This window comes from Paramisgurnus dabryanus, chromosome 11 (assembly GCF_030506205.2).
Source record: "Paramisgurnus dabryanus chromosome 11, PD_genome_1.1, whole genome shotgun sequence".
NCBI lineage: Eukaryota > Metazoa > Chordata > Actinopteri > Cypriniformes > Cobitidae > Paramisgurnus > Paramisgurnus dabryanus.
Genome location: NC_133347.1, coordinates 10,800,234 through 10,872,322, shown reverse-complemented (window position 1 = coordinate 10,872,322; position 72,089 = coordinate 10,800,234). Strand labels below are relative to the sequence as shown.

General features: G+C 36.8%; 2 protein-coding genes and 1 long non-coding RNA gene across 4 annotated transcripts in view; 2 read left to right on the top strand and 1 right to left on the bottom strand.

Moving 5' to 3' along the window:
• The first annotated feature begins 16,965 nt into the window (after positions 1–16,965).
• Positions 16,966–60,866, top strand: rnf220b (ring finger protein 220b). Of its 2 annotated transcripts, none has more exons than XM_065247899.1 (15): positions 16,966–17,067; positions 20,941–21,679; positions 48,351–48,477; positions 49,813–49,858; positions 49,950–50,042; positions 50,431–50,473; positions 53,656–53,699; positions 54,026–54,137; positions 54,216–54,306; positions 54,391–54,477; positions 54,569–54,621; positions 55,454–55,538; positions 58,492–58,600; positions 59,504–59,578; positions 59,674–60,866. In XM_065247899.1, the coding sequence occupies exons 2-15, from the start codon at positions 21,052–21,054 to the stop codon at positions 59,743–59,745; spliced, it is 1,665 nt and encodes a 554-aa protein (XP_065103971.1). In that variant the 5' UTR covers positions 16,966–17,067; positions 20,941–21,051; the 3' UTR covers positions 59,746–60,866. The 2 variants fall into 2 exon arrangements, with proteins under 2 accessions (XP_065103971.1, XP_065103970.1); XM_065247898.1 differs by lacking the exon at positions 16,966–17,067 and adding an exon at positions 17,352–17,581.
• A 7,038-nt stretch (positions 60,867–67,904) lies between these two features.
• Positions 67,905–72,089, top strand: part of guk1b (guanylate kinase 1b) — a 6,987-nt gene continuing 2,802 nt past the window's right edge. Inside the window, exon 1 of the mRNA XM_065247897.2 lies at positions 67,905–68,048. Coding sequence (XP_065103969.2) covers positions 67,978–68,048 — 71 coding nt within the window. The 5' untranslated portion in view covers positions 67,905–67,977. The remainder of the gene's footprint in view (positions 68,049–72,089) is intronic.
• Positions 69,079–72,004, bottom strand: LOC135729218 (uncharacterized). Its single transcript, XR_010525636.2, has 5 exons — positions 71,688–72,004; positions 71,401–71,485; positions 70,926–71,000; positions 69,428–69,484; positions 69,079–69,306 (listed from the first exon to the last, which is right to left on the bottom strand). It is a non-coding gene; the product is annotated as an uncharacterized lncRNA (long non-coding RNA).

Genomic DNA, 72,089 nt, shown 5'->3' with positions numbered 1-72,089 from the left:
CGAAAATAATCCCCTGCTTTTGAAAAATACTAAGGGGACTATTTTCGGCTGCTGTGTAATATCATTGCACCTCCTGCAGCCACGTTACGGCAGCAAAGTCCTTGTTTATTACGCCAGAATGAGAGTAAAGTTCCCAGCCATATCTGCCTAGAAAATTGCAATTTTTAATTTTACGTAGGTCTTTGTACATGATGTAACTACAGAAGAGTCAAGTTTTAAATAGGACAAATATTTAAACTGGTTATTTTTTTAGGTGTGATGGAAAATTAGCATATTTTCAAAAAAGTTGCGTATCCATTAGAGCTGTAAGTTTTGAGTTGTTATAAGTTGACATAACTTATAAAAATAAGTTGAAATTGTTTAACTTAATTTGTTAAGTTAAAGTAACATAAAATATATGTTCATTTGACAGCTTTTTGTATAGTGTACAAGTAATGCAGGTCTTCATCTTTTCGGAGGGTTAAAATATTCCTTGATTTTCTTTTCGGGAACATCTGATTATGAGATGATAAAACAATTGTACCTCAGGCCTCTTTACCTTCTGGCAGCCTCAAGAGAGATCAATCACATTTGATCAAATTCTGAGAAAGATAACGGCTACATTCACACAGCAGATACCCACACACGCTTATAATTTATCACCAAGGTGACAGGCAACCTGACAGCCTTTCGATCAATACCATGAAGAGTAATCAGTGATAGAACGACATGGTACAATGGCCCTCACTTCCCCTTGTGTGACTGGGAGTGAGGCCGCGTCAGATTGGCTGAGGAATCTGATGCTACTGAGATACTAAAGAATCTGATGGCACGAGATACCGTGAGGTGACCGAGATAAAGGAAAGATAGCAAAAACGTCCCCATTCAAGGTTTTTAATCTAGGACAGAAGAGAGATTTCGTAAAAAGACATTATCAGCACTCCAGATAAAAGCGCTTATCTGAGTGCTTGCATTTGCGGTGTGCATAAAATATATTTGTCGCAACTCCTTGAATTCGTACAAAGCTATACAAATCTCAATTTTAAAGCAAGAACAACATAGCTAGTTATTTACTAATAACACAAAAAGACCGGTCACATACCCAGTACATGTCAATAGATCTTAGTGAATCATTATTCCATCACCAGCAAGCAGAGAGAGTGCATGAGTGTGTGTAATGGACTGTGGGAAGGGGCAGAGATGAGACTTCTTTCTTGGGCTATGTTGGCTCATAGTCTTCATCATATTGTCCCAACTGAGAACTGACTCATCCATCAGTTTTCCTCCTGCTCATCCATCACAAACCACAAACATACACCCACCAAAACACACACACCTGGGTTGCTTCTAGACCACAGGAACTGAAGGAGAACAGTGGGATTGTTTAATGTCATCCTCGCTCACGTTCACGCTCTCATTCACATGTGTGGTGGTGAGATGAATACAATCATCATAACTTGGATGTGATGTAAACATACTCCCTTTACTTGTGAAGTCAAGATTGCTCAAGAAAGTTTTACGCTGCTGTTGGCCAGCGTCACCCTGGCTGCCCTACGCAGCCAGAAATCGATCCACCAAAACAGTCGAGTGTAGAGATGAGCGAACTGGCTAATTTACTATTGATTTGTACATGGAGGGATAGTTTGCACCCTTCTCATGTTATGGAGTATCCGTTATGGTTCAGCTGTCGAGTCGAGATAGAGAACAAAAGGGGAGAGTGTACGTTTTATCCCACAAAGTAGCTCCTGATCTTAAAGTGTCTTCTGCTATAAATGTTCTGAGTAACACCTGGGCTCAGTTTAAACCATAGACTGTAAAAAAAGATGGACAACGCCCGTTCGCTTTCTTCCAGTGGTGAAAAGTGAAGCCGCCAGTGTCCTGATACAGAGCTGAATTCTTGGGTCTTGAGTCTGCGCAGTAGCGATTTCTGGACCAGTCATGCGCAGTAGTGAGCAGGAAAGTAAAGCCGCAAAATCAAGGCCCGCCCTTGGTCTTGCAGAATGCGCATATAACAGCTGTCAATCAGATAATTAAAGTGTAATTAAATTGTTTATTTGGTCTCAAGTCCCATTGAATAACATGGGGGAGGTGGGGTTTATGACCTATACTGGGACCAGTCACTGGGGGGAGATTGAGCGCCCACCTAGTGGTCGGGAGCATTTCCGTTGTGGCTTGTTTCCGTTGTGTTGTCGTTTATTTCGTTGTGTTGTCGTTTATTTCAATGTGTTGTGGCTTTATTTCGTTGTGTTGTGGCTTTATTTCGTCCCAGCTAACAGAAAAAAGTTCAAAGAACGTTCCCTGAAAGTTTTTAACGTTCCCAAAAACGTTCTGCCAACGTTAAAAGTGTCCAGTTTTCTTGATGTTCTAAGAACGTTTTTGTGTTGTCTCAACGTTAGAGGAATGTTACATTTTACCATTTTTAAACGTTATGACAATGTCATGTTTTAATGTTCACAGTCACACAATGTTTAAAACAACAACTGTTTATTATATTGACTTCTTTGATTGTTATGTAAATGATAGAGAAACATTGCATTTTATTATATTTATTTTTTATATTTATATTATTTTATTATATTTATTATATATTATATATTTATTATATATTATATATCTATTATATGTAAGTTTAGATGTTGATGTTTTGTTTCATTTTAAGTCACCAGTGGTGGTTGGTACATAATGGTAAAAATCATTCCTAATTAATTTACTAATCAAAAGTTTATTTTCTGTCAATAATGTAAATGAGATCCAGCACTTTCACAGCAGTTTGTCATTAAAGAGTTTTAGATTCATAGTCTGATTCTTGATGTTTGTGCGTCCCAATTATACAGCAGATATTTTTTGTCCAAAGTTTCTTAAACTCCTTAATGACAAACTGCTCTGAAAGTGCTGGATCTCATTTACATTATTGACAGAAAATAAACTTTTGATTAGTAAATTAATTAGGAATGATTTTTTACCATTATGTACCAACCACCACACCACAGAATTACACTACTAACTTAACATGTTCATAACAAATGTGGTGTATTAACAAAAAGTTAACACAACCAGGGAAAAAACTAGCAATCAAACGACAAGGCTCAAGAGCCCAACTAAAACGAACACTAATCACAATAATGGTGACTTAAAATGAAACAAAACATCAACATCTAAACTTACATATAATAGATATATAATATATAATAAATATAATAAAATAATATAAATATAAAAAATAAATATAATAAAATGCAATGTTTCTCTATCATTTACATAACAATCAAAGAAGTCAATATAATAAACAGTTGTTGTTTTAAACATTGTGTGACTGTGAACATTAAAACATGACATTGTCATAACGTTTAAAAATGGTAAAATGTAACATTCCTCTAACGTTGAGACAACACAAAAACGTTCTTAGAACGTCAAGAAAACTGGACACTTTTAACGTTGGCAGAACGTTTTTGGGAACGTTAAAAACTTTCAGGGAACGTTCTTAGAACTTTTTTCTGTTAGCTGGGGTTGTGTTGTGGCTTTATTTCGTTGTGTTGTGGCTTTATTTCATTTTGTTGTGGCTTTATTTCGTTTTGTTGTGGCTTTATTTCGTTTTGTTGTAGCTTTATTTCATTTTGTTGTGAGCTTACATTTGCTTTTTAAATGTTGCGGTACTTGCCTCAATGGGCCACCGTATTAATTAAATGTAAAAGGGTTAAAATTTCAGAATAAATTTGCAGATTACTTGCATACTTTTCTTTTTTGAGGTCCAAGTCTAAAATTTCTGGTTTAACTTCATTTTGAAAGAATATTTAGGGGATAATTGCAAAAATGTCAATGTGGTGTAACCGGTTTGTGTCAATTGGCGTAACTAGTTTTTTTAAATTAAAATGTAAATATATTCATAAAAAAATGTGGAATAAAATATAATTATCTAGTGTAATCATTTGTGAAAGATTATTTAGAAAACAGAGCTGTTTTCAGCATATGTCTGGACAAATATTACAAAAAAGCAAAACAATTTACATTTAGAAATAACTAATATAATCTGTTTTTTTTATTGTGATATTAATTTTTTAAATTTTTTATAATTACGGTTATATGCCATCTAGTGAATGATATATATTTAATATTTCTCCTTCTTTGGCACAATTGGCGGTTACACCATTTGACATTTTCAGGTCCATTCAGTCTAACTTTCATAAAAATGGTGCAAATGTGCATTGAAACATACCTGTTTTTTATATATGGGAGGAGGAAGGGAGGAAAACTTTATTGTCTGTCACAAGTGACAGAAATTTGTCTTTGACAAGACAGGCTCAAATAACATTAAAACAGTAAAAAACATATACAAAGACAAATAGACAGTAAACAATTTCACTCTACAACATACATGTGCAAAATACAAAAAATATGTTTTGATCTATAAATAATCATTTAATATAGTAATGGCCGTAGGAATAAAAGATTTTTTGTATACATTTTTCCTTGCAAGTGGGACCCTATAACGTCGACCTGATGGTAGTAGCTGAAATGATTGATTAAGTGGATGTGTTGGGTCCTGTGTGATTGTAGTGGCTATCCTCAACACTGACCGTCTGTGAAGTTCTGTTAAGGGGGGTTAAGGGAAGCCTATTATCTTGCTGGCTTGGTTTATTATACGTGCCAGTTTTGTTTTATACTTAACGGTAAGGACATTATACCAGGCTGAAATATTAAAAGTTAGTAAGGATTCAATGAGTGATTGATAAACCCTAATTAAAATGTCCTTACTCACATTAAAATCTCTGAGTTTCCTCAGCAGTGTTGGGTGGACCTGAAGCTCATCTAGGTGGTGCAAAAGTGTATATATATGTACAGTATTAAAAGCAGATGAAAAGTCCATGAATAAAATCCTTGTATGGGTATGTGATGAGTCCAGCTGTTTGGTTACAGTGTCCAGGAGAGTTAAAGTTGCATCCTCCACTCCACGTTTAGCTTTATAAGCGAACTGGAGTGGGTTTAGTCTTCCTGACACATAGCCAGAAAGGTGGTGTCCTACCACTCGTTCCATACATTTACATAGCAGCGATGTCAGGGCAACTGGCCTAAAATCCTTGGGGTCTTTGGCATATGTCTTTTTAGGAATCGGGATGACAGTTGACTCTTTCCACTGGTGAGGAACACAGCTTGAATCCAAGAGGCCCTGAAAGAGCTTGGTGAAAACCCCACTTAACTGGGTGGAGCAATCTTTAAGCACTCTGCCTCTGAGCCTGTCAGGGCCAGGGGCTTTGTGTGGGTTCACTCGCCTCAGGATAGATTCAACTTCTCATCTTGCCAAACCGTTTTTGTTACTGACACAAATATCATTAATGGCACATTGCACATATTGGTACAAGCCTAGTGATTTGTTTAAAGTAATAGATCACCCAAAAATGCGTCCACAGAATACAGCCGTGCTAATGGTTATATCAATTTTGATCTGCCACAATGACTCACAGTCTTTGTGTGAGGCGGTGACATCCTGTCTATTATAATTAGAAATGTGTCCCCAGATATAAGCATGATCCTCCGAAATACAGAGATCTGCTCACCTCTGACACTGCTTTTGAGACATTAATATATGGCTTAACATTCCAGAGGTGAGGAACAACATGATATGCCACTGGATGGCTTTTAGAAACGGAGGAACATACTTAGGATTGTGTCCACTCCATCCTTTAATTTTAAAAGATTATTTAGTTGCTCTTTAAACAGTGGTTTTGAGGGACCTGGGATTATTGCAATACAGCTCTTAATATTATGCTTAAGTCCATTGACGGTTTATCGGAGAGAGCTTATATTTTTTACATTTGTATTCATTTTTAGTGAGTAAACATTCGCTCACTCTCTGTATCTTTCCCTGTGTCTTTGCATCTCACCTCCGTCCTTCTTTCTTTGGTGTCACCTCCATCACAGTCTAATTGGAATTCTGTCACTAGGTAAATGCTTTGTGACCAGTTAGTGACAGGCGCGTCGGCCCACCGCGAGAATCCGGTAGACAATCACCGTCACCTGGACAGCAGAGAGCCGTAAGAAGGCGCAAGAGCCAGAGGGGTTACGATGCTTGGCACTGACCTGACACCTCCATCACGACAGTAAGCGCCAGTTCGGATGCCAGTGTGCCAGTAATAGACTATGTGACTGGCTGACTGGATTCATGCTAACCACATACCCACTCATTTCCCTTGCCAATTAAATGGAGGGAAAGTGATGCCTCTCTACCTTTCACAACCTTCCCCCTCAGCCGTCCCCTATTTTGGCCACCAGATAACACTAGTCACGCTGGTCCTCTCTGTTCTGGGATTCTTGGTGCCTATCATGAATGGCATTATATCCTCAGGGCAGAAAAGAGGAATAATTTATTTTCATACATAAAATATACATACGCTCTAAAAAATGCGGGGTTATTTTCAACACATTGGGTCAAAAAGAGACAAGCCCTGTCGATGACTTGTTGGGTTATAATTGAACCTATTCTGGGTTGTTCCAACCTAAAATAATGTGTTGTTAAAATTGTTCTGGTTTTATTTAAATAATTTAAGGCTGGGTTCGTCCCTTTTTGACCCAGTTTTTGTATTCGGTTGAACACAAAAGAAGATATTTTGATAATAACATTAACAACATTCTCCTCAGGAATTTTAAAGATACATCTACACTTCTCGTGTTGGTGCTTCAAAACTCAAAACTTCAAATACCATGTCTGGCATACACCACAAGCTTCCTAGCAATTTTGTTCCCCAAAAACCCACCCCACTGTATGACATTGCCCTAGGGGTCAGAGTTTGCTTCCACTAATTCATGGTGACGTGGCATGAGATTGCCCTTGCAAGGCATTGGCAAAGACCACAGGCCTCATCATTAAAATGAAGTAATGTGCCACAGCAGCTTGTATGTGCTAACATGCAGATGTCCTCAGTATTGCAGTAATTACGGAGGAATAGCTTCCCCTTAGGTGGTGCGTGCTCCCACTTGACATTTTACACAAGCCTGCAAAAGAACAGCAAACTACGCTCATACACCAATGTAGCATAGAAGCATCGCAGATGGCACAAAGAGACAGAAGAGATTTAAAAATGGCAGTGGTGCATTACGCCGCTTGCTATATATGAAATTATCATGCTAACATGCATCAGATGGGACTGCCACCCGAGCTATTTGGACAAGACACATAATACACATGGCATTGTTTTGTGCATGATTAAATGAACTGGATAATTCGCCTTGTCTGTTTTCATACAGTTCAAATCTTCCACGTTCGTCGATTTCATGCATGTTTAAGATCGCATTCTCCTTGCGTGACCCATCTGATCTTCCTGTCTTCTGTAATGCTGTTGGCTGCCAGTGCCCTGTTTGGCTGATTGCCTGCCAATTCCAGCCTGTAACATTGTTGTCAGTAAAAACAGATGCGACACCAGGCAGGAAATCAAAGCTGAGATGGGACACACTGCAATTCAAAGGCCTTTAAATCTCTCATTGCTCCGAGAGAGAGTGATCAGAGGCAAATGTATTAAGATGGTGGTGGCCAGATGCAATTTACCTGGAGGTTGCTGTGCCTGTGCTTTGTAAACTGCATGACTAGATACCATCTATAAAGTTATGATCTTTTGAAAGTGTGTGCACAGGGATATGTAGTTGATATTTGTGTGCACATACGGTACAATGAACAATACAGTAAACAAGCAGTCTTTTGGCAATCTTCAAGGAAAAGGTATATATACAGTTTATACACACACAAACACCTATACATGCATATTAATGAATGATCATGGTGGCATATGGTCAATGGTTTTTAATTGTTTTTTCTGGTTTGCAGAACAAAGTGCCATTAACTATTGATCTGCTGAAGAAAAGGCAGCTCACGTGCCAGGGCCGGGTGAAGCCTGCCATAATGGTTATCTGGCAGGATACAAGAGAGCAGCAGTGTTAACAAGCCATACATCAGTGTCAGTCCGGGAGGATGCTGTTGTCTTTTTATGCACACCTGTGTTGACTGGTTGACTGCACTCCCTCCCTCTAGGACAGCAGGTGCGTCTGGCTCATGGAGAAAAATCACAAGCGCACAACAACAACTCACAACACCAGAGTCATAATATTCAAACTGGTGAGGACGCTTAAGGATTAGGAATGTAAGAAATCATAAAGTGTTTCTAAATAGATCAAATAGGACCATGTCTGGCTAAAATGTACAGTAAGGATGAGATTAGGAGCATTAAAGTTTAATATCAGTTTTGCATTGATTTCAATCTTTGTCATAGCCTAACTAAAGCCAATATTAAAGATATCAAATTTATATTTTCACACAATGTTCTTTATATTATGCAAATTGATTAATTTATGTAAAAATGTAAAAATAGATTTAAGCTGGGATTTCACAGGCATGGTCACAAATGGCTTTTGTCTTCTGCTGTTGAAATGTTTCATTCTTAAGGTATTAATGATATGACTATAGGATTAATGTGCGGGAATACAGCGTGATGTTCAATGAAAGGCCCTTAGGGATATTTTAATAATGAACAGGACATGCTTTCTCACACAATGTGTCATAATTGGATAAATATGTAAAACGTGAAGTCTTACAAAATATATTATCTAATCAACTCAAGGATTTGTTTAGCCAACTGGAATTTCAATCCTGAAACAATTATTATTCAGAATTCTTTATTTACATGATATGATTGTCCGGGACACAATTTTCTTTTCACACAATTAAATAATATCTAGACAAAGGAACCTGTAATCATTCTTAATTTTGAAAATGTAGAAAACATATCTATTGAAAGTCCATTTATTGTTCAGGTTTCGACTGAGAAATATGTAACATACAGTGTGACGCTACAGTATATTACATGTTTTTAACAGGCAATTATTACACATATGGTGACATAGTGTTTGCCCAACCAGTTCAGATCATCTGTGGACATCAGAAGGTTAAGAGATACATTTTTTGATATCTGATGTTACTCAGTATTATTTGCATATGTATGATTTTATGGTCTTTAAACTGGACTGAAAAAAAATCAATGGAGAAAAGTACATTAACCCCTTAAAATTCCTGAAAAGGGCTTAAAAAAATGTCTAAAAAGGACACAAATTGTACCTGCTGTGTTAATTGTATCTTAAAACGGTTTACATCATTCGAATCACAAGAATTTCAGCTTTCCAAAGATTTGTGACATGTTTAGCTTTTTTTAAGTTGTTTTATGAAGTTTTCTGTCAAAACATGCAGTGTCCCTCCCACAAAACAGTGGAATTTAAAGCAGTTAAAACTAGGGCTGTCAAAAGATTAATCGTGATTAATCGCATACAAAATAAAAGTTTTTTGCATAATTTATGTTTGTGCACTAAGTGTAATTATTTTATATATAAATACACATACGTTAATGTTTGTATTTAAGAAACATTTACATGTATATTTATATATATTTTGATATATTTTATATTATAAAAATAAATAAAAAATATATACCTAAATAACATCTTTCTTAAATTCATACATATATGTGTATTTATATACACACACACACACACACACACACACACACACACACACACACACACGCACGCACGTTCTGGTTTCCATGTTTTTTGGGGACATTCCATAGACGTAATGCATTTTATTCTGTACAAACTGTATATTCTATTCCCCTTACCTGCCCCATTCCCTAACCCCAACCATCACAGGAAACTGTCTGATACCTTAGATTTTCAAGAAACATCATTCTGTTTGATTTATTAGCTTGTTTCCTCATGGGGACATCAAAATGTCCCCACAAGGTCACAAAAATACTGGTATTCCTATCTTTGTGGGGACAATTGGTCCCCCCAACGTGATAATTACCCGGCCGCACACACGGACGCACACACGCACACATGCAGACACAAACTTTTATTTTGTATGCGATTAATCTTTTGACAGCCCTATTTAAACCACAATAATGAAGTGCAAAATTCAAAACATAGGTTAAACAGTTGTAAAAACAAAACAATAAGAATTGTTCTTGCCATAATAAAATTTTGCCCTTTAAAAATTTGAACATTGATTTCTTCAATTGATTTTTTCCTACATTAAAAAAGGATGAGACACTCAACACTTTACTAAAAAGACGTTTTGTTGCACACCAAAATATAATACTCCTATAAATGTCTGTCTTTCACTCACTCATAGGTAGATTGAATCAGTTTACACACTCCCACAAGCGCTAGGTGAGCCAAGCTGGATGCCTTTCTCCATCTCTTCCCCTTTTCTCACACTCTTCCTTCATTGAAAGAGGCTGTAATCAGAGGTAAGTCAAGCACGACATAGAAACATTTAAGAGAAGTAATGAAAGAAGATCGGAGAGCCATTGATGAATAACACCCAAGCTGCTTTGCCACTGTCAAATTGCATTAGACTCTTGGTAATAGATTCTCCACCAGACACTCAATTTCATTCAAAGGGGAGCCCTCTTTATCCCAGTGCATCAAATATTTAAACACTTGTATTAGAGACAGTGTCAGTTCTTCAACTCTGAGCCTAAACCACTGATCCCCCACCCCCACCCCGGGGTCTTTTTCACTTGATGTCACCCATTCTTAAAGTGTTATCTGTCCCACCGAAGCTGCATATATAGGCTTTCATTTCATTCCCGACACTTAAAACGGTATTAGCTTTTTACCCGATATTACATTCTTTGTTGTTGGCTTGACTTTTCGATTTGTTGGGGAATGGCTTAAGGATCTCTGGAGAAAAGAAGATTGAGGAGTCAGGGTGGAAGAGGAGAGAGAGACCGGCGGCGGCGGCGGAGCGTTCAGGCGCTGTTCAGACTCAGTGTAGCTTGTCAAATCCTCGGACACGAAATGAATTGGCATATCGGCTTCCCGCATAGAGATATCTTTCGGTGGTTCCGAGAGTCTGATGCTGTGGAATTGTGTGTTGTGACGCTGTGAAATGTCCCTCGTCCCGAGCCTAACATTTATTATTAGGCTCTCGCAAACATGGTTCAGCTGAAAGTTATTCATTCACCCTCTTAAATCACATCAGATTGAATCTTTCAGCATCGGGAGCTTTCTCACTCGCCTATACATTAGACCCTGCAAATTAGGAAAAGGTGCCCTCTCCTCCTTTCCATCTCCTTCTCTGTTACCACTCCCCCTTCTCATTTCCTCTCTTCCACCCCCACGCCTCTCCATCTCATCTCCATCTCTCCCAGCTCTGTCTCCACTGCCGGGGCTCCCATTAGTTTAGTGACCAACGTTGTATGAAAGCCAGCAGTAATACTGTCCCAATCCTCAGCCGACTGTGACAGCCCGCAGTAATGCCGTCCCCCGGCTGAGTAGATGGAGCTCTTCCATTAACGCCTCTAACATGGTGACACCTAACCCGGCCTGCTATTACACTCACTCACTGATTAGGGGCTGGGAATAGAGAAGTGGAGGTCCTGGGTGACGGTAGACTAGCCGACTGTGGCTTTAACTGAGCCAGACCTGTCTTCGCTGTAGCCGCCAGTCACTCACACAGCCAGAACTGTTTAATTGGGGTAGCGGGCGGAGTGAAGCTGGAGAGTTGTTGACGTGAGAGAGAGGTTTAAAAATATACGGTGCACTTGATATTTACTGCTTGTTTATCAGAAATGTTTTATCTCCAGATATTATCCTTCCTTTGATAGTTTGCTATATAGGTAAAGTGTATCATTTTCAAACTCTCGCCATTGGTTGAACCAGTGTGTTGATGTATTGGACCGGTCAGGATGCATCACAGTGTTTATACTGTGTAAATGGCTTATTTAGTTATACACTTAGTATGCATATTAATTATACATGCTTAAAATAAAGGTACTAAAATTGCGTCAACCTTTACGTTGAAAGAAAAGTTCTTTGTGATAAAAGGTGTATTAAAAGGAAGAAATTATTCATTCAAGAGCAGACTGATCTCATGGAAAGTCGTGTTATAGTCACACAAATTTTGATTAATTTATTCGTGTCCATGGCACAAAATTGTTTTTTTTTCTTGCCTTGAGCACAAATGTCTTTTTCTTGACACTCACACGAATTTATATAAATAGTTTTTTTGTATTGTTTCCTCATTGGGTCTCATTCACTAAGCATGCGTTTGCACAAATTTGTTTGTAAACTTACACTTTAACTTACAAATCATGATTCAACAAAAACTTTCATACTAAAATTTCTTCTAAATGTTTACAAAAACTTAAGAACAACTTAGACCACACATGCGCAATAATCATAAACAAGGAAAAAGAACCCTTTAATATATATCTGTGTTACATATTTTATATATCTTTTTCCTTTTCATTATTGCGTACGTGTGGTTTAAGTTGTTCTTATGTTTTGCATATGTTTAAAAAAAATGAGTATGAAAGTTTTTGTTGAATCATGATTTGTAAGTTAAAACGTCCGTGTGCACAATTTATGAACAAATTTGTACGTATGCCTGCTTAGTGAATGCGACCCATTGTTTTTTCCTATTTTCTTACCATTGTCGCTTGGGGTTAGAATCACTTTCTGTAAAATTTTTAGACCTCCTAACCCAAAAACGAACACCAGGCGAGAATAGTTTTAAAAGCGTATAAGACAAATATGTAGAAACCAATACATAAAAGTACATCCTAACCCAAATCTAACCCCATACCCAAGCGACAATGATTTAAAAATAGAAAGAAAAAAAACTGAGAAAGCAAAACATAAAATGACACACAAAAAAGAAAGTTGTGCCACGGACACGAGGAACTATTTATAGACATTTGTGCGAGTGTCACGAAAAAGTCATTCATGCTCAAGGCACGTAAAAAAGCTGAATTTCGTGCCATGGACACAAATAAATTGATAAAATTTTGCGTGAGTATAACAAGACTTTCCGTGAGATCATGTTGTTCAAGATTGTTGGAAATTTCAGAAATATTGGGGAAAAAAGTTCTTATGGCATCAATGTGAAGAATCCTTTATATTTAGGAGTGTAGAAAAGCATCACCTTTTTTGCACGTCAATGACACACCAACCGTTTTCAAGCCACATATAAAAATGTTCACCTCCAAGAAATCTGGAAATAAAGGCCAGCGATACAGAAAACCTGAAGGGTATTTGCATGTGATAAAAATCATTCCTGTTTGATTTAAGAGTGTTTTCCTCAGGCAAGACAGTAAGGTGTTTCTATCACACTGGCTACACCTCATTGCCTGTGATTATTCAACTCTCCGAGAGCCCCCTCTGCCCCAACACTTTTAGACCCAAAATAATATCTCTCATATATGCATTATCCAACCCCCCGGCAGCCCCCTCATTACCAAGGATCATTTCGGAATTAGATTCTGTCCTTCCAATATTGGTTCCAAGAGCTGGTTCCTTTGTACTGTAGTCAAAGGTTAAAATACCAATCACGATAGCCCCGACTGATGGAGCCAGACATTTTAATATTCGCTTAGCTTGGTAATTGTGGAGGGACGTAATATCGCTCGTTCTCCTTTTCTGTGTCCTAAAGGAAACATGTAGTAACATGAGAGAAACAGAGGAGAGGTCCAGTATGTCTGTAGGGCTTTAAAAGACCTAAATGTGAGAGAAGGAGCGAGGGTCTCAGATGAAAAAACAAGATAATGACTTTTCCTAGATAGTCCTCCTTTGTTTGTACATGTAAGCAGTATAACAATATACTATTTGTGTATTTTGGGAAATCTATAGCTCTATGATCAGAGTAATTCAGCAGGGGGTCAGAAGACCACTTTTCTGAAATCTTTTACAAACAATAACTATGTACACACATTGTTTAGTTTTTTTGGGAAGCATGCAAATATCCTGTTTAAAAGTTTACTGTGTGTAAATTTTTAAAAAAGTAGTTTTCTTTTTTTTTGTAAATTTAGTTATTTTTGCGAAATAGCGCACACTGAATAAAATTATTTATTTGATGTACTCAATTTTTGAATCTATATGCAATCCATTTATTTAATCTACATTTATGCAATCCATTTATTTAATCTACATTTAAACAACAACTAAAAAAATTGAAAAATAAAATAAAATAAAAAACTTTTGTTTAAATGTAGCTTAAATAAATTGATTGAGTAAATTGAATTAATATTTTTTTCAGTGTAGTTCAGGACAGTATTAAATAAAATCAAAATAACATTTTAATTATCCATTGATGTTTTTTAAATTATTAACATTTTGCACATTCCGCAAAGTATTACCCTGTAAAAGTTTACAATAATTTATTTTTTACGAATAACTGAACTAGACAGCCAGTAACCACCATGAATTTTTGTCCTTTAGAAAAAATCTCTGATATTTTAACTCATTGAAAAGGTGGGATGATACATATTTTTTTAAAACAATATCTGCAATTATCTGTGGAAAGTGTTAATTGATTGAATTGACCACACTGCTCACTGAAAAAAATGATTCATTCAATTTACTCAATTTTTTTAAGTGCTCGCAATCAATTTATTTAAGCTACATTTAAACCCAAAAAATAGAAAAACAAAACAAACAAAAAAACTTTTGCTTAAATAAATTGATTGCAACCACTTACCTTAAAAAAAATTTAATGAATATTTTTTTTCAGTGCTGCAGCCCTTTAAGCAAACACATAATCTATGTTAATCATTGGACCTTACATTAAAAGAATCACTTGACCCAAAAATAATAAGTATGATGCTGTTGCCTTAAACCTTAGTGGAGCCGCCATCTATTGTGATGCTGAGGTCTTTGGTAACGATTGTTGACACAGGGAGGAGAAGAGAAGACCGTTTGCACTTGGACAAGGAGCATTTGTTAATAATTATTTTGGGAGTGTCATGTCAATGTCAGCCCGGTGGCGAGGAGAGACAGAGCTTACAGAGGGAGGTGGGGAGGAGGAGATGACAGTGGATGGGGTCTCAGCCTGTCATTGCCTCTCACTGTTAGTCACTTCACAGCCCATACACTCATTCTCAGCTCCTCTAGTGGATTTGCTTTATATCTTTGTCTTTTACGAAAACTCTTTTGTTAGTAGAATTTAAAGGACCCTCTTAAAAAAATCAGTTTTTTTTGCAAAGATAGAGAATAGTATTTCTTTTGTCCTTGTGTTTAACCCTTTTATGACATTTTTTACACTGTTGGGGTGTTGTCATATACACAAAAATTGACAAATTCAAGTCAGAAAAACAGTAAAATACACTAAAATTAAAAAAAATTAAGGTAGAATTTGTTCAGATTTTATTCATTTTAATTTAAAATTTATTTTGTTTCTTTTCGGCGTGTTTTGTTAGGCTTTTATCTTAAGGTTAAATAAAATTCTATAAATCAAATAAAAAAATTAACATTGATTTGCTACACTATATATATTATGTATGTTTAGGGTACTATATAACAAAAGTATCTCGAAGGGTGGAAGGGTCCCTATTGATAGCACCTATGTGGTACTCCAAAAAATAGTTTTGGATGAGCAGGGATTAATGGATTTGCAATGAATGTGAAAGACAGACGCTTATTGACAGCTATAATTACAATGGAGATTTGTGAAACAGTCAAGCTAAAATTGCACCTGTACAGCGTATTCAGTTATAACAAAATAATACATATATTTCTACAAATTATTTTTAAGATAATTACAAAGTTATCAAAATGATCAAGGAATTTGTTACTCCCCTGATATTCATTGAATTTGGACAGCCTGGAGACTTTATCAGACTTAAATATTAAGATCGCTGCATGTGTTGTTTCCATGCTGTTAGACAGATGTGGTTGTGGGCTGCAGCGAGTGAAAGGGAAAGCGCTGTGAATTTGTAAACAGAGGTGCTATTGGGACACTCAGAAGCAGAACTGGGGAGTATCATATTTTAACCTTTTGTTTCCTGGTAGCAGGCGCCGAGACTCCTGGGAGGAAGCGATCAATGATGGACACCATAATGTGTCTCGCTGTATTCCTTGTCACACTCAACCCTTCTGCCTGTGTTGGGAGTTCTCTCTTTCACGCACACACATAGGCACACAGATGGTGAGGCAGTCCAGACAGCTCATCACATTGACACTCACTACAGTTCTCCATCAATGTCTCTCTCTTTGCCTTTTATGTTTTAAATCCTTCTTTGTGTATTACAATTCTTCTAAAACTTAAAAAAAATTATTTTAGGAGAAAGAAAAATAACTTTCTGCAAAACCTGCTTTTTGTCATTGCCTGACATTATGCGATTCATATTTACTCGCAGCTAAAGATGTCTCTGTGCTTTGCTTGTCCTTTAAACCTAAAAGCAGCAATTAAACTCCAATTACGTCCATGGCTTTGCAGAATTAACTGATGTAATTTGATTCACCGCTGAAGAAATGAATTTCAAAAAGAAGAGTAAGACTCAATATTCAAAAACATGCCTTCTAGCATCTGGGTTTATTTGTTTATTTTCATTTAAGGACTCGAATTATGAAGCAAGAGACTTAAAAGACTTTCTTAATTATCTTGGAAGTCATAATTAGCTACTCTGGAACCTCTATTAAACTGTGATTTAATTTACCTGAACTAATACTTTAGTTCTTTATGAGAGAGTAACTTTATTTTATGTTGCAATACGGGCCAGTTACAATACAAGTACGTTTCCTATGTTATTCTGCTGCCAAAATACATTTAGCACATTGTTTTAAATACAATCTCCTTTATCTATGATATTTATAAAAGGACAATTATCAATTTATCAGTCACAAACCTTTGAATTTTAAATGATACAAGGAATAACATTTCGTAAAGGAAAAGAAAGGTTACATGATCTTTTACTTTTTGTTCTGTACATAATGTTTTATTAAACTACATGACGTTGTGTACAGTAGGCTATGTTTCATGTTTCAACAGATGCAATGTCTATCAGATCAAATCAACATCACCAGCTGGTATTCTGACCAGCATGGATGGCTTCAGGTGATCATTTATTAAAATAAGGAACACAAAATGTTTGTTTCAATGTTATTATTCAAAAGTATTTAAAAGTTTGACCCGTTTTGATAACAATAAGTTTCTGTTTGAAGGAGTCTGTGGCAGATTTGAATGACCCTATATGACCAAAGGTGCTATTTGATGTTTAACCAGCAGATGGACACCCTACCTGAAAGAGCCTTAAGAAACAGAGTTCATAAAAGGTATGTTTAAAGCATTTTTTTGGTTATTTAAATTAAAGATAAAGTGACATCGTTCATTGTTAAAGCTATGAAGGGAGCTAGATATGCGAAATAGCCTATCCAAGACAGGACCGAGAGGTGGAAGATAAATTTAAAGTTAACAGAGCGGGACAGAGAGAGAGAGAGAGAGAGAGAGAGAGAGAGAGAGAGAGAGAGAGAGAGCGAGAGAGAGAGAGAGAGAGAGAGAGAGAGAGAGAGAGAGAGAGAGAGAGGCTCGCGCGCATTAACAGATGTGTACGCGGATCACGAGCATCTGTATAATCTTTATCTGAGCGGTGTCAAGCGCTAAACAACGTAACACTTTAAACCTCAACGATTATTGTTAAACGGCAAACAGCTTTTAACGCGTCCCGGTGCGTTTTTTCTGCTTTCTGTCATCCGTAAACTCTTTTGATTGACAACATCAGCGCGCGTCTTTAACTCAAGCCTGGATTAAACAGTTTTATGTTCTTTTAAGATGTTTGACCACGGAATTGTGAGTATAACTAATATATCTGTATCGTAATGTTTCATTCATGTGATTTTTGCGAACATTTGTTTATCACTGTAGTAATAATTTGCCTTGTTTTTATTAGCTATAATTAATATTTTTCATATTTTTAGGCTGTGTAATATCTGTTAACTTTCCAAAAGTAGTCTACATTAAAAGTTTGTAGGTAGGATGCATCACGTGCATCGTGTCCAGAGGTGTAAAGAGTAGCTTAAAGCCATACTTGAGTAAAAGTACAAATTCCTTACTGTAAAAATTACTCCACTACAAGTTACAAGTCACCAATTTAAATACGACTTGAGTAAAAGTATTAAAGTAACCCAATTTAAAAGTACTCAAGTATTTTTACTCGTACTGAATGTTGGCTCAAAGATGCACTAGTCCTCAACACAAAGAGACATTGTAGGTCTGGGCAGTGAAAACTAAGAAAGTTTATTTATGAGGTTTTATTTCCTAATATAGAAAAGAAATCAAACACCTCAAAATTTTGACCTGGCAGAACAAACACAGATTAAACATAGTCATAGTCTTTTGACTAAAATTTAATTTGGTTTTAGTCATATTTTTGTCATCTGAATTGATTTAGTTTTAGTCTAATTTTATTCAACTAAATGCCATGAGATTTTAGTCTAGAAATCTACATTAAATTTAATTTAAACCCATTTAATTTTAGTCTAGTGTCATTGTGTACTTGAATGTGCCAGGCTGAAAAATATATAGCCTAACTTTGTGATATAAATATATGGTAACACTTTACAATAAGGTTCATTAGTTAACATTAGTTAGCTACATTAGTTAACATGAACTAATAATGAACTGCACTTATACAGCATTTATTCATCATTGTTAATGTTAATTTCAACAATTACTAATACTTTATTAAAATCTTGTTAACATTAGTTAATGCACTCTGAACTAACATGAACAAACAATTAAAGCTTACATTTTTATTAACTAACATTAACAAAGATGAATAAATAATGTAACAAATGTATTGCTCATGGTTTGTTGAAGTTGGTTAATACATTAACTACTGTTACCTAATGAACCTTATTGTAAAGTGTTACCAAATATTCTTATATAGGCCTATCCTAAAAAAGATATAATTTTAATATTTAAAAAATTCCAGTAAACTAAAATTACACTAACAGAAATATGATAATGCATATTAAAAACGTAAAGTTGTTCATTTGAAAGATTAATTGTAAACACATGTAGTACGTAACACGACTCTCTCACAAGTGCACTACATTTCTTCCGTCATGCATCCCTCTTTACATTAAATACATTACAGCATACTTGATTTAATGTGAGGACAGTGAAATTGTACACTTATTATCAATCTTATAATGTACTTAAGTTACTCAGGCAATCAGTACAGGACATCGCTGGTTTATTTTGGCTTATACAGTAAGTTATATCAACTTATGAAACTTACCAGCTCATGTTAGCTGATAAAGTAGCATCAGAGTATATAAACATTTGTGCTTGCCTTTGAGTTGCGGGATGACTCTCCTGCAATCGCGCATCACTTTTGCTTTGATTGTAGCATCACATGTTTAACAAAGGGTCCCTTGATTGAAGCAAATGTGATATGCATCCATATGTTTGCTCTTTATCTCTTCTCTCAGACCAGACGCGAACTTTTCTCTACAGTTTATGACATACGCAGCACGCAGATGTCCCGCTACGGTGGCTCAACGCAAGCCATTCAGCGTTTGACATCAAAGTACCGCGAGACCAGACTTCTCCATATGCATTTGATTCGCTCTCGCAGTACTCTGATTTCATACGATTGCTCTGCGCAGCGCCAAATGTGTGTGCGTGTAACCTCGCGACCACAGATTCTATCCATCATCACCCTCTGACACTTTCGTCTCGTTTTTATTTGACGAATAAACAATGTAGCGAGTAACGTTAAGTGTCATTTCAAATGTAGTGGAGTAAAGAGTACAAATACCCGATCAAAAATGTAATTGAGTAGAGAGTAAAAGTTGCCTATATTTTTGATACTCAGTACAAGTACAAAGTAGCCCAAAAAATACTTAAGTACAGTAACGAAGTACATTTACTCAAGTACTTTACACCTCTGATCGTGTCTACTATTCAAGGAAAGTGTCAGACTTTTCCGCGAGGAAGATTCACGTTCGTTTGGGTGAACTGCGTCTTTTCTCAAGTCTTCAGATAGAAAGATGCACTTTCTGACATTTTGAAGTTAGCATCTTTGAAGAAAAAGTTTTTGCTTAGGATCAATGCTAAAGCGGTGTTTAGTTCGTTGTTTGTTAAATGGCAAATCATTCAAACGTTGTATCGTATATATTCTTATGAAAAAAGTTTTAATTTAACAATGTAGCAGGTGTTCATGCGAGCTATACTCTATGTACACGTTATAATTTATTTCGGGTCTTTTAAATAAGCTTTATTGAGAATTTATAGGGAAACAATGTTAACAATATAACTACTATTCGTTTATAAATGCTGTATCTTTATAATTTGAATGCACTTATAGACTAGTTTTATTTCTAATAAATGTCAATAACTAATAATTATTAATTATAATAGTAACAGACTATTTTTTAAGGATTGTAGGCTATAGCTGTTATCGTATCCTACCTAATTTTTAAAACATTAAACTATGTATAAATGTAGTTATTATATATAATTTTTTATATTATAATAATTATTGTTATTGTGTTAATAACCTCTAGTTCTACTTATTTATTGAAAATTAACCGACTACATGACTGTTGCGCTTCAATCATTCAGAAAGTTCGTAATAGTCCCCAATTATATTGTGTGGCTGATGTGAAATGCTTAAAAATAATAACATTGATAAAAAAAATTAAACGCCATTAATAAATGTCTACATTATATATCTTTATTTTCTTAAATTGTGAACAGCAAATAAATAATCAACAGCCAAAGTGTACAAATCCGAGGTGAATAGTTTTGCCAAGTGTACCACAGTATTAAAATAAGATTAATTGAGGGTGAAATTCAGGACTAAAAATAAATAAATTAAACTTAATATTTAGTATATTTGCTAGGTACACAGTTTAAGCATGAAAATCCATTTACCAAAGCCCACCATGATCTCAACATTAATTTAGTAAAGTTTTGTTTAATTAACTACTTTAGGGCTATATTTTATTGTTGGCTTATCATTAATAAAAGTTGTACATTTACTTACTGTAGCCTAAATATATAAATTGTAAGATTTTCTAAGTAATTTAACTCATACAACTGTTTATTTACACCACTTTATTCACATACAAATGCTTGTGTTTTTTTGTAAAGTTGTGTTTTAGACTCTAAAAATCTAAATATTTCTTTATTTTCAACAGATTTGCATCAGAGAATGAGTGCTTAAGTCTTAATTATAAGCATTTGGTCCAGTGCCCCTAAAGTCTTTTCACCACTTAACACTGAGTTTGGCTGGACACTGAATTGCTCAAATGGACCTCCATCGGACTGCCTTTAAGATGGAGAACTCCTACATGTCTGGTCCACTAACCTCCCCTGCCCTCATGGTCCTGGCATCAACAGCGGAAGCCGGACGTGATGCCTCTGTACCCTGCCAACCTCCGCGACCATTCGGAGTGCCCGTCACTTTAGAAAAGGACATGCATCTCCCGTTCCCCAGTGGTTCTTATACCTTTGCCTCCATGTACCATCGCCAAGGTGGTTTCGCTCCTCGAGACTTCCCCACACCCCTTCTCCACCTTCACCCACAGTTTGCTCCACCCAATCTGGACTGCTCACCACTGGGTATGCTTAACCACGGAGGGGTGGGGGCCTTCCGGCCGTTCTCATCCCCACCTGAGGAGCGTGATGGAGGGGGATACCAGTCCGCTTTTCTCCCGGCCAAGCGCTTAAAGGGCGGCCTGGAACCGGATGCTGCACCTCACCTCCGCTACACGGATGTGGAGGTGAAAGAGTTTGACTTTGGGGGTGCTCATGTTCCTGCCGGTTCTCCGAGTGCCCTGAGGGTAGCTGAGGATGTTGGGAAGAAGCTGTTTAGCCTGTCTGGGCTGTTAGCAAATGCACAGACTTCATCCGGCACAGAGGAGCACAAAGAAACAAGTAAGTATCTCACAGTCTCTAAGCTTTTAATATGACAGAATGTTTATTTTGGAGCAGAGTACACGTATACCACATATTAATACAAACAATACACCATACAAATGTTTGCTCTTTAAGATAAGAAAATAAAATCTGTACTAGTACAATAATTTTATGTAATTTAAAAAATCCAGTTTTAAAGTAAATATCAAGATTAGTCTGCCTAAAAGGTAAGTGGGGAATATGTTTACCCCCCAAAAATACAGTTTTGTCAAGGAATGAACATTTTTGTTACTTTACATTTCAACAATAGACTAAAAACAATTTAATATTGATATGTTATATGTACATATATATTATTATTTCAGAAAAGATTTCTCAAATAATTTTTTCTTTAGCGTTTCATAATTCAAACTGTGTTTTTCAAATGTAGCTCAACAAATGGCTGACAAACATCAAACTGGTTCAGTTCTAAATCTTAACTGTCAAGAAATTAAGCTAAAAAGAATAAATACATTTAAATTGTAAAATAAAAACAATTGCCAGAAAGTCACAAATTAGTTTAAAAAAAAAAGTGTTTAATACATTGCACAGTATATTGCATGTATTGCATGCAGTACATAACATACCTTACAATTTATAACATCCTCAAAGGAACATTTTACATTAGTTTTGTTTTTGTTTCTGGGTATCAGGCCAATTTGGGCCTCTTAGTTCAAGGCCCCTGGTCATTGGCCCCTTTGTCCTGAGTCATAATTTGTTCTTGTTAAGCCCTTAAACCTATCTACACAGACTAATGATAACTAAGTTTTGTTTGTACATGTTAATACTAACTTAAATCTTTATGTTGTTGTTGTTGTTATATAAGTCCATAGACAGGTCCACAGACAAATGCCGAAAGTAGGCCTAGTCTGCCTGAGAATGCTATAACAGTTAGGCTATGCATGAAATAAATACTGAATCACGAACAAATGATCGCGAGATGACAAAGGCGAAGGATTCGCAAATCTCCACGCCAGACAACTTGTCAATGATAACGAGCAGGAGATGCTGCTCGGCATCCACGTCTCCGAGCGCGACACCTCCAGCTCAATATCGCCCCCACGGCATCCATCCAGATTTGTTGACAAATGAGTGGGAGAGAGTGTCAGTCTGGGCTGCAAGGAGAACGTGGCTGCTCATTACCATGAGCTCTGTAATTGGCCGCCGAGGCGAAGGACCTTCGCTCGTGCGCTGCGGTGAGGCGGGCCTGGTAAAGAGACGCTCTAGCTTAAATTCAGAGGACATCAGAACTCTTGGTGGGGGCGGAAGGAGAAACCTGTGACATAAAAGACACGACAGAGGGGGCTGACGAATCGCGCTATATCAGAGACGAATGTCAATTGGAAAAATAATGACTGACTTTGACAGGTTGAAGAGGGATTGTGGGGAGAGAGAGCCCCACATCAATGTTCTTTTAGAAAAGTTTGTGTCTTATATGGGATTGAGTTACTGTCATGCTCCTTTGAGAGCGGCACAGGGCAGGACGCATATTCGTACACAATGAAAACAATATTGCGGGATATCGAAATGATATAAACAATATCTGATTGTGTACAGTATGTAAGCATGCAAACGTGTACACATGCAAATTAGATGTTGGCCCACAATATTCTTGTGCATTCAAAATTGCCGATATTTATGCATTAGGCATTTTGCTTTTATGTATATATATATATATAACCTTTATTTAACTAGGAAAGTCACATTGAGGTTGTAACCTCTTTTACAAGTGAGACCTAGTCAAGACAGGGTTAGATAGCAAGAATAAACAAATAACAATCCACAAACAAAACCAACATCATTAATAAATACAACAAAGAATACAGCAGCATAAACATTTAGACACTCAATACTGTTCACAGAAATGAAGAAATTAAGAGGAAGTGTAATTCTCAAAGCACGTACACTTAACACTGACCAATTCTTTTATTCTGTGTTTGAAGTCACCTAAAGAACTGTGAATTGAACCCACAACCTTTAGTTTGCCAATGCATTGCTTTACCAACTGAGCTACAGGACAAAATGTATAAAACATGCTTTAATTTTGGTTTCAAAATAGTGTTTATAACTGTATAACTTAAACATTATGAACAATGAGAAATAGTCACACTATACCACACTATAGTCACACTATACCACACAAAATCTCACAATCTCACAAAATTATGTACCTATCGTCACGTAATTGTTTAATTCTTTTTCGTGACACTGTCACGAATTTCCGTGTTTTTCGTGATCATATTTCGATTTCTGTTTATGTGTCATTGTCACGTATTGGTTACTCAAGTGCTTTTTCCTATTTTCAAACCATTTTCGCTTCAGTTTAGGGTTAGATTTGGTGTTTGCAGTAGGATGTCACTTTAAGTATTGGTTTATACAATTTTTTCTGATTTACTTTTTTATATTTTCTAAATTTTCAACCATTGTCGCCTGGCATTGGGGTTAGAGTTGGGTTTGGATAAGCATGGCATTTTATGTTAAACTAATCCTAAAAAAGAAAAAAACTAAAGGTACGTAATTTCGTGAGACTGGGCTGCTATACCAAACTGTCGGAAAAAATATCTAAAAATGGTCCCAATCATCACTTGGGCAGTTCCATTAAAAAATGTCCTAATATGTACCATTTAGGTACAGATATGTAGACATTTGGTACCAATACAGGTATGTACCTTTTGAGGTACTATTTTGAACTTGTTAGGTGCAAAGGTGTGCTTTTTGAAAGGGTACTGCCCCAGTGACAGCTAGGGACCATTTCTTTTTGACAGTGACGTCAAATGTTTAACCACACCAAATAATATCACATTAGTACTATTTCACACCATTTGTTATAACAATTAAGTCACCAAAACTAATAACACAAATGGAAGTTTATGAGTTATGTAGTGACCAAAAAATGTTAACTAAACCAAAGCTACATTATTTTATATTTTAAGTAGTAACCATTTGTTTGAATTACACATTCTGGGCATACTCTCACCCAACTAAATGAGGTTTAAAAACTTTTTTAGGATTGCGAAGAAATATATTTGTGGGAAAAATTTCTATTTGTCTGCAAAGTCAGTCTCAAGCTATTTAGTAAAAGCCTTTAGATCAGAAAAACTTTTTCAGTCCAAACTTTTTATTGGTCGTGTATGAACTGCATTTGAACTGTAAACCAGAGTTTACCGAAGGTTCACATGGCACGATAACCTGTACACAACCTCACACACATGCTGTTGTGTCATCAGAAAGAGATTTGTCATTTGTCTAATATCTGACCCTTGGGCCAGGACTCCAAGCACTGTGTTATTTCAGAGCTTGTCCCTCAAAATGTTCAAAAGCGCAGAGTATCCTCACAGCTGTTTAAACAGTTAGATCTTTTATATTCTTTTCGAAGGACAGATGTCTTCACTGGGTCGAATCGTGTTTATTTTCCTTCGGGAGACATTTAAAATGTTTTGGTCAGGACCTGATGAGAAGGAAAGAGTAACAGTGACTGTGGGTAAATACCTCGTGCCCTGCTGTTTTCTGGGCATGTGCTGTGCGCTTGGCATCGTCTTCTCAGTCTGCATATTTGTTGAAATTTGCCAGTTCATACAACAATGTCAGACTTAGAAAGTAAATGCAAGTTGTTTTCCAAATAGTTTTCTGTGAGCAAACTTACTGTAATGGCTTTCTCCAAGTCTATCCGCTGGATGTTTTGAGAGCAACAGTAATGCAAAAGAATAAGGACCTTATTACGCACATGAGCTATGCCTTCACCTACAGTAGTAGGTATAAAAATGCAATGATGATAAGATAGTGACACTATTCTGATAGATTTCTATACAGTACGAGAGTACCAATAATAATATTTACATTTGATTTATGGATAAAATATGGATAAATATATATCACATGCCTGCCTTTCTGTTGAAATATATACAATGCGCATGGAAAATTAACATTAAATTGGTTTTTGAGGTTAGTGATCTAAAATGTTAAAGGATAAGTCCATTTTCTTAAAATCCAGATCATTTATTTACCACCATGTCATACAAAATGTTGATGTCTTTCTTTGTTCAGTCGAGAAGAAATTATGTTTTTTAAGTAAAACATTCCAGGATTTTTTTGAATGGACTTTAATAGACCCCAACATTTAACAGTTTTAACGCAGCTTCAAAGGACTCTAAACGATCTCAAACGAGGCATAAGTGTCGTATCTAGGGAAATGATTGTCATTTTTGACAAGAAAATAAAAAATATGCATTTTTAAACCACAACTTCTTGTCTATCTCCAGTCATGTGACGCGCCAGCGCGACCTCACGCAATACGTCATGACGTCAAGAGGTCACTGAGGATGTATGCGAAACTACGCCCCAGTGTTTACAAGTGTGGAGAAAGACGTTGTTGTATGTCGAATGATACTCATTAATGTCTTTGTGTCAGTTTATTGTTAAAAATGGTCCGCAAATGTGCGTTTCATATATGTAACACTTGACCTTTCCACGGCATTACCACTTACGTTAGGTCACGCTGGCGCGTCACAGGACCTAAGATAGACGAGAAGTTGTGGTTTAAAAGTGCATATTTTTCTTGTCAAAAATGACAATCGTTTCGCTAGATAAGACCCTTATGCCTCGTTTGGGAGTCCTTTGAAACTGCGTTGAAACTGCTATTTTAAACTGCATTAAAACTGTTACGTGTTGGTGTCCATTAATGTCAATTAAAATGAGAAAAATCCTGAAATTTTTTACTCAAAAAACATAATTTCTTCTTGACTGAACAAAGAAAGACATCAACATTTTGGACGACATAGTGGTAAGTAAATTATCTAGATTTTTTTTAAGAAAATTGACTAATCCTTTAAGGAAATCCCAGGAAACAAGTGGATGCAGGTGACCATGGGAGACTAAGATGTCACCGTTGGGAATTCCTGTTCTAATTGGTTATTTGGATCCTCCTGGAAGTTTATCTCTAGACTCGTTGTTAAACCGACACTTTTACCATTTAAGCTATTTGCTGTGTATTCTGTGTGTGCCAGGGACCGCTGTAAAATGTCAGAATGTAATTGATGCTGGAAATTATATGGATTACCTCATTCACAGAGAAAGGCAGGCACACAAAAGTCGGAATATATAAGGCTTATCAGTAAGACAGTCGTGGCAACCCTGACTAGTTCTTATAAAAGAGAAACGCCTTGGTTTATTGCTGCTTATTAAGACAGGCAAGCCGTAATAGGCGGCCATCTAATCTATGGCCGAGGTAAAACTTGATGTACGTCACCCTTGTTGGCCTACCCCTGTTGTTGTGGTTGACTTTATTGCTTGTGTGGTGAATTGAATTTGCCATTATAAATATTAAGTCTTTTGTTTCTTATCAAAGAGCATGTACTATCTCTACTCACCATGGTCATCATGAATAGCAGGGGAGGGTGATGTTATAAATCTGTCCACAATGTTAAAATGTTATCGCTGGTTTGCCTGCTATTCTCTGTGTGTGCCTCTGAGTGATTCTTGTCTCTGTGGCAATAAGACCCTTATGAAGCAAAATCTGCAACCCAATTAAGGGGATCTAAAAAGGGGTGTATGTACTGTATGGCCTACAGCTGGCAGATGCTATAAAATGTGGCTTATTGTTAGAAATACAGACAGCCTGTATTCACTTTGCTGCCAACGAGATCATAAATTAGAGAGATTGGCTAACTGGTCTTGTATTGATCTGCAGAATTTTCTCATAGTCCTTAAGGTTAGAGGTTTGCTAGGACTGTTTTGGCATTGAATTGCACTTTGAAGAGGGACAAATGTGTAGCTAAGGGTCAAGATCAATATTTATTGGTCTGCATGTTTTTTTTTTATGTACGTGCTGTGTGTTAACATGCATGCACGGAGACGCAAGATTCATTTGATGACACACAAGCCCAGAAACGCAAACACATGCATAACACTCCTTGTAAACTTCGGTGCTACCTATGAAACCCGTACATTTTGCAGGTGAGACGTCCTCAAAAAGTAGTTCTTTACAATCACCGATTTTGTTTGATGTTAAATGAGCTTAATTTGATATCTTAACTCCCGCTGCGGAAACAGTTTACTCTCCTAATATTCTCTTAAGTGGGCGAGCTTTCATCCTGGTCGGGGGCTTCTTTTGTTTTCTTCTTCATTCATCTTCTCAGGATGGAAGGAATGTGAATGAGAAGAGAGATCTGTGTACCACCCATATTGTGGCTGTACCATCAGTTATTTTTTCACACAGTCACCACAGCGCCTGTATTTTTGTAGTTACGTCAACTTTGATGAATATAAAAACATTTCATATTTGTAAAATATTTAATGATTGTTACATCCAGTTTACTCATTAGTTTTACTCTAATTTACAGTCAAGTAGACTTTAGGAATGCCTAGGTTTTGCATTGGGATATTTTGCAGTAGCCGAATGTGTGAACATTTGTGCTGGTGTACACCAATCTTACACTGCAATGCACTGTCAGACAAATGGTCAAAAAATTGTCCCTAGCTGTTACTGGGATGGTACCCTTTGCACCTACAGTACACCTTTACACCTACAGAGTTTACATTAGATCCTCTTATTGTTACCAAATTATCCCCAAGATGGTACCAGTGAACATTTTTCTTGATAGTGTAACTAAACTATATTGGGCCCTATCTTGCACCCAGCGCAATTGACTTTGTCAGTGACGCATGTATCATTCGTATTTTGCGCCGGCGCACAGCGGGGGTTTTTCCCTCCACAGATGCACGTCAGCAAACTAGGGAATGAACTTGCGCTCCCTGGGCGGTTCAGCGCAAAAAGGAGGCGTGTTGCGGCGCAAACCATCTCTTATGCTATTTTGCAGTTTCAAAAAACAATTGCGCTACTAACCAAAAAAAACTAGTCGAAAGTCAGTGGCGCGTTGCGCGTGGTTCATTATGCTATTTTAAGGGCGCATGCTTGACCATAATGTATAGCGTGCACAACGCGCATACACTTTGCTTATCTAATCTACACAGATGCAACAGTTATTTTTGCAAATCATAAATTGTTACACTTAAAAATATTAATACACGAGATAAGGGGAATCATAGTGGTGAGCATTGTGGTGATAGTTTTTATTTATTCTCATGCAAATAACGATTAAAATATTTTCATAACTTTGTTGTGTGGCTGTATTACGTTTATTTTATGTAAATAATAGTTAAAATGTTTTCATAAGAAACCTTAATGTATATGAACTTGATTTGTAAGAGTACTTTGGGGTTGGACCTTGCTTGCGTTTCTTGGGTCCGATTTCAAAGCCCCCAAACCCTTTCAGCGGTGAGGGTGGACGCAGCGATGTCCTCTGCTGGCGTCAAGTCCTGAGGCAGATCCACCTCTCGTTACACGGCGTGCCCGATTTATGCTGGCAAGCGTGGGATTCCCCCGTACAAGGACGTCGGTCTCCTCGGCTGTGAACCGCTCCTGGCGTGCGCCTGGTAAATCCGTCATAATAATAGCAACCCGCCATGGAACTTGCGCCCTTGCGTTTAAAGGGAATGTTGGCTAGCGTTCTGATTGGTTTATTTGACGTTACGCCCAAACCACACCTATGAATAATGAACCTACTTCAGACCAACCCCTTATTGATTTGCGCCCGGCGCAAGAGTTATTTCTCACGCCGGGAAAATAGCAACAGCGCCCAAGATCCACCCACAAACTCACTTGTGCGTTGCGCTTCGCACTTGCGTTTCAGATCGTTAAAATAGAGCCCATTGTGTCTAAATGTTCAGATCAGTGTTTTATGACAAACGCCCTACTGCAGTTATTTCATTATTAAGAGATCAAAGTTCTGCAATTTTAAACCTTGAGATAAAGAAATCTTAATTTTTTCGCTGACTTTGAATCAAATGCATTAACATGCCTAACAAGAGGCTTGTAAGCCCATTACTGGTAGTATCAGCGTGCTTGCCATCTAAGGGGTTCACAGACTCGTGGGGCTCTTGTTAAAGCAGCGCTACTCCACCCTGAGCTTTTATGTGTTATTGGAAACGTGAGACAAATAAAATAGAGGCTTTTGCCCTGGAGGCTTAGCATGAGCTATGATAACAGCTTCTCACCCACCAATTATCCTAAAACAAATTTCTTTGGCTTTATCTGTACTCTTAAGCAAATCAAAAACCTGGTCAAGGAACAGGTAAATCAAAAGTTTTATATGTTCCTCACATAAACAAATCAAAACACATCTTGTTTTGCTATATGGTAAGTCTTGCTATATCGTCACCTTCCTAAACTAATTGCCCGAGTCATTTTTTGACAAAAATGGTTTAGGCTGTTTTATTTTGCCCAAGTCAAAAAACATTTAGACTTTTTTTACAACCTTTCTAAATGGCAGCTGCATCAAGATGAACACACAACTACTCAACCTCTGAAGTTAGTTCCATTTATTTGTGTTTTCTGAGAAACCTGAAAAAATTACTTAGGCAATTAGTTTAGGAAGGTGACGATATGGTACTTTTATTGTGGTTTATTTTTTATTTTTGGAGTTGATAGCCACTGTCACTATTGGTCATGCATAATTTTTATAATTGGTGTACAGTCCCTTTAAATCCACTTATTTAGCAAATAGACAGCTGTGAAGTACACTGCACCTGAACGACCAGCATGTTGTGTGCCAAAGCGGTCCTTTCTGATCTCACTTCAAAGACACTGAGAAAAGACTAGAAGCATGTGGGGTAGACTGAGGCGGAAAGGGAGGACAGTGTAGACTGTCGATGACTGGTTCAGTACAAAACAGCACATCTTGAGTCCCAACAGTCCATAAATCACTCAAACAATTTCGCAAGGGAGAAAAAGGGCACAATGTCGATTTAAACAGTCATTAATAGGGCAGAGAGTCAAAGACGACAGCCAAAAAACGGCTTGACATTTACCTCAGAGCCTGTATTTTTAATATCTCTTATATATTGGGATTCAAGATTTACACATGGCAAGTGCTAAATGCGAGTAAATACATATTGTTGCTGTTGGCCATGGTTAAAATGGAAAAAATCCATTGTCTGACAGACAGTCAGTGTTTTTATCTGATGTAAGTCACAAAAACTTAGTAAATCTAAAAGTTTTTTGAAAACTCTTTTAGTCTCCAAATTGTGCATATTAACATCTTTAAAAAATATTTCACAAAAACATTAGCAAGTTTATGATGAATGTTATATAAGAATGTACATGTGTCTATGGCACAAAAATTCAGCTATTTTTTCATGCCTTGAGCACAAATGTCTTTGTTGTGTCACTCGCACGAATTTCTATAAATAGGTTTTCATGGCCGTAGCACCTCTTTTTCCGTGTCATTTTCTGTATTGTTTTCTAATTTTTTTCTATTTTTAAATCATTGTCGCTTGGGATGAGATTTGGGGTTTGGGTTAGGATGTGCTTTTATGTTTTGGTTTATACATGTTTTTCTTCAGCTTTTAAAACTGTTCTCATCTGGGGTTGGGGTTAGAGTTGGGGTTTGGCATAGGATATCTAAAAATGTTACAGAAATTGATTCTAACCCAAGCGACAATGGTAAGAAAATAAGAAAAAAGAAACAAAACAAAAAACGTACAATGAAATGAAAAAGAAAGCCGTGCAACCGATACGGAAAACTACAGTGTTTATAGAATTTCGTGTGAGTGACACGACAAAGACATTCTGCCATGGACACTAATAAATTAATCGAATTTTTTGTGACTGTAACACGACTTTCCGTGAGATCAGTCTGACTTCAACTGGTGCAATAGGTCTGCATTTCAAAATAGATGATACATTTTGTTTTGAATTTATGAATTCATAAATCAAATTTCAAATTCATGACTGACATGTTTCTGTTTAGCGGAGTCTTTAAAGCACAAGTATTTGGGCATTTTGATGTTTCTGTGAATGACCCTTGAAACTCATGCCACTTGTAGGGCCTTCAACATCTGGGGCTGTCATTAGTGACTGATGTTTGCTTGTAGTAATATCCAAATGGCTTTTTAGCTTTTTACACGCAGTCATGTTAAATGCATATCTATTTCACCGCAGTCCACAGTTGAATTGCTTTTAAATTTTGAAAAAGTATGACCTAATTAATTTATCAGCAGTTTTTGTGTGTATGTCTAATGTTTTTCCTGCTATAACAACTCTTTGTAGTAGATCAGCATAAAACAATAACATGGCTCTGGATTCAAAGTCTTCATAACTTCAAATGCTCGATTCACAGCTTAAAAAGTTTGCTCTGATATTTTCACCCTGTACCATGAATCCTGAGTTTAGGATCAGTCTGTGACCCCAGTGCACCTTGGGATATGTGTGTGTTTGCACGGGAGCGTGAAAGAGCCTGGGGTAATGTAGTTTAAATCCTGTTGAGGATTCGTGTCATAACCATAAATCAATCCTTTGCTAATTGGTAGGAAAACAACAGTTGAGCAGTATATAATGTTTTATGTGCCTCGTATGTATTTTACTGCGGTACTAATGAGGGGCTGTATGTCATGGAGTGGGCAGGAAATTTGCCTGAATGATGGCCGCTGTCCATAAGCGTCAGTGTGCTTCTTTTGGTTGAGATCCTCCTGATTTGCATATGGGAATTAGTATGCTAATTGCCCTAATTAGCCCATGGGACCACACAAGCACTGTGGCATTAAAAGGTTCAGTCTCATTATGACTCAACAATTCCCATGAGGTACTGCAATCAAATCTCCATCACACCCTCTAGAGCTTACAGTATCTGGGGCTTTCCCATTGAAGTTTTTACTCAGTTTTATGTTAATTACTCTCATTTAGCACTTTGGAAATTAAAAGTCTTTGAGCGTTTTCTCAGTCCAGTCTCTTGTTCAATATTAAGTGCACTGCCTGGCGACTCAGTCTAGGTCCTCTCCAATTCTGCACCATTGTCAAAATCCTTTCAGTGCACTGAAATGTTTGCCCCTAGAAATTCTCATAAGACTTTAAGTGTACTCCTTAATGCAGGACAAGAAAAAATACTTGGTTATTTTCAACCCACACAAAGGGACGAACCCAACCCTTAGGGTTGTAATTTACCCTGTACTGGATTGTTTTAACCCCAGTGGCGGAAGATAACGTATTCTTTGCAATCTGATCTCACAAATTAGTGAGTATTTTGAAATATTTTGCTCATTTATCTGTGTCATTGTCACTGATCTCGCATTTTTTCTGTGTCCGTACCACAGACTTTCTTTTTCGTGTCGGTTTCACGTATTGGTTACTCAATTGTTTTTCCTATTTTTAAACCATTGTTGCTTGAGTTTTGGGTTAGATTTTGGGTTTGGGTTAGGATGTCTTTTTATGTAACAGAAAGTCATTCTAACCCCAAACCCAAGCGACAATGGTAAGAAAATAGGAAAAAACAATAGAGTAACCAATATGTGAAACTGACACGTAAAAGAAAGTCTGTGGTAGGGTCACGGAAAAATGCGGATATCCGTGCAATGACACGGATAAATTAGCAAAATATTTGACTACAACACTTAAATTCGTGAGATCAGGCTGATTTTTCGAGGGCACATGATGCAAAGCTCGTCCCACCATATATTTAGCCCGTCATGTGTGTGGCTCGTCATGTCAAAATATGTGTTCGGCGCGTCATGTGAAGCCATGTGTATCAGGCCTCATGTCAAAATACATGTCTGCTGCAGACGCTTCGAAGGGGTTTACGATAAAATAGACGCTCACGTCTGCTAGATACTCGCTTAATCTCATGTTTAATCAGAGTTTAGTGTTAGTGTTAGTATGTGCAAGTTTTTTATGTTCTTTTAACATAAAACCTTTCAACGCATATGCAGCAAGCACATATATTTTTGACATGGCGCATGATGCAGAGGTTCACATGACGCAACGAACACATATTATGAATTTGCGCCCCTTTGGAAGAGAAGTTACCGGCCGCCAATGTTTAATCCATTGTTGGATCAAATATAAACATTTTCTGGGTTAATTTTGCAAAATGGCTGGATTTGTCTTTTTTTTATCCAAACGCCAGCATTTTTAGGCTGTATATTCATAAAAGTGCAATATTGCTGATAAAAAACAGATATGTTGTAATATACAACCTCATACACTGTCAGAAAAAAAGGTACAAAGTTGTTCCTTTTTATGTCGCTGGGGTGGTACCCTAAAAGGTACCTTTTTGTACCTTTATGGGTATAAAACACATTGAAATGTTGTATTTTATGGGGTACAATATTATACTCTAAGGACCTTTTGTGTACCTTGAGGAACAATTTTGTACCAGTTAAATTTTAGAGGTACAAAACAGTTAACTGTACCTTTAAAGGTACAAAATAGATCCTTAAGGAACAGTTACCCCAAAAGGTACAACATTGTATTATGTTTATATACCTGTAAAGGTACAAAACGGTACCTTGGGGTACCACCCCAGCGACAAAAAAGGTACAGTTTTGTACCTTTTTTCTGACAGTGTATTCACACCGCCGATAAATGAATCCTCAATCTCCTAAAGTTTAGAAAATCAAAGACTTCGCTGTCCCTAAATTCATGTTTATGACCAGAACTACGAAGTGAAATTGAACTCAACCTCCAAGTTGCGTTTTGCTCTGAACAGTAAGCGTTCGAACAAGACCTTGTTTAAAAAAAGAAGATTTTAGCCTCATTAACAGATGCTAAGTGGCATTCAATAGCTGTGTCCTGAGAAGATAAGATGGTGAGATTGAACTTTGAGCTCAAAGTGCCTTTACTTTGTTTCATGACCTGATTGAACAAGAACAGAAGACTTGTGGATCTATATCAGCTCAGCTGGCAGTGGCCTTTGTTCCTCTGTGCTAGCAGACACAAAGTATTGGCTTGTGGGATTGCTCGGGTATTGATGGAGGAATGATGAGGTGTGCGCGCGCACACACACACCAATAGAATGACATTGGCAGGTTGGCCAGATGAGAAGCATCAGCTATTGTGTTTAGCCAGGGCTGTGTGAAGTCTCTGTATGTTTGGTTATTCTACCTAGATAATCAAGGCAGAAATTCCTTGATGAGCTGATATAAAGTCAGCAGGTATTTAAAAAGTAAGCATATGTTGGAATTACAAAAAATATTATGTATATTTCCTCTTGACCTCTCATTTAGCACATCAGTGATTTATTGGTGTCCTGCATCTTTAACTACTGGCAGTCCATATTCTTTACTGCTTCCAAGACATCTCACCGTGGCAGAAATACCTAAATGTGTTGAATTCACCCTCCCCACTTACCTCTACTTCCCTGCACTCGTAAGGCGTCTAATTAGCCTTTAGTTACCTAATGAGCTGAACAATGCAGTGTTAGTGGAGCAACAAGCTCAGGGCATGTTAAAGGGCTGCAGTCACAAATGTTTCGATGTTGTGCTGAAGTGGTTGCCAAGTGGCTCTTTTCCCATCGGCAGCTTGAATTATGCCATGTTTTGTTGTTTGTCTTAAAGTGAGGTTTTTATGGGGTGATAGTTTGTTGCTCTTAAATTTGCTTTTGTCTGGGTTAAAATAGTGAAAACTGGCTCCTTGGACAAGCAGTTCACATACAGTAGCACACTTTTGTATGTCTGATCCACTTTTTTTGTGGAACAATGATGGACATCTTTGACCATTTATTTACCACATCATTTTATTTAATGTATAATGGCATAAGCACCACAAAGCACCACAAGACATTTTATGTAAAAAAAGTTCAGCTTTTAAAAATATATCTTGAGGCAAATGTCTAGAAATTGTTTATCGTGTATTTGTGTAATGCCATCAGTCAGTTTCAGCTTTTGATTTAACACTGTGCAAAGGAGCAGAAAAAATGGTTAGAAAAGAAGTTTATGTAATGCAAATTAATGTACAGTATACTGTAATGTATTGTAGATTTCCAGGGAATCATATACTGATAAAATGCATACATTAGACATACATTGTCTGCCAAATGCATAAATGTAAATCAAAATACATCCCTATTCCAAGTCAGTTTAGCCTAAAGGTTTATTTGTCGCTCCAGAATGAAAATCTGCAAAGCAACATTGTGAAATAACGTTTTACATAAACTGTCTATTTGAGTTAAAAACCGAATTCCCAAGCATACACAGATGAATTCTGTTCAAAACACAGATGCTATTTCAGCCCGTAATGGGCTGCTAGACGTTCACGATGAAGTCATGTTTTTCTGTGCCGCAGGAGCTTGTCTGTGTTAAACTCTCTTCAGACTGGGTGGCCCAGTTCTCCCACAGTTCCCACAGCAGGTGGAACCCAAGATCGCTATTAAACGCAGGTCAGAGGATTGTCATTAATAACAAAGTGTTTATGTTTATTCTCCGTCATGAAAAACACACATAGTGGTTAGTTAAAGACCGAAACTTTTGCACTATTTGCGCTTTCTTGTGCAGTCTGCAGTACTGTACAATGTTCCAGAACCTTGCTGCTAATGTAGCACTTTACACATCAGTTACTGATACTGTAGGTTTCTGTAACAGGTTTGGAGGCTGCCTATTAGTGTACAACACTCCTAAAAATAGTTCTTCTATGACATTGCTGTGAAAACCTTTTATACCATCGAAGGTACCTGCACTCACAGAAAATAAAGGTACAAGACGGTACCTGAAAGGTGAATATTGGTACCTCAAAGGTACACATTGGTACCTTACAAGTACATACTAGTTCCTCAAAGGTACATATCTGTACCAAATTGGTTCATATTAGGACCTTCTTAAAAGGTACCGCCCCAATGACTTTTGTACCTTTTTTCCTGAGAGTGTGACTGGGTTTGGTAAAAGTGCTAATATTTTACCACTTATTAGCAGTGGCGGCCGGTAACTTCTTTTTTCAAGGGTTTTCAAGTTTCCTTATTTCAAAATATGTGTTCTGCGCGTCGAGTGATCCTATGTGCACCACATGTCTTGTCAAAATAGGTGCCTGCTGCAGACGCCTCTAAATGGTTTATGATAAAAGAGACGCTCGCGTTTGCCAGATACTCGCATAATCTTATGCGTAATCAGAGTTTACTGTTAAGGGAGTGTCTTGCGATTATTTTGTAAACGTCTCTTTTATCATAAACCGTTTTGACGCGTGTGCAGCAGGCACTTATTTTGACAAAACACGTGATGCACATGGATCACATGATGCAACAAACACATATTTTGAAAACGCAAACAACACACATGACACTCCGAACACTTATTGATTGATACTAAAAAGATCATTTTGAATTTGAATATTTAGACCAAATATTTAACCATTTTTTAAACAGTGAGAAAGATAAGTGCAGATTTACATTTATAGATTTAGCAGATGCTTTTATCCAAAGTGACTTACAGTGTACACACTAGACTTTACAATCCTTTGACTTCCATTCATATGGATGCAAAGCATCAGACCGGAAACGGAAGCTCTTGCGACAATATTCGGTGGGAATTCATATCATGTGGAGCATTGTGACCAGTACAAAACCAGTATGTCACTGCGTGACCTTTCTCTCTTCCGAAAAGCACTAATGGATAAAGCCAAAGATCATATTGACGAACGCTCTCCAGCCACTTTCTGCAACAACATCCGACAAATATTCGCATGCTCAAAGTCTAGTGTGACTCAAGGTAGAGGTCTTCACGGGTCCACTTAGATCCAAAAACCCGAGGTCCGACCCGAGACCAGATCGGGTTCGGGTCTAATAGTTTCACATGTGCCTCGGACACGGGTCAGGTACATTAATAGCGGCATCGGGTCTCGGGTAATTTAAAAAATGAATGTGTTTTTTCTAAACGGACCCGAGAAGACCCGAACTCTCTCGCCTGTGTGCGTCAATGTCCTTTTCAAACCTCTCATCTGTTTGCCAAGAGCGCTTGCGACATTGTGTGGTTGTCGGAAGGTTAATTTTCGTTAAGACAAACATGTCAGTCAATTATAAATGTACATTTTAGCGGTTACGTTGGTGTCGTCGTCAGATAACAAAGTAAAACTAATGGAGCAGCTCGCCAAATTGGTTGCAATGCCACCGGAGTTTCTTTCTGTATGACTGCTGCGCATGGGTCTGCAGAATGCACACACGTCAGTGCCGTTTACATTCGGTTCCAGTCGGGTAAAAAAAAAATGTTCACTAGTTCGGGTCGGACTCGGGTCTAATTTTCTCGGGTTTGTCTCGGGTCGGGTCTTTCTTTATAAAAGTTTTTTTTATGCACGTTTGGTTCGGGTATGAGGTGATTCGGGTCATTTCGGGTCGGGTACATTTCTTTGGACCCGAGAAGACCTCTAACTCAAGGTACACATTTTTTATCAGCTTATGTGTTCCCTGGGTTCAAACCCATGACCTTTTTTCTTGCTAATGCAATGCTTTACCACTGAGCTATACAGGGGATTAATAAATAGATTTTCCAAGCTTCATTAGCTGGTGTTAGCTTCAGCATTTGTTCTGTGGAGGGCAACCACACAACCATCTTGTCTAATGTCAGACATGCCCTCTTATTCTCTTTGTGTTTGGCACCGGTAGAGAGAGTTGTATGCTTAGGCTGAGTCTGTCTTGCTGGCTGGCTCTGAACAAGCACAGGCCTGTTCTACCCCGGTGGCCAATAAAATGAGAAAATCAGCCACTGTGCCACCATCCATAGGCCAGCCAGATAAATACACTCGTCTCTGTGTGGATGTGTGTCTGTCAGCACGACTGTGTAGATCTGTTCAAAGACAAAGGCACAGGAAAACTTCATTTATAAATCTGCTACTGGTGTTTTTAGGTGCCGTTGTGCAGGCATCAGTGTTGCTCTTTCATGATTGGGTTATTATAAATTTTCTTTGAAAGTTCTTAGGGAAGTATTACCTGTTTTTGTGCAAGCCCAGGATCACATCTTCTAAAGCTGTCAAGAAATTTGTACTATTCCAAAACAAGATGTACTTCAAAGCATCTTTGTCTTTATTCCCTATCGGGGTAGCTGTATTTGACACAGCGAGTGCAAGACTATCTGATCTTATCAGCGTGTATGTGGGAGTATGTCGTGTTATGTCTGTTGGGCTCATTAATTTCACACCTGCTCCATAGGGATGCATTGAAAGAGACCGCTATTTTGAGACAAAATGATATGCAATATTTGTCCTCGGAAGTTAGCTAAATCTGAGAATACATTGGGGACTTTTGGGTGTCTTCATTTGTGTAAATAATTGTTTGAAATTGTGAAAAAAGTTTTTTAAAAGATTTATCTACACTGTAAAAAAATCTGTGTTATATATGGTTGGGTAAAATATTGACAATGCCAAACTTTGGGTTAAATTACCCTAAAAAGTATTCATATTTGAACCCAACAATGGATTGAAGCAAACCAGCATGTGTTAATTTAACCCAGTGGCTGAGTTTGTCCATATTTTTCCGAACCGTGCATGTGTGTGTGCATGTGTATGTGCATGCGTGTGTTTTACAGTAAGGTTTAGCCTAGCTCATCCCCTCAGTTTTTATTAGGAGTTAGCTGACACTTCATCGACTCCCGACTGGCCATTACATTCTGTACAGACAGAGCTGTCTCAGGTGGGTGTTGGGGTTTGTCCTCCCCCCACACACTTAGACCGATGAGTAGACTAAAATATACATGGTGGCACACACTGATGGTATGTGCATGCATGAGCATTCTCACGCTTATGCACCTTTTAGCATTCATACCCATGTGTTGGTTGTAACTAATGTTGGTTGGTTGTAAGACAGTTCTGTCTCTCACTGTTCTCGGGTCTTCATCCTGGCCAGTTTCTCTGTTTCTCAGTATTGGTTTATTTGAAGTGTCTGCCGTCACAGACTTGTAACTTCAGCTGATGAGTTCTTGGGGGATCATGAAAAAAACAGCACTCAGCCATCAAATAATTGAGTTTATATCAGAGGGAAAAGATGGGCTTAAACAGAAGCCGGAACAGTAAACCCAAAAATGGAAAACCCCCCTAAAAAGTTTCTCTCTTTTACATATATGTAATTACTTATACATTATAAGTAATGGCGCTTTTCAATTGCATAGCTTTGGTTTGTAAGTCAGCTTACTTTTGTGAGCTTTTCCACTGGGTGCAGTACCAATACTTTTTTTTAGTTCCACCTCAGTCGGGGTTCCAAGCAACCCGAGCTGACACCAAAACGTGACGCGAAAACACTGTAGATTACTGATTGGTCTGAGAGAATCGTCACTACCAGCGTCATGGCTATAATATAAAAGTTGTGCTAGCTTGCGATGCTTCGAGCAAACATGTTGTCATATGTGCTCTGCTATAAGATCCCAAACTCCCTTTTAGCGATGAGAAACATCCACAGGTTGAGAATCAGGAACACCATACCAATTTTTTCCAGACTTGCAGTTTGTGGCGGCACATTCGCGAAGCGCACGTCCGCATATACGCTTAAATGCAACTTAAATGAGGCTCGGCGGAGCGGGTCGACTGACGTCAGAGGTGTTTGAACAGTACAGAAACTGTCATGTGAGACAGAGGTAGTGATAAACGCGATGTGCAAAGATCTATTTGTTGTGTTCAATTTTAAATTTGTAGCGGACTGAGAAATAAATGAATGTATGGGAATGTACAACAACGCTCTCACTTGTATGATGTCACAGCAGTAGGCAGCGCAAAAATAACGGCACGCCTATAATCCATCCCACTCCGAATTATTACTAAACTCGATGGAAAAGCTTACCAAGCCAAAGTGAGGTGAGCTGACCCGACCTGACCCAAACCAAACCGTGGGGTACTGGAAAAGCGCCATAAATGGAGAGTTTGCCAAGGTCCTCACTTACAAATGAAACACCTTGAGTAGTATTGTATTGTAGTGTTGCTAATCTTCCTTTCCATCGAAGTAATAACATAGACTACAAAGTCTGTGAACAATAAAAACATCTCTATTATAGTAAAAAAAAAAATAGTTATTTCTTTGAGCTTGACAGACTTAGACTCGTTAAGTGGAAAACATTGACCAAGTTTTTCGTGATATTTTGATTTGTTTCACTAAACACAAAAGAATATGTCACTTCAAGAAGTCATAGTGTATATATTGTAATTAATGACAGAATTTTAATTCTTGGGTGAACTATCCCTCTTATACATGTCATTACAATATCATGCTGATTGTATCATATTGTTCAATTGTCTTGCATAAGTACTTGAAACAAAGACTTTTTCATGGCTCAACTTTGCACAACATACTGTGCTCGACCAGATTTTGCCAAGTGAGAGATGTCCTCAGGGCAACATTTTGTAAATAACACCTAAACCCCACCCTAACCATAACTGAACCCAAAATCCTTGAAACAAACTGTAAACTTATGAGAACCACAAACGATGTCTTGTATCGTCTCTTATCTTGTTCCTTTTGCACCCCAGTGCTATTCTCTCATTGTCCTTTTTCTCTCTCTATATTCAGACGCACACACACACGCAGACTGGTCTCTGTCTCATCACTGCTATTGATCAACCTGTCTGCTATTTAAGAGTCCCTAAATGCTCATTAATTAAGCCTGTTGAGGAGATCCAGACCCCTCAACTGCCTTTAGCATCAAAATAAACTAAAAACTTTAAAGGCTTTATTAAAGCGCCTGTATCCTGGTTAACCACTAAAAACAGCCCAAATACAAATATGTCACCTCTTCTGAGCACCTAAATGAGCATGTGCTTTTCTTGAAGATCCAGGCTTACTGTATTGGTTGTTACGTCAGACAGTGTTAGTTACAAATTAAAAAAAAAATGTAAAAGTTTAAACAGGTCATATTTGATTATGTGCACATGTAAATATGAAATAGTTAACAGGAATATAACCACTAATAGTAATTTTTAACATTGGACTGGAGTTATATGAAGAGTTTGGAAGAGTTGAAAATTTTTTGTTCCAAAAACGCAATAAATCAATTTTGACTAATTTGGGTTAAAACTTGTTTTCTATACCCAGAAAGTGACAAGATGAAAACCACTATTTTCTGTTACACCCTTACACATAGCATCTTTAGGTTATAATAACACTAAAATTTAAATCTATAATTTGATTTTCAAAGATTTATTATAAAAACAGATAATTTTTTTCTGCAAAAAGTTTTTTTTTTCAAAATGCTATACATTTATTGAATCAATATATAAATATGCATTAATCTTTGCCATGTTATATTTATTTAGTTGACTAGTGGTATACACTGATTAAAAAAAACATTAATGGCATTAATCAAAACACTTACTTTATCACATCAAGAACACTGGAACACCTCCATTGGACGTCGTCGCTGAACTTTTTTGACAGTGATCAGCTGTAAAATGTTTTGTTCCTGCTCGATTTTCGTTGACTTCCGGTAAAATAATTGAAAGTTTTTCATAAGATCTCTTGGGGTTAATGTGTTAGCATGAGAGACGATTGATGCTGTCGGGAGAACAAGCAACAGCCGGCATTTTTTCATTTGCCCGAGTGACTCTCACATAAATTGTTAGATTTTGATGGTTTATCAATGCTAACAAAAGTATTATTTTGTTTTTGTTTGTTTGTTGACCACAAAGTACAAAGTCGATGAGAAAAACTAGGATTCCGTGTAAATTCAGAGCGCCACCATTGTTGTTTACAATGAGTGGAATGGTGTGCTGTGATTGGTTAAGCAGATTTATTGTGTTCTGCATAGAAGGAAGAGTGGCGTTTATTGCATTTTGGAAAAAAGGGAGAAAAGATGACAGAATAACACTGCGGATATCGGATTTTGCGTAAAATTAAGAATTTACTTTTTAATACTGACCTGATACAATACTGAATTTGGTGGTAAATAAAAAAAAAATGGTGTTTGGAGTCTGAGCAGAGTTGTTATCACCCATCTTCCTTCAGAGCCCTGGCCGCTCTTAAATGTTTCTCCTGGGTTGATACAGCGCATAGTTAAAGACAGCAATCGGCTCTCTGGAGTGATGAGTCTTACAACTTTATCAGGCAGCTGTATAGACGTCTATCCCTCATCTTTATGAGGACATTTATGATGGAGGGATTTCAGAGACACTGATCACTGTCTCTCCATCCGAGTCCGAAACCACATGTGCACTCAACCTACTGTAAAGGTAAACACCTGACATGCTTTTTGAATGCGTTTAGGTGTTCTCTTGTTTTGTTTTGGGATTTTTTGCTGGAAGAATGTTCAAAAGAAATAACTCAAATAAAATGTTAAAATTAATTTTTATGTCGTTCCAAACGCACATAACTTCAAGAGATGTTAGACAGAGTTTAATTACTGACAGCCTATGTCCCCATTCAGTTTATTTGTGTGTGAGATAAGTCAAAAGAAAATGAAGAAAGTCATACAGGTTTTGAAATTACACGAGGGTGCGCAAAAAAAGATTTTTTTAGCTTAACGCCTGAAATGGGTAAAAATGAAATGATCAAGAAACATAGTAAAGAGTCCAACGTGCTCTCTGGGATGAGATGTTTTTTATTCACATGTCATGTGTTGGTTATTATTTCTCTATTAGTCTTTGGACCTATGGATGTTTATATGTCGGCCATCATTTTGAAATGTTTGGATTTACTGTAAATTTTCATTAATGAGACATCAATGGGGCAGTTAAAGATGCGGGGAGGTGGGGGGAGAACAGAATGAGCTCATCGACTTGACAGTAAGGATGTTAATGAAAGCCATTTTTGCTTTAATCGAATAGTTTGGTTTATAATATCGAACATGCAAGTGTGTCATGTCTCTCTTGCTTTCGTGGCTAACCACAGTAGGATTTATCGTGGTAATATTTTTACTCAGCCCGCAATTTGCAGCCGTTTACTTTCAGTGAACCTGGACTTTTCTCATGTACCTGGTTCAGTGCCAGAATGATTAAGCCGCCTCTAAACCTAATAATTAACGAAGGAAAGTCTGAATCAAGAGAATAGCTTTGAAAATAAAGGAAATGACTTTCCACAGCAGATGTGTTGCTACATTGCCTATTATGTTGCCTATTAAATAGCCTTTTTCAATGGCCCATTATTTTCCTCAATAAAAACACTAGCTGAAGCTTGCATACTCCCCTGCACTTCAGAAAGCATATTGAAGAAACGATGAAATCCCCTGTGTAAAATGAAACATTTGATGTCTTAAATATGAACCAGACGGGTTCAGGCTACTTGACGGCAGGTGTGGAGTGAGCCAATTCTGTTTTATAACTGCCACTCTCTTCAGAAAGTCTGCCAGAAAACAGGACGCCTGCCTCTCGCATGCCTTTCGATTACCAAAAAATGTGCCTGTTATGAAGTTATTGCAAGGCAAAATCATGGCAGGAACCATTAAGGGGCTACCTCATTTGACTATAAATGTGACCTATTCTATTCTATTCCATTCTATTCTATACAGAGGTCATGGGTTTGATTTACATTGGCTGGAGCATACATAAGTAAAGAAATGTATAGATTGAATACGCTGTAATAAAATTTGTAAATATAATTTCCTTTATTTAGATTATTTCAATACAGAAGAGCAACATTTTGCTGTTTTTGTAGGCAGTTAGTATAGTATATTTGTCAAAAGTCAATTTATGTTACCTGAACAACTAGTTACTAATTATATATTATCTCAAAAGATGTTGGCTGTCTAAATCGCTCAATCACAGTGACATTTTGATGAACTCCTTGCAACCAGTACACTTAATGTCGGTTAATAACAGAGCAAACCCCATTCTTTTGGCATTAAAGGTCCCATGTCACAAGATTTTTTTAAGATGAAAAATAAATCTTTGGTGTCCCCAGAGTACATATGTGAAGTTTAAGCTCAAAATACCCCACAAATAATTTATTATAGCATATTAAAATTGCCACTTTGTATGTTTGAGGAAAAATGGGCCGTTTTGGGCTGATAATGAGCTGATAAAATGCAAACACTGATCACAATGATGGTGATTTGTTAAATTTGAAACTCAATTGTGCTGTCAATTATTTTTTCCTCTCTCTTTCTCTCTGCACAATAAATGGCAGTGCCGTGGTTGGATAGTGCCGATTAAGGGCTTGTATTATTATAATAAGATCCCCTTGTGACATCATAAGGGGAGCCCAATTTCAGTATATAACTAAAAAAATTTCATGGGCTTGCAGAGAATGGTTCATCAAAATTAAGTTACTGGGTTGGATTTTTCATGATTTTTATGTTGATAAAAGCACTGGGGACCGAATTATAGCATTTAAACATGGAAAAAGTCAGATTTTTATGCTATGGGACCTTTAAGTAATAGGACTGGTTATCCCTTTACATAAATTACGTGAAACACATGCCTGTAGTTTTGTCTTTTTTGAGCCCCTGACATATTGTCATAACGTGACAAAGATCCAGAATGAAATGTGGCATTTTGGAAAGGTCAGTTCATGGCCGTCTCAAAATTCATCTCCCATCATGACGATGGCAGTTGTCATATGGATGTTGGCATGTGCACTCATCCTATAACTTACAAAAAAGAAGGGGGCCGTCTGAAGAGGATGACTGATTCTCTTGTGACATTCTGGAGAAAAATTTATGTTTTTTGTTTGTTTTTGTGAGGAGCATCTTAGTTTAGTTGCCTAAAATGCATTGTCAGATTAAGATAAAAAAAAAAAGGGTGCTGTACTAATATGCAAAAGCGTACAAATATATTAAAGCAAAAATATTTTAAGCATATTTAAAAAAAAACATTTAAAACTGCATTATCTAAGAACTATTCTGTATATTAATTTACCTAAAAGGTTTATTTATTCAAAAATGAAAATGCTCAGAATTGACTCATTCCTATATTGTTCCAGGCCCACATGATTTTTGTGGATAACAAGATTTTTGACTTTGAAGAATGATAAAACTGCTATATTTTCCATGAAATTAAAGGAAACAGGCTGTCAGTCATTAACCTTTTGTCTTACATCGCAGAAAAAAATCTACAGAGAGTCAACATTGACATCGTTTTTATTTTTATGTGCACTGTTTTGTTAGGTTCCTCTGTGACAGACACGGTAATACTTTGTACCCATTCATCTTTTAGTGGTAATGAATAAAACAGTCTTTAAAGGCAATGTTTTCATGTTAAGATGTAACATTGTCATTTGTGTTTCTTATGAAAGCCTCTGGTGAGTCTCCCTCAAGGAGGACGAAAAACATGCTAATCCCAGAATCAAATCAAATTTCTCTTATCATCTTGTTATTTGCCGACGTTATCTGCGCAGGTAATGTGGTTATAAATTGAATTTTGGCCATGGGATTTCATTGTTTACTGATGCCGGTTGGCTTTAGGCAGAGAAGCAAGCAGTTAATGCATGTCACTGAATCTATTTAAGCTGCGTTGCAGGCGAAATTTTAAAAGAGAGGGGACTCGCGGGGGACGGACTGTCACGTTCTCAAGGGCATGGCTCTGAGCTGCCTTACATGCTGATCCATGTTTTATTCAGGTTTATTTGCTTTCATTTGGCCACTTGTTAGTCTGTGATGGGTTTGCTGAGGGGGAATGAGATGGTGACTGCTGTCATTTGTGTTCGATGTCATCTGTCACTTTCTCTAACTCTATTGGTTCGCTTTATTTGGGTAATAGATTTGCTTGCAAATCAAATAATAGGAAATCAGTTCTGTAATTCGCTAAACATCAGACATGAAATTTAATTCAGTGACAAGAACTAGCTGGTTTTGTAAAGTCATTTCAGATAATTGTGTCTCAACCATAAACTGTAAAAAAGATGGACGTAGTATCTGTGATGTCACCCATAGGTTTCTGAAGGTGAAGGTAGTTTTTAAATCCAATAGTAGGCATTGGCTGACGTTGCCATCTTAGCCGCGCGTCATCGCGCATTACTCGTGGATATCTGAATATGGGTAAAGAGGAAGGACATGGGTGAAGCTGAGGTGACTGGTTGCTGAAACCATGCCCGCCTTACCCGACTATATTGACAGCAGTGGCTGACAACCGTCAATCAAGTGGCCACCCCTTATTTATGCAGAACTTTAAGGCTTCATTAAATTTAAATGGATGAGTTACAAAAAAATTCACCCCCCTCACAGTTATCATGAAGGGAAAGAAATTTGCTATACAGAGCAAAAACTATTTTTGTACCAGGCTGTAAACATATTATTTTCTGCTCTAAAGTTGGGCATTTTAACATGGGGGTCTATTGGAATTGACTCACTTTTGAAACCAACCTCTAGTGGCCAGTCGATGAATAGCAGTTTAAGAAACTTCTGTATTGGCTTCATCAGAAATATCGTAAGGTTGCCTTTCGGTCTAAAAACATAAATATTAGAAATGTATTGCTGAAACATGTTACAAAGGCTGTAAATGCTGTAATACTGAATTGTGTATGTTGTGTTACGCCGTTAAAAGTTTTTCCACATTAATGTGTTCAGGATTATTTGGGCGTGGCTAAAACAGTGGCTCGATGATGCACTGGAGCCACCATACATGGCCCGCCCCTAACGCCCGATTTATAGTCATGCGTAAGTCCTACGCCATAGCTGCTGCGTAGCTCTGCGTAGCCTGACGTGCACCTCACAAAATTTTTAACAGCGCGTCAGTTCTATGCGGACCGCAAGCACTGTGATTGGTCCATCAGAACGCCTCCCGTCAGGTAAAAAAAAACTGCGTCATAGGTATTTCAGTTTGTGACGGTGAAAACAAAGATGAGCCAAGTTGAGGAGTGATTTAACTCAAATTACAACAAAATTCACTGTTTACATCATTGCTGGTATTCTCAAATCATACACAACAAGTTGCTGTTTCTTCTTCGTTTGCGGGTTAACTTGCCAAGCTTTTTCTTCTCTGACGGTCACACTGCTAATGTGGTTACACCAGTGGATACTGCCTACCAGCGGTTTGTACGTCGACGCGGACAACGGCGCAAAAGTATAAATGAAAACCACGGAACCAACGCCGTAGGACCTACGCACAACTATAACAAGCCCTTTACACAATCGCAAGCATTCATTCAAGTTTTTACCGTAGAGGTATTTGAAAGTTGAGAGAGCTGGCAGCTTTCCCGCCAGTGGGCGTGGTTTCAGCGCTGAAAACGGACACGCCCCCAGCGTTATCACAGATTTTGATAACTTATTTTTTATTTAGTGTTTTTAATCATCAAATTTGGCTGGGTGTTTAATGTCATATTTTTCTTTAGTGTCACAAACCGAGAACACATTTAACTCTTTCCCCGCCATTGACAAGTTATCTCATCAATTAAGAGAAAACATTTGCATAAAATAGTGTTCCTTATTAATTTTAATGTTAATCTGTAATACCGCGATTATCCACTTACCCAATTTATAAAAAAACTAAAGCAAAAGAGTTATTTAACAATTTTAAACTTTGTGTATGTTTTGATAATCATTCTGAATCTGACAAAATTCCTTTTGCATTTTCGTTTAGCTTTTTTTACGGAAAAAAAAACTATTTAAGAGTTTATAAACAAAAGAGAAAAAAATATAGATAGGATAAAGTTTTTTCCTGTTTTGTTTGTTTGTTTATTGTTTGTTTGAAAGCAGAGGGTCTGTTCTTTCATTTGATATATTTTTATGTTTATATATTTTTAGAAGAAGATTTTCCTGGAAGGCATTTACAACTTTTGTAAAAATCACAAAAATGCTCACGGGCAACTTTAAAAAAAAAGGCAGGCGGAGAATGAGTTAATATCGTATTTTACACTGACCTTAACTTGTTGAATCTTGACTCTCAGTCTGACCAGCTGAAAAGTGCCTGAACCCCTTTACAACTTTAAAATAAGACAATAAATTACATCTCTCTTACCTGTCTTTTCCAATGCCCCTCCCTTACCTGTCTGTCCAGATAAAATAAAGAGCCTGTATGACACTCAGACGCCCATGTGTCCGATCTGTCAGTCTGTGCTGAGGCCTGGAGAGCTACAGGAACACATGGAGGAGGAAATGGAGCGTCTTGTGCAGCTGCAAAACGGGTACATCTTTCAAAAATTCATACCCTTACAATCACCTGAAAAGAGCTGAAACAAAAGAGCCCAAAATCTGAATTCTTATTGACCTTTGGTTGCAATTCCTTTACAAAAATTAACAGTGGTTTTACTACAATTAAAACCCAAAAACCATGGGAAACTTTTAAAAAACACTTTTTAGGACATCAGTGTCACATACATATCCTCAATTTTATTGAATTGGATCATGAATTTCCTCTCATACTCTTTAATGTCCATCAGCAGCTTTAGATGCCCAAAAAGTGGAGAAAAATGAACCTATCATGTTTTTCTGTAATGACCATCATCCAATCAATACAATGACAATGAGCGGATCAATAATCTATCATTCTTCTTCATCCCTCCTGCCTCCTCTCATCTTCCTCTCCCTCCAGTTCAATCTGAGATCATCAGCCGATCATTCGAGGGTAGATTTAAACTGCCTCAGCCTTTATGTGTCAGCCCGAGCACGCCGACAGTAAAGTGAAGTTGACAGTCAGCATGCTCTTATGTCACTCTAACTCAAATCTCATCCAGACTCATGAAAATGCATCGCCGCCCATAGTACCATAGAGATCAAAAGCTGAGACGAGGGAGAGATGTGAAGATGGAGGATGGGCAGAATTAAAGCAGATTGAGACAATGAACGCTCGCATCATGTACGCATATATAAACTCCTTGACACCCCCCTTCCTGCAGGCTGTCCTTTCCTAAGGCACATTAAATGCTTCCAGGTCTTGATGGCATATTTATCTACAGCCCCTGGCCATCTGCACCGTGTCTCCACCTCTTTTTCTGTCTCTTTCATCATCGCAACATCACAAATTACAAGATGTTGCATTGTTCCTGACATTTCACAGCCAGCGAAGCTCAAGGCGCTCCCTGCAAAAATCATAGCGAGCTAATAACGCGCTTGCTGTCAGCTTCAGACAAGGCAGGTGGAGGCACATTAGCCACTCTGAACACATGAAAGATTTCTCCAATAAAGAAATTACAGCCATAATCTGTTTAGTGACAGAGCTGCGGACAGTAATTGTGTCAAATTGAACTCGGCCCCAGGGTGTGTTAGAGCCTTCCCGCTGTACAGGACCCGAGTGGAGACAGCTTTTTATTTATTTTATTTCGCCTGACTGTCATAAAAATGTTGAGGTTCAGTATATCTCATGATCCCTTGTTTTAGAGCATGTGCGCGAATTGTGATTGCACATTTGCTGAAAACGTTTCAGATTTTTTTATATCAGGGTCAACGGTTGGAGGTTTTGTTTGTAACGGGACACGGTAATGATGAAATATTTGTTAATAAATGTACTCTCCTGTTTACAGTCAGGGTCCCGCTCAAAAGGAGTTTCTCTCTGCTGGGCAGCCTAAGGTACTGTGCACTCTCTAGTGTACTTCACAACACTTGTTATATACTATTTATTTTTCTCTACAGGGGATAATAATCTCTAACTTTCTTTCAGTCGCTTTTCTCTATGCACATAAAGAGAGAAGGTCCCTTGTCCGTTTCCTCTCCGCGTCCTGCTGATGAGGCTGTGAACTCTGACAGGTACCAGGTGAGAACCGAGTATTGCATACATTTAATACAACACTGTACCATACATGACAATGACCTTCTGTTATGAAGCATAGTAATAGGTTAAAAAGAAATCAAAAATGCAGTTATTTAGATCAAACTTTTCAATGTTAGATTTATCCTGTCAATCACGTTTGAGAGAGCCTTTAGCGCAGTGCTGTCATCTAGTGGACTTGAAATGAATTTGCAAAAGTTAGAAGTATTTTAGTGACTTACAGTGCATTCAAGTTATACTATTTTACAAGTTACTTGGGAATCGAACCCACTGCCTTTTCTCTGCTAATGCTCTACAGTTGTGCTATAGGAACACATATATGATAAATAATGAGTTTTCCTTTTCTTTATTTTCTATCCTTTGTTCGTTTCAGACATTTTTGCGAGTCCGAGCAAACAGGCAAACGAGACTAAATGGTATGTTACTACATGTCAGCTACATGAACAATTTCCTGTGTTTTTGCTTTTTTTTTTGTTTTTTTTTGATGGATTATTAAAAAAAATTTATCTGGTATTTCAGTCATTTTAGGTGATTGTATCTGAACTACATCATATTTTTCTATATAATTTTTGTTTCTAAATTCTTTTTCGGCAGATATTCACCAAGTATCATAAATTATCCTCACAAAGCAACAGTAGCGGCTCGTGACTTTTCATCTGAGGGGCGCAAATTCAAAATAAGTGTTTGGAGTGTCGTGTGTTGCTCGTGTTTTCAAAATATGTGTTTGTTGCATCATATGAACCATGTGCATCACGTGTTTTGTCAAAATCAGTGCCTGGTGCACACCAACCGTCAAAACCGTTTATGATAAAAGAGACGCTCACGTTCACAAAATACACGCAAGACACTCCCTTAACAGTAAACTCTGATTACGCATAAGATTACGAGAGTATCTGGCAAACGTGAGCGTCTCTTTTATCATAAACCCTTTAGACGCGTCTGCAGCAGGCACTTATTTTGACAAGACATGTAATGCACGCAGGATCTCTCGATGCACATATTTGGACATTACGAATGACACACATGACGGGCTACATACATGCTGTGACGAACTTCGCATCGAGCGCCCTCCCTAGTCACTGGCCGCCACTGCAAAACAATGAAGTATTTTGCAATAATAAAATGCATGCGATGACTTCAGATGATGCCAGCATTGAACTCTGTATTTATTTTTAATTGTGTTTTTATAAATATTCTACATTGTGTCATCTGTAAAGCTGTTTTACAAGTACCATCTCTGACCTTTAACCTCACATTAGTTATTATTATTGGCCACTATTAAATTACTGATGATAGTTATAAGTTAAGGAGCTATGCTGGTGCAAGTGCTTTGCCCAAAAATAAATCCCTACATACACTCACAGAAAAAAGCAACATGATCTCAAGGAAAGTCGTGTTACAGTCACGAAAAATTTGATTAATTAATTCACGTTCATGGCACGAAATTCAGTTTTTTTTGTGCCTTGAGCACAAATGTATTTTTTACATTTACATTTTTACAAGGTGACATTGGAGTAAAAAAAATCTAAAGTTTAGTGAGCATGCGAAACTAAACTTTAAAAAATATTCTGCAGATGAAGGTTTCGCGTGAGCACATGAAAGTTTCACGTGAGCACATGAAAGTTTCACGTGAGCACATGAAACAAAACTTTATTTAATTTTTGCTCCATGTCCCCTTAGGGGCTCCGTAATATTTTGTGTCACTTGCACGAATTTCTATAAATAGTTTTTTGTTTCCGTGGCACGACTTTCTTTTTCGTCTCATTTCATGTGTTGTTTTCTCTTTTTTTCCAATTTGCAATCATTGTCGCTTTTATTTCAATTTGGGGTTTGGGTGTACTTTTATGTATTGGTTTCTACATGTTTTTCTTCCACTTTTGGATTTGGGATTAGAGTTAGGGTCTCTAAAAATGTAACAAAAAGTGATTCTAACCCCAACCCCAAGTGAAAATGGTAAGGAAATAGGAAAAACAATGAGAAAACAATACATAAAATGCCGCAAAAAAGTCATGCGAGTGACACGAAAAAGAAATTTGTGCTCAAGGCATGAAAAAAGCTGAATTTCGTGCCATGGACACAAATAAATTAATAAAAATTTTCGTGACTATAACACGACTTGATCCGTGAGATCAGCCTGGAAAAAAGGTACAAAAGTTGTTACTGGGACTGTACATTTTAAAAAGTTCCTAATATGTACCATTTTGTTACAGATATGTACCTTTGAGGTACCATAATGCACCTTTTAGGTACAAAAGTGTAGTTTCTTTTTGTATCTTTTTTCTGAGAGTGTAGTTGCTGACTTTATAATCCCACACGTATGCCTATTGTCTGGTGAGATATCACCAGTGGCGGCCAGTGACTTCTTTTTCGAGGGCGCTCAATCCGAAGTTCGTCACGACATGTATGTAACCCGTCATGTGTGTGGTTCGTAATTTCAAAATATGTATTCTGTGCGTCTAGCGATCCTATGTGCATCACGTGTCTTGTCAAAATAAGTGTCTGCTGCAGATGTGTCTAAAGGGTTTATGATAAAAGACAAATCTCGCGTTTGCCAGATACTCGCATAATCTCATGCATAATCAAAGTTTAGTTTTAAGGGAGTGTCTTGCGTGTATTTTGTAACCATGAGCGTCTCTTTAATCATAAACGGTTTTGACGCGTGTGCAGCAGGCCCTTATTTTGACAAAACACGTGATGCACATGGTTCACATGACGCAACAAACACATATTTTGAAAACACAAGCAACACACATGACATATTTTGAATTTACGCCCCTCGGATGAGCAGTCACGAGCCGCCACTGGATATCGCACAACTGCAGTTTCAGTTCAGTTTGTGCATGTATTAAAGACAAGGTGGTATTTCAAGCATGTCTTGTATTTTATAATACAAATCAGCACTGATTTAAAACTAAAAAATATCCAGGTCCCACGTAGTTGGTTAATGGCCAGACATTACCGTCTTACTTTTTAAATGTAAGATTATCAAAATAATAGAGAGTATATAACCTCTGTACTGTGACAGATTAGTACTCTATCATGTTGAATCTTTGATCATTTATCAGGACTCTTAATTTTTATGTTGTTTCATTAACATGAGGAAAGGGTGCCGAAGGTTTGGTCACAGCTAATTGATCAGATCTCTCTCTGTGTTATGGTCAACTTCGCTGTGATTGTAAAGGGCTTCCACTGTCCTCTTTGACTCTATTATGAGCTAAGACTCCTAAAGATTAATATCCCATGACATCATTAGTAGCTCAGCAAAACACGGAGATTTTAATGAAGTGGTGGAGAGCGTTCCACCGTTCTGGATTTTACTTCCAATGTGCAAGTGTGAGAGAGAAACAGGACTTTATTTGTCTTTATTTTGCAATCTGATAAATAGATCAATCCAATTCCCATCCCTGAACTGATTTACTTATCTATTGTAGGTTTTTGGAGATTAAGGTCTTATCAGTTTGAGACTTGTTTTTGTTTTACTCTGGCGTTTCAGATTATTTTCTATGATTTTTCTTATAAAATTGCCAGTACAGAAAAATCAATTCATGCCTTATATAAGAGCTTTATGTTTATATATGTTTTCTCTTTTTTGTAACAGCACGCATTGGTAAACTGAAAAGACGGAAAGCGGAGGAAGATCAGGTATGATGGGAATTCAATTCAATCATTGGGATCATGTTTGTCAGCTACATACCCATAAGGTCTGTAGCGCCTAGATCTGCTTTCCTGACAGATCACAGACATTTTGTGATGTCTGTGATTTGATTGGCAGGTGTTATACGACATGACATTTATTCAGGCTGCTGTCCTGTTCAGCTTAGACAGTTATATGATGTGTAAGACAGCAGATGTGATACAGGGGCCGGAAGCCACAAGACAAACTATAAACCTGCAGTTTATTGTCATTTTTCATTTCTCTCTGTTGTGACCTCATGTAAACAGGACTGGTGTGTATGTGTGTTGTACAGAGAGATGGTCTGGGTGTTATTGAAGATGCCTCAGTGCTGTCAGCCGGGAGTGAGTTTGAATGGGGAGAACAGAGACGAATACAGATGGTTTCTGTTCTCAGAGGATTCAGAGGTACAGGACACACACATACACTTACGTATAGTCATATAAATCAATCCGTACTTATATAAGGATTTCTGATTGCTAAAGGTTTGGTAAGCAGCACATTGAAGGAGCACCAGGACAGTGATGCAGATCTGGACGTGGATGGAGATGATACTCTGGAGTATGGAAAAGCCCAGTATCCTTGTTTTAGTTTGGCAGTGCATTTAGCTTTGTGTGCATTTAAAAGCATAAACAGTGTTTCCTCAACAAACGGTTTCAGATACACAGAGGCAGATGTGATTCCCTGTTCAGGAAAACAAGCGAAAGATGCAGAGGAACGGCGAGCGCTGAGAGGAGTTATATTAAAGTAAACACACACACACACATACACACAAATAGGATATATGTTTTAGGTATATACATCATCCTTACTTTACACAAAACTTTTTCTCTTAAAGTGGGGACACATTCAACCGGTTATCACCAGAGCAAACCAAGTTGGCAAATTCAGGTGAGCAAAGTATTGCAAGTATTTTTTTTTTTTTTAAATGCTGGTACTCGTCACTGTGTTTGTTAAAGAGACACTCCACTTTTTTTGAAAATATGCTAATTTTCTAGCTCCCCTAGAGTTAAACATTTGATTTTTACCGTTTTGGAATCCATTCAGCTGATCTCCGGGTCTGGCGCTACCACTTTTAGCATAGCTTAGCATAATCCATTGAATCTGATTAGACCATTAGCATCACACTAAAAATAACCAAAGAGTTTCAATATTTTTCCTGTTTAAAACTTGACTCTTCTGTAGTTACAACGTGTACTAAGACCGACGGAAAATTAAAAGTTGCGATTTTCTAGATTTGGCTAGGAACTATACTCTCCCCAAGAAAATCCCAACTTTTTAATTTTCCGTTGGTCTTAGTACATAATGTAATACAGAAGAGTCAAGTTTTAAATAGGAAAATATCAAAACTCTTTGGTTAGTTTTAGCGCAATGCTAATGGTCTAATCAGATTCAATGGATTATGCTAAGCTATGCTAAAAGTGGTATCGCCAGACACGGAGATCAGTTGAATGGATTCCAAAACGGTAAAAAGCAAATGTTTAACTCTAGGGGAGCTGGAAAATAAGCATATTTTCCAAAAAAGTGCAGTGTCCGTTTAAGGTGATGATAGTTAATTTTTTATACTTATGTTAATGGCTTGTAATTTAACAAATCAGTTTACCAATACTAATATTTTGTATACTTTTATATTTATACATTTTTTATAAGCAATTTTGAAAGTAAATATAATTTTTTGCTTGTATGTTCATGCAATAATATTAATAGCGCTCCCTGTCTATAGAAACTCCAACTACTAGTAATGTAGAGTTCGACAGCAAAACAAGCACAACGTCTCCAAGAACCTGTAAGAACAGCGAGTTAGAGAAGTAAGTATATCCATACACACAGTTTTATTAGGTTTCCTTTGTTATTTGAATTTACATCATAATAATAATAATAATGTATAAATCAGACCTAAATACCACCTCACAAAACCAAAACATGCAAACACTGGTAATGCTGATGTATAGCGGTGTACTCTTATGCTCCAGAAACTGTACATCTAGAAGATGCAGGTTTGAATCTCTCCACAGAGATGTGTATAAGATAATGATACCTTTTTTTAAAACCTGGGATTTGAACTTCTTTCCATGTGCACCAGGACATTTAGACATTTTTTTTATATCTGGGGTCAAGTGTACTCATGGAAGGACACATGAGGAATTATACATGGCTGACTCATTCAATAACAATGTCACAAATCAATGCTTTCTTGCTGGGATGGTGTTTTGGCAGCTTCGCTGAAGCATGTGTGACATATGTTTTGAAGGGAATCATTTATCAGCTTGATAGATCTATTTATCAGTCGAGGAGGATCAGATTTCAGGGAAACTATGAAATATATTTAAAATCATTATTGTCATTTGTACATTGATTATTTCACTACCATATATATATATCATACATTACCAATAATAATAAATATATATTATATGTCTAATAAATAAGTATATGGCTAGCAAGCATTAGCGCACATTTGAATAGAATGTCTGTGTCTGTGACCTATCAGTTCTGTAATAAGCTACAATTCTGCTTGGGCATCATCCTTAATATTTTATGTAAATACTAGGTGTACACTTGCGTGACATAATCTGTCACCGCTCTCCAATGGGTATTTAGCCGGAGGACGAGGCCAGTAATTTTACATTTCCACCAGACATCCAGCGAAAAGCAGCATTCATTATGCTTATATTTGGCAACTATTACACGAGGTGTTTTTGATGGATCACTTAAACCTCCTGCTGTCATAGTTCAATTCCTGAGAGCTGATTAAATGGGGATGTGTTGGCCAGGATGTTTCTGCTGGGTATTAGGGGGCTCTGAGCGAGTGTTATTTAATTGTGGTGAAGTGAAAACACCCGAGTGAAGATGAGTTAGTGAGGCAGGAAGAAAGAGCGTCCCTGACAAATGACAGTCTGCCGCGGGGTGTCCGCACCCCGGCCCTGTGCGGACACGCTAATAAAGCAATTACACCGGTACAATGTTTGCACACTTTAGTGTCTCCTCTGTCACACGCCGGACCATTTATTTTATCATATGCTGTTCTCAGCCTAAAAAGATTTTATTGTTAATAATAACAAAATAACTACATGATATTATATGGTAATGCTTTATTTTATAAGGTAAAACTTTGTTACAAATGTCACATGTCATTTTTATAACAGAAAATTATGCATAATTACACACTGTCAGCCCCTGTTCCAAATGGCACACTCCGGACTTGATGACATCATGTAGTGCAGACTTTAGGGACCCTTGACGCGAGTCCATGAGGGCGCATCAAAGTCGTATTTTGGGACAGACTCAAGTGTCACGTCGGAAATAGAAGGACAAGTTGCTGATCAGTGTGAACTCTTCTCATCCTTCGTGCTCTTTTGCAATGACTTATGGGTTGGACTCGTAGACTAAGCGAGCACGCGCAATTTAAGGCCACGAGACCTAAAGTCCACATGAAGTGCGCCATTTGGGACAGAGTCACAAAAAAACGTGCCTAGCTGTCACTAGAACGATACCCTTTCAAAAAGTACATCAGAGGATACATATTTGTACCAATGTACAGGGTTCCCATGGGTCCTTGAAACCCTTGAAAGTTTGTGAATCTGGGGGAAAAAAATTAAAGGCCCTGGGAAGTTTTTGAAAATATACATCCATAGATACAGGTCATTTAAAATCCTTGAATCTATTTTATGCATTTTCTGGAAAAATTCCTGTGTAGTGTAGGATAATATCATACAAATTCTAGACTATTTAAGAACACGTGCTAAACTGTTCGCTTTAAATGCTTATATCTTCTGTATGCGAATGTTGATTCATACCAAAATCCTTTTTTGCATAGTTGTGTTTGACACATGAAAACGTCTCGGGTTAAGTATGTAACTGTTGTTCCCTGAGAAGGGAACGAGGTGCTGCGTATCCCTTGCCATACTTCCTGCATCCCTGTAATGCCGTTTTTGGCAATATTTCAGATAGCGATATACTTCCTTACTCCCGCGTCACACTGTTTTTGTCGTTAAGCCTCACCATTGGTTGAATTTGATATACACATTCAGATGCACTTACCCCTGGAGGCGTCCCCAAAGTGTCACCGCAGTGACGCAGCGCGAGTTCCCTCGAAAGGGAACTGTAACAATGTATCTTAAAAGGTAACACGATGTAACCTTGCTCTCACTTAAAATGTGTCCCCATATTTAGTCCTTGAATTTGAGGGTCATGGACCTGGAAAGTCCTTGAAAGGTCCTTGAATTTGAAGTTAACTAAGGTGTGGGAACCCTGAATATAACTGTACCTAATTTGTACATATTGACCTTTTATAAAGGGTACTGTCCCAGTGGCAGCTTGGGACCATTTTTGACCATTTGTTTTTCTGACAGTGTATGCCATTAACTAAACCAAACCCTAATCCCATTGTAAGTACATGTTGGTAATTATAGTGCAAATACTCTGTATTCAAATGCATTATTACACTGTAACACTGTCTCTTTTTCTGACACAAAAGTTCAATTGCATCAACTTTAAATGCAAATTGTTTGGTTCTAAATGTACCTTACTGCTGTCTTTTTTGTCTTTGGTAGTCCTTCTTTAAAGTGCACATGCCGTAAAGAGTACAACAATAGAATTTAAACATGAGACAATGTGAATGCGTCTCATTTAATGATGCAATCTGTCTTGTGATTACTGTTCAAGTGTAATTTTGAATTCATAACATGTGGCCTTCAGCAACAGAGCCGTGAGCGTGCTGTCTCATCAATCTCTGATGGATTTTTCCTTTGTGTGGTTTAGTGTATCGGACGACCCCTCCCTCGGCACACTAGAGGCCCTAAAAACACGAATCAGAGATCTGGAGAAGCAGCTCACACGAGGTGACAGATTCAAGTGTCTCATCTGTATGGTAAGTTTGGCGTGACCTGTCTGGTTTCAAAAGTAAATCTAATCTGAAAGTAAAAGTGCATCCCTGCATACCGAACATTTACTGTAAAAGGTTTTACACTTTGCAATGTTTTTAACCTAATGCAGCCAATACGGCCAATACGTAAAACATGTCAAATGTTTTTATATGTAAGACGTGTAAAAATATTTTTCATGTAGCTCAATTGGTACAGGTAATGCAATATTACAACCCTGTTTCACAAAATTATGTACCTATAGTCACGTAAATTTCTTTTCCGTGACACTGACACGTTTTTTTCCGCCTTTTTACGTGAGCGTATCACGTATTTGTTACTCAACTGTTTTGTCCTATTTTCAAACTATTGTCGCTTTGGTTTATGGTTAGATTTTGTGTTTGCGTTAGGATGTTACTTTAAGGATTGGTTTATACCTTTTTTTATTTTTTTTTTTATTTATATTTTATGATTTTTAAACCATTGTCGCCTGGCGTTAGGGTTAGAGTTGGTTTTGGGTGAGGATGTCATTTTATGTAAATCTAACCCTAAACCGAAGCAACAATGAATGGAAAATAGGACGAAACAGTTGAGTAACAAATCCGTGACAATGACACAAAACAGAAATACGTGATACGTTTACGTAAAAAGGCACAAAAACGTGTCAGTGTCACGGAAAACACTCACAAATTTACGTGACTATAGGTGCGTAATTTCGTGATACTGGGTTGAAAATTAGCAATGCAAATATGTGTACCTTGAATGGACTGTAATGTATATGCATGTGATAATGTGGTGTACAGATTTTGCAATTTAAATGGTTTGTCCAAAGTTTAAACATCCATCATAGATAGTGTGTTTCTGATTGAACACGGTGTAAATATATGCAGTCATCGTTGTTTTCTCTTTAGGATTCATACACCGTACCCCTGACGTCTATTCAGTGCTGGCATGTTCACTGTGAGGAATGCTGGCTTCGCACTCTGGTGAGATACAGTGAATCTGTATTCGAATAACTACGCTAATATCTTGTAAAGTAAAAGTTTTCAGTGTTTAACTTTCATTTTTCATCTTCTCACAGGGAGCAAAAAAGCTTTGCCCGCAGTGTAATACTATCACTTCACCTGGGGACCTGAGAAGAGTGTATTTGTGATGAAATACACTCGTTTCTTTGGTGTCTTTTCATCTGCCTGTTTGCACTCTACATAAACTTTTACTGAAGAGACTCTGTTCATGTTGAAAAGCATTTATATGAAGACCACTGTGACCGGTTTTCATTTCTTGAAGAAATGGTATATGGTATAAATCCTCAGAAATTGTAAGGATGATAAAACAGAATTGTATTTCTATGTACTTATAAAACCTTGTTTTGATGTTCAATTATCATTTTTTTAAGTTATTCTCATAGAGAAAGATATAAAGCAATCTGTCCAATAGATTTGTGAATGTTTTCAGACTGAAACACTGAAGTGAACCTACAGTAGCGGTGTTGATCGAGAGAGTTGAGCTTTCAAATCGTTCTTAAACTGTGTTTTGTGAAGAATGTGCAGAAAAGCAACGAATCTTTTACTTTTCCGTATTTTTCCATACTTTACCATGTGACTGTACAGCTATACAGTAATGTTTTGAGTAAAGAATTAGGATATTTTAAATATGATTTATGATAACTTATGTTGCCTTTGAGGTGATGTACTGTTTATATAGTGTATTTGTTTATCTCATACATTGTATTTTTGTTTGTTTAATCGTTCCTTTATGCTAAGCATGCTTAAAATTAAAGAGACGAGATTGCATATGGCACAAATTTACAAAACCCCCTACATTTTTACATTGACCTTAATGCCAAAATTATGGACACTTCATATTCATACAGTATACAATATATTCTGAATTAAATAGCGCTCTGTAAATTTTCTACCTTTTCTCCTTTAACTTGCTTTTAAAGATAAAACTGTCTTTATTTCTGTTGATATTTAACTATAACAGGTGATTAGCAGGTTGTCTTATATATAACACAGCTACATTTAGTAGCATATGCTGCCCTCTGGCTTTTAGGTTGGGTTGCAGCACTTCTCTCCACTTCTGAGCAGAGCAAAGACCTCCTGAATTTAGGAATCTAACAGAAGAGTAGTTCAGTTTCCTTTTGTGGTATTTTAGCAATAGTTTTGTTACTGTCTAGACTCTCTAGTCCAGTTACAACACGTAACGGAAATATCGTGAAGCACTTTTGATAGTTATCTAAAAATAAATAGACTGAAACATAAAACCAGCCTTGTTTTATGATGATGTATTTTGTACAGATTTGTCTGTTTTTCTTTGACAAAAATAAACTAATTTTGTTGTCTAACAAAGAAATGTTCTTGTTGCCCATAAAAGGTCAACTGACTTATTAGGTTTCGTCTTTTATATCGGTCTTAACCAACAAGGTTGGTTCAAAATGTGACCCTGGATCACGAAACCTGTCATAAGTAGCATGTGTGTATATTCGTAGCAAAAGCCACCAATGTATTGTATGGGTCAAAATTATAGATACAATTATATTTTTTATGCCAAAAATCATTAGGATATTAAGTGAAGATCATGTTCCATGAAGATATTTAGTGAATTCCTTACCATAAATTTAATATTTATCATTGTTAATTTATGTTGCAAAGCTTCATCTGGACAACTTAATAGCTACACCTCAAACGTTAAGCGTTCTATGCGCAATCCAGTCATTGTCCTATCCTAACAAACCATACATCAATGGAAAGCTTATTTGTGAGCTCAAATTTATCTTTGGTCACAAATGTGGAAATTGATTTATTGGAAGGTAACTTGAAATCATAACAAGTTTAATATGACTATTTAATGACTGACCTCGTGTTAAAGGAATAGTCCATTTTCTTAAAAGAAAAATCCAGATAATTTACTCCCCACCATGTCATCCAAAATGTTGATGTCTTTCTTTGTTCAGTCGAGAAGAAATTATGTTTTTTGAGGAAAACATTGCAGGATTTTTCTCATTTTAATGGAGCCCTACATTTAATACTTAACTCAACACTTAACAGTTTTTTTCAACAGAGTTTCAAAGGACTATAAACGATCCCAAACGAGGCATAAGGATCTTATGTAGCGAAACGATTGTCGTTTTTGACAAGAAAAATAAAAAATATGCTCTTTTAAAGCACAACTTTTTGTCTAGATCCGGTCGTGATGCGTCAGCGTGACCCCACGCAATACGTCATGACGTCAAGAGGTCACAGAGGACGAATGCGAAACTCCGCCCCAGTGTTTACAAGTGTGTTGAAAGAGGACCGTTCCTACGTTGTTGTATGTCAACTGATACTAATTAATGTCTTTGTGTCAGTTTATTGTTTACAATGGTCCGCAAATGTGCGTTTTATATATGTAACATGTGACCTCCCTACGTCACTACGCATTTACGTTAGGTCACGCTGGACTGGACCTAGACGAAAAGTTGTGGTTTAAAAGAGCATATTTTTTTATTTTTCTTGTCAAAAAAGACAATCGTTTTGCTAGATAAGACCCTTGTGCCTCGTTTGGGATCATTTAGAGTCCTTTGAAACTCCGTTGAAAAAAACTGTTAAGTGTTGAGTTAAGTATTAAATGTTGGGCTCTATTAAAGTCCATTAAAATGAGAAAAATCCTGCAATGTTTTCCTCAAAAACATAATTTCTTCTCGACTAAACAAAGAAAGACATCAACATTTTGGATGACATGGTAGTGAGTAAATTATCTGGATTATTCTTTAAGAAAATTGAATATTCCTTTAAGGATGTGTGAGGTTGATGTCCTGACATATCTCTTATTAGCAGCACTATACAGACACACTGTGGATTTAGGTTGGTGATGGATTAAGGCAGCCCTGTACAGGTCAGGGTGATGGTGGGTCACTTAATCCCGCATTTATTCAAAGAAAGTTATGTGATTCACCATATTCACAGATACTTGCATTTTAAAATATCCTCCAAATGTATCAATGTGTCCAGAAAGGTTCTGGATATTTGCATTTTCGAGCCTCAGCTCCCCTAAGTAATGAAATATTCAGAGTTAATGTTTTGGAAGGGATATCTTGGTGTAGAAATGAATGCTCTGGTTCCTCAGCGATCCGTTTAAATTGGTCACTAATGGGCAGCCAGCGGTACAGAGATTTATGGAGGAAATATGGATTTTTATCGAACTGTCAATTTTGTGGCAACCCTGTTTAAATATATCACAGTTTATTTCTCAGTCAGTGCAACCTTAATGTGAAGTAAATCCATGCATGCAGATATAAATTATTTTCATTTATAATCTTTCATTTGTTTTGATTTTATTTTTTGTCTTAAAATATATTGAAATTTGAGATATTGTTTAAATGGTAGACCGTGGCTATAGTCAATTTTCTTATGGTATAGGTTAATTTTGGAAGCAAAACTTATGCAATTAGTTTTCTGGGGTTTTCAGTACCCCAGAAAAAATCTCTTGTTAATTTATTATGGCAGTTACCACCCTGTTATAACAACAAATATATAAGAGCTGTGATTTGATTGGCTAAGACTGAATGGAGGCAGTGGTAATTGTAGCTGGCAGTAAGCTGAGCAATAAGTCAGTGGGTTAGAAACACACATACAGCTACAGTTCACTGTCTATATTGCACATTGCAGACAAGGTAAGATCTTTATGAGTGTCACTTTTTTAATCTTTGTTTCCTCTGTTGTACAGAGTCAACATTTGTAGTATATTTTGATGTGGATGACATCAGGTAATCGTATCAGAATACAAATGCATAACCAGTAGCATTATTTTCAAATCAATCAAAATTAAATACAAAACATTCAGTGTGCTTGTTTTCACTTTTTTATTTGAAAATGACATTTCAATCGGTTTCATTTATCTTTAATATTATATGATGTTATAGAAGGTCTATAATATTTTTGCACCTTTTAAACTTTTGTTGTTCAGCTGATGGATCAGAAAGTGAATCTCAAATTTGGCATTGATGATGTCTTGAAACTTTAAGCATAATGTGAACATCAATATCAGCATCTTGAAACGAAATATAGTCGAGGCAAATCAAATCTCAAGATAATTTAGAAATAATTAATAATATGAAAAGTAATGGTTAATAAAATGAGCAGATAACAAAATTGCAATACTTTCTTTTTATCTGAGTGTATTTCTAGTGTTTATCTCCAGTTTGTTTGTCTAATAGCACCCCTAAAAATGGCCTGGAGATTTTTTCATAAAACATTAAGATCAGGTCAGTGTGTCTTTGTCTTTTGGCTTATGCTGGGTAATCCTCTTCATTAGCCTTACATCACCTCTATAAGACTTTTAATTGCACTTGAGTTAAATATCTGCCTATTTTAGGTCTTGAATTCAATCATTTGCTAAGATATTTTATTATTGTATGAAGGTCACAAATCAAAGTATGTTTCAAAAATAAATCTGCCATTAGTTTTTGACCGTGCTTAGTTAAAACATTATTCACACCTGATTTCTGAGATTACTTTAAAGACGTCAGCATGATGTTTTCTAAACGATACAAAAATAAAAATAATGTTTAGAACGGTCATATTTTTACATTATTTAATGCACTCTCAATTCTATTAGATTGTTTTTTAACTCAAATATTGGACAGAACACATGTTGGGTTAATAAATAAACCTATGCTGGGTCGTTTCAAAGCAATGCTGGATTGTTTTTTTTAACTCATGGTTGGGTTAACAACAACCCAGCATAGGTTTATTTATAACCCAACATGTGTTCTCAATATTTACCCAGCATTGGGTTAAAAATAACCCAGCAGAATTTAAAGTGAAGGCACAGTCTACAGAACTCAAAACAGAATGGTTAATTCCTGGATCAGTGGATTAGTTGCAATAGACTCAGTATCCACCCATGTGGCCTTTATAGCTTATGTCTCACTCTTTCTCAAGCTCTTGACCTAACCTAATCCATATTCAACACAGGCCTTTAGTTTTGGAGATGAATACATTATGATAAGAAAATCAAATATAATTCAAAGTTTTTGGCATGCACCCTTTATGGGTTTCACCACCAGTTTAAAGGGGACATTTCTCAATACATTTTTAAGATGTCAAATAAATCTTTGGTGTCCCCAGAGTACATATGTGAAGGTTTAGCTCAAAATACCATACAGATAATTTATTCTAGTATGTTAACATTGACACTTTGTAGGTGTGAGCAAAAATTTGCTGTTTTTGGGTGTGTCCTTTTATATGCAAATGAGCTGATCTCTGCACTTAATGGCAGTGCCGTGGTTGGATAGTGCAGATTGAGGGGCGGTATACTCCCTTTCTGACATCACAAGGGGAGCCAAATTTCAATAACCTATTTTTTCATATGCTTGTAGAGAATGGTTGACCAAAACTAAGTTACTGGGTTGATCTTTTTCACATTTTCTAGATTGATAGAAGCATTGGGAACCCAATGATAGCACTTAAACATGGAAAAGTCAGATTTTCACGATATATCCACTTTAAGACCCACTTGTATAACTGACCAGTCAAGGCGGTTTATGAGCTGAAAATAGTCGGTACCAAATAACAGACATGCTTTATTATAAAAATCCATCTATTTTTATTCTCTTACAGAGAGATGTCAGGACCCAGACCTGTAGTTCTGAGTGGACCCTCGGGAGCCGGGAAAAGCACCCTGTTAAAGAGACTCATGAAGGAATATGAAGGGGTTTTTGGATTCAGTGTCTCTCGTGAGTATTAGATAAACAGATGGATAGTCACACTAGCCAAATCACAAAATCTTTATAATTTAATACAGTAGCTTGAACTCTGTTTTGCAGACACCACTAGAAATCCTCGACCAGGTGAAGAAGATGGAAAAGGTAGGGCAGGATCTTCACATTTATGTGTTTTAAAGCGAGATTGAATATCAGTGAAACAAAAAACTTCACATATGATTATACGTATGGATACACAAAAATGTCTCGAGTGAAAAGTAAGTGAGAAAGAGCAACTTTTATAAACTCTTAAAGGCTAACAAGGTTCATCAGAAGAAAAGTGGGGCAACCATGGTTCTTAATAGTAAATACTTTAATTTCCACCCTTGTTCCATCTAGTTTGAAAGCACATTGATCTCAGTTTATACACAGTAGTTTCATCGCTTCTTACTCCCAAGTGAACTGTGTAGATTCATTTCCAAACATTTCGCCACATTTCACAGGGGTCGATTTCTCTTTTTCCCCAATGTGCCTTTGTTGTTTTCTCCATAGGGCTGAAATGTCTCCCAATGCTTCTGGGGGCTACATTACTTCCTGTAGCAGACATCCTATCCTCTGAGACATCTGAAGGTGTAAATTTAGTTTCCATCATTGGTCGTAATTGGTTATCTCTGATTATTCGCATATTTAATGTGATGAGAGAGTAATGGGGGTTACTTTCATCTTCCTCAAAACCCAAATTTGCTAAATGAATCACATTTCAAGCCATAATTACCCAGTTATGATTGTTTTCTCTATCTCATATGAATTCTTGTGTGCACTTTGGAGTAAAAAGCCTTTGAAAATAGCCCCCTGTGTTCCCTAGTGATTTGTGTAATCTGAAATATCTACTGGGACTTCAATCCTCCACAGCCCAAATACCCCAAGACAAATCATTAGCATCACAACATCATAAAGCTTGGATCCAGAGTAATAATATTACATGAAAATTTATCTTAATTGGTAATCACAAAAATACATGAAAGAAATAATGTGTTGAATAGGGCAAGCACGATCACATCAAAAAAATCTTTGTATTCTGCCTGTAGTTTATATCCCCCCCAGATTTACAAAAACATGAGTGGACTTTAAAGTGGAATGGAAAATGGTTTATGTGTAGTGTTTTGTAATTCTTGTCATAGTTTTCTTTCTTTTTCCTGTCTTTTGTAAATTTACTTGTACGACTGACAGTTGTTATGCTAATGGATGTCTACCTTGCAGTTCTTTAATGGATGATATATTTCAATGTTGTGGGCTCCTGTAGTTTTTGTTGTGAATTGTTTGTCTTGCGTTGTCTTCATCCTGCTATAGATTCCCTCTGATGTCCTGCTTTGGAGTATATGGTATGAACCTGACAAAATACAGTAAAACTGTTGTTCACACAGAAATGCACATTTACTTTTTGGCATTTAGCAGAAGCAAAGCGTCTTACAAAGATAAGGAAACATGACAAATGAATCACATAAATGTGACCCAATCTGTGAGTCATTTTTAGACCCAGTCCAAAGTCATAATTTTCTCCATAAAATCATCCCACATAATGTAAAGGTCATTCTGTATAAATATAACAACATTTGGCATACGCTTTTATTTAAAGCGACTTCAGTGCATTACACGCTATACATAAATATACGAAATACATATTTAGGAATCAATGCTTTAATCTTAAAATGTATATTCTGAAACTTTAGCCTGCATTTCACAGACAGGGTCACATACATGTTGAATTTTAAAAAGTGTATCTGAAAGTTAATGTCAGACTTCAGACCATCAGTTAAAACCTATACAGTGAAAACAATTGTGTAAAGATATTGAAAAAAACATTTAATACCCTCCTGCTAAAACATTTAGTGTTGTTGTTAGGCTGTAAAATTGCTTAAAGGAATAGTCTACTCATTTTCAATATTAAACTATGTTATTACCTTTACTCTAAGAAGAGTTGATACATCCCTCTATCATCTTAAGCGCTGGGGCGCGCTGCTACACTTCGATAGCATTTAGCTTAGCCCCATTCATTCAATGGTACCACTCAGAGATAAAGTTAGAAGTGACCAAACACATCAACGTTTTTCCTATTTAAGACGAGTAGTTATACGAGCAAGTTTGGTGGTACAAAATAAAACGTAGCGCTTCTCTAAGCGGATTTAATAGAGGAACTATATTGTATGGCGGAACAGCATTTTGGGAGTACTTCGACTCGGCGCAGTAACACCCTCCCTCTCCCATTATGAGAGGGAGAAGGGGAGCGGATTTTTCAGGCGAGTTGAAGTACTTCCAAATGTGCTGTTCCGCCATACAATATAGTTCCTCTATTAAATCCGCTTAGAAAAGCGCTACGTTTTATTTTGTACCACCAAACTTGCTCGTATAACTACTCGTCTTAAATAGGAAAAACGTTGATGTGTTTGGTCACTTCTAACTTTATCTCTGAGTGGTACCATTGAATGAATGGGGCTAAGCTAAATGCTATCGAGTCATAGAGGGATGTATCAATTCTTCTTATTTAAGGTAATAACATATTTTAATATTGAAAATGAGTAGACTATTCCTTTAAACACTGTTCTGACGTATTTTATATCTGTCGTAAATTGTTCGGTTTAACCCTTATTCTGCATTTGTTTTGTACTCAACCAAGATTACCATTTTGTTACGAAAGAGAAGATGCAAGAAGGAATTGACCAGGATGACTTCATTGAGAATGCAGAGTTTTCTGGAAACATGTATGGAACCAGGTTAGTTATTTAAGCTCTAAATAATGACTTTAGAAGTAAATAATAACATGCTGTCACCGCAAGTCACTGGAGTCAGCCATTGTAATGGTAAATCCCAGGTGAAAAAGAAATATATTTAAATAGTATTTTTTGGGACATACTTAATATATTTAAAAGCTACTATACTAAATGCATATTAAATGTATTATATTGAACCCACTTCAAATATATTAAATGCATTTCAAGATATATTTAAAGTCAATTTTAATCTATTTGCATTATATTTAATATATTGAAATTGTGTTAAATTGGAACAACTTCAAATATATTTAGTGCAATTTAAGTGTACTTCTTTAAAATTCATTTGAAATGCACTTCTAATACACTTAAAAATACAGTTAGAATACATTTAAAGCTTAATTTAACTGTGCTTTAAGAACACTTTAATAGTACTTCAGCATATTAGAAATATACTAGCATTACATTAATAGAAATGTATTAGCATTACACTACTATTTTATTATAAAGCTGTTTTTAATATTTAAAATGTTATATTAAAATCATTAAATTTTAAGACACATACACAGATTTTGAATACAGAACAATTTAATATACTTCATATTGTGTTGTGTACATTACAAAAATACCTAAAGTAAATTAATCAAGCACAGAGACATACATAATCTCTTGACCAAAGAGAAACATATAAAACAAATATCAGAGAAATGCAATTACAGAGCTACTTCTATCAAATTGTACAACATTAACATTAAATGTATTAATGAAAAGTACACTATGAATATGCAATCACTAAATATTCATAAGCAATGATTATATAATAATCATAATGTAATTCTCTGCATAAAAAGTTACTGAAAAAAAAATGTTTTAAGTGCAATTTAAAGACGGAGTGCACAATGTTTGAAAAACGCTTTGGAAAAGGAAATTGGGCCGACTACCAAAACACACTTTGATGCCAACCATCAGTAAGGGGCGTGTCTACTAACTGACATCCTTGCCGGGGTTGCGTATGTGTGTGGTGGCTCTATCAAAAGAAGGTCCAGATTATATTGGGGTAGAGGCATGTTTGTTTAGGTAATTTCAAATGTTAACATTGGCTTTCAAAAATAGTGCACTCTGCCTTTAACCAACTTAAGATAAACCTATAAAAAGCTGAACTAAAACACAAAACAGTTTAGATGTCACATGTTTAAGTGGAGGGTGACTTCTTCTTGCAATTCAGACACCGTAGTAATTGAAGACTGCTTTATCACACGGGCTGTGAAAAGGAAACAGAATATACCAATTAACCAATAATGAATGAACATTTGGATATCCATGTTTAAAATAAATTGGCATAGATATGCATGTATGGAAGTTTTGTTAACTTCTCAGTTTACCTTTTAAAGCTTGACTGTGTCCTCATCAAGCGTGTCAGTTTTATCTGTCAGAGCACTCTACAAGTGGGAATGAAAATAGGATTAGAACAGGCTCATGAAATAAAGCAACCTGTGTGTATTACAGGATATGTTTTACATTGATAATTGTGTTTTATTTGAACCTAGATCATTTTCCATTGTTTGTCTATTGTGGTCTTGCAAACTTAAGGTTCACCTCTGTTTAAGGAGATTTAAGGAAATCAGAAATGATGCCAAACAGGGCTCCAGACTGCTATCAAATGGTGGCATTTTGCCACCTAAATTTGAGAGTGTGCCACTGAATTTTACATCCGGTCGCACATGTGCGACCAGCAAATTTGACCTTTTTTGTGATATGACCACTGATCTATATAAATGACTGGATTGCGCATAGAACGCTTGACGTAACTGCGTGAGGTGAAGCCAGCGCAGAGTTCGAGCCGCCATCTTGGTATACCCAACCGGCAGAGAGCGTCATTGACTTCCATTCAAAATCATGATCAAAATTTACCCCCTTTACAGCGTATCAGTTACACAAGGTTAATTTTTAGGATATGTGTACGTTAATTATTTGTTAATTCTGGTGTTATTTGCAATGTTTATGTTTTAATCGGGCAGGATAATGGATTTATAAAAAAACGTTAAGGTGAGTGTGTCTGCTGCATTTGCTAATGACACGGGTATAAATAAAGTTTTTTTTGACATTCAGCTACACTGTGACGGTCAGCGTTATATCTCTAAATAAGTTTAGGTAACTTGTAAGTTAAGATAACATAATTACAAAACTAGCAAATTATTGCATGCACATACTGTACAAAGCATGATTATTTATTTAGATTTCAGAATGAGCACGTTTATTGTCATTAATACTAAATATGCTGCGGTCTGTCTGCTGATCTGATACTGTAATAAAGATGAATGTATAATAACTGTTTAAAATGCAAAATGTACAACTTTCAGTAAATAACTATTTACATGCTTTGGACGTCTGTGTTGTAATAATGTACAGGGTAACTTCAGATATAAAAACGAAGATGAGTAAAGTGATGTTTTATCATTAAAATCTGATAACGTCCATTGATTAAATAGAACGTTTGGGTATACCAACATGGCGGCGCGGTGGCTTCACAAGTGTGACGTCATGTGCAATCCAGTCATTTATATAGATCAGTGGATATGACACTAATCTGAAACAGCACATTGTACTTTCTGAATCTATAATTAAAGTATTTATTAGTAATACAGTCTAAATTAGCAGACATGTGAATATTTGGTTAGCATGTTGTTTTACCGTGTGTGCCCCTAAATGTTCTGGTTGCGCCCCTAAAATTTTCAGTTGGGGGCCACTGTGCTCCTAGTAAAAAAAGTTAGTCTGGTGCCCTGCCAAATGGTGCAATGATGACTAGGCCAAGTCCCTTACAGCTTTACAATAAAAAAACGTTTTTTACAAGAATAATTCAAAAGGACAGAAATTAGCCACCTGGAATGGATGTGTTGCAAACGTTTTTCTTCACTCCACATTTGCCCCGATTCAAAAATGTCAATAGCAGTTGATCTGAAAAACAACAGGCAGGTAAATGATGATTAATGATTTGTTTTCGTTTTAAGATTTACTTACCCCGAGTACAATATATTAAGACAATATAATATAATCAAACCCAGCCTCGGCAGTTTTACAATCTCTCATAAAAGTATCCCTTCTTACAATGTCATTTTTGTGTCCATATGTAATTAGAAATACATTTAAAAATAAACAAAAAGACAATAAGGTTGTCAAGATTGAACTGATATAAACATTAGCCATTGAACATTACTGGAGTTATAATAACCATATGGTCATATCATGGTATTTTCAGGTAAGACAGCTCAAACATTCATTTTAAACTAACGTTAGCGTTGCAAGAGAAACATTAGAAAAACTTAAACGTGAAATCAAATAGCAACAACAAACTTACCACCAAGAATAAGTCTTTCTATGCGCTATATCTTCATTTGTTCCTGTCTACTTGGGATCTGGTTGGTCATATTTATGTCGCTGTGCTAAAAAAAAAAGAAAGGTTTTAATGATTTCTGAAATGCTTAAGAGAAGTGCCTAACGTTAGTCAGAAAATAAAGATGTTCCAATTACCACACGCAACACAGACATAACGTTACATAAAGAAGCTGGGTTAAATGTAATGTAATGTTTTACTTATTTAATAGTTAACTAAATAAAGAAATGTGAAAATCTGTCATCACTTACCCTCGTGTTGTCTCGTTCATCTCCAAACAAAAAGCGAAATACTTTTTCCCTCAACGTCAGATCCACTAAAACTGCTCATATTTTAAATCGAGTTGTTTTATCTTAGTCCTCTGGTGAAATATGATCGCCGATTAATTAAATAAATACGTTTAATGCAGAGTCGCCATCTAATTTAACAGTTTATACGTTTAATGCAAGCAACCGCATGCACCGTGAACAACTGAACTAAACTGAACAAGTTTCAAATAGCACCGTGACGTGTTACTATGACAACAACCAATCAGGTTTAGTCACGTGTGTCACGTGTGTTGTTTGAAATTAAACAAGATTTTGAAATTAAACAAGTAAGATTTTAAGCAAATCTTTGAAAAAATAGCTTATTGTGCAATCGGAATGATATAA

What these genes read in the sequence shown, in the direction of transcription:
- rnf220b (XM_065247899.1), top strand. Translation starts at nt 21,052, where the DNA reads ATGGACCTCCATCGGACTGCCTTTAAGATGGAGAACTCCTACATGTCT. An exon ending in AGAGGAGCACAAAGAAACAA is followed by an intron (nt 21,680 to 48,350) that starts GTAAGTATCTCA and finishes CTGTCTGTCCAG; the next exon opens with ATAAAATAAAGAGCCTGTAT. An exon ending in TGTTCTCAGAGGATTCAGAG is followed by an intron (nt 54,138 to 54,215) that starts GTACAGGACACA and finishes TGATTGCTAAAG; the next exon opens with GTTTGGTAAGCAGCACATTG.